Here is a 72,089-nt window from a genome sequence, read left to right as displayed (position 1 = left end):
AGAATACAGCAAAGAGCTGCTGTTTTTATGAATGAGTTCATGTCTACGTTTATTCAGCACCGTCAACACTGTTTTATTGAACACTATTACAAAACATAAAAACGCCAGTCACCCTACTGGGGGATTCTGCAACTTCGGCCATTTGGGCTCTGCAAACTGTCAGAAATTAGGCGTAGACAATGTCATTTGCATCATGTCATTAAACATCCATTTTAGTTAAAACACATGTGTTCATTAATTAATTAATTGAATATTAAATGATTTAAGGTTTTCCTAATAATAATTCAACCCGACCCCTGAATCTAGAAACGTGCCTTTGTGACTTCTGAAAACATTTATGTATCATGAAAAATACAATATTTCCACCCATCTCTTTTATGATAACAACCATATGATTTCCATATCTAAAACAAATCAATCAATGTAAAGTATACATAGCATACTCATTTACCTCAAATATGGGTGTGGTGGAAATGACATCTATGTAAAAAAAATATATATATATATATTATGAAAACAATATTTTATTGCAAACATTTTAAACAACAACCACTGTTAAACATTTAATTAATATAAGACAAAGTAAGATTCCAAAAGTAGCCGATGGGCAGAGCTCAAGGAAGTTGGACTGTGTTTTTGAGAGATGGGCCCGGATAGCAGAGGGGTCATAGAAGAGCTCATTGAGCAAAGTGAAACTGTATAATTTGTGGTATATCCAACACATATGTGTAGATGGTCACCTGCTCGTGAGAATCACCAAAGTGAACTGGTTTGATTTCACTGGTGGATTTACGCAGGTAGTTCTCTGAAAAGTCAATATGCACTCTGATCTCCTCTTTCCCCAGATTCTCTTTAAATTCTCTCAGTTTGGAGAATTGGTGTCAAATATTGTATAGGTGTTTCCCCAACTTCTCTTTCAATGCCTTGGAGAAGTCCTCCAGTAGAATCTGCAGTGTGCCACACCTTTTCTTTTACTGTCAAATGTACAGTGAACTTCTACATGTTTCCCTCTTTGTTTTTCTTCTCTCTCTTTTCAGCTTTGTTTTTCCACTCAAACCACCATGTCTGCTCACCAGCATCAAAGTCAGATGTTTAAGCTCTTTTGCTTGGCAAAGGGAGAACTCTCTGTACATGTACTCTTTCTTCAGTTTCTCAGAGCACAAAGTCTCAATAAGGTTCTCAATGTTTCTACAGCTGATCACTTTGTGCTACTGTAGTTTTCTGTCATGAACTCGAGGTTCCCATGGGTTTGCAGAGGCATGTGTCCCTATCCTGGACTGTTGTCTTGACAACCCAAAAAGGACATCTTTGCAGAATTCATAGTAGGACATTTGGATCTCTGAATATTCCCTCTTAAACTTCTGATAAAGGTTCTGAATTGTGCCATTCAAGAAGCTCTTCTGCTTTTTCTTCTTGGTCCTCGTTAGTGTGTCCTTTTCCCCTGTTGTTTCTCTACTGTTGAAATCGCATTCATATAATCTAGTGATTTTCTCTTCTGTGGCTGTGCTAATTCTGTTACACTACTTTTTCCTGTAGTATCAAATACTTGTTGGCCTGTTTTCATTTGCCCTCATTGCTTTTGCTGAAAATCCAAATGATCTGTTTGTGGCTTTGGGCTTTGACCGGGCCACACTTTCTCAGGATGTTGCCTCTGAGCATTTTTGAAGCCACTTGTTTGTCCTTGGCACTGCACATGTTTTGATACTTTTGCTTTAACTCTGCAATGAAGGCATTTTGAAACAATAAAATCCTCAAGATCTTTGGGGGTTCCCTTCATTTGCTGTTTTGTCTTTGGGGAATCTTCTCTCCATTTTCAGTCAATCATAAATTTTTTGTATTTCTCAGCTTTCCGTAAAGCATTATCAAGTTTGACATTTGTCATGCAAATATCTCTGTATGTTTTTGAGCGACCTCTTCCAACCTTTTTCCTTCCAGCAAGTATTCAACTTCTCATTCGTGTTGCAGACGATGAGGAAGGGGTATCATGCAGTGTATCAGGGGCAGGTAAGTTAGGGGCAGGTATATTGGCCTCTGGCTGCAAGTTATCTAGTTGCAACTGCTCTCTTTAAAGTCTGTCTTCTATTCCATTGGTTGCATTTCCATTGCCTTCTCTTGCTTCTTTGTTCTCGCTTTGTAAGCTCAGAGATAGATTTCACTTCTCTTTTTTCTTCCAGTATCTCTTCCTGTCTTTTTGCAGATGTTCCTGGAATTGTATAGCATCATTTTCTATTTTGTTTCTACAGTATGTCTGTGACCTCTGTGCTGTTTTATGTGGCATCTTCTAAAAACAAAGAGAAATACTACTTAGTTTTCAACTTGTGCACACCTTGGAACATTTTCTAGATTAAATGAATTTAAAACATGATTAAATAAGCCTAAAGTAAAAACTAATAACAGAATGAATTTGTCATTTCCACAACATTCTGTCATTTATTTCCACCACAGTTAAGTTTGATGGAAATTACTGATGGAAATGAGGCTTCTAGTTTTTGGAGAGAGGCTGTTCAGCAGGCTGTTCAGCATGCTTTGGCTAGTATTACAACTAGCATATAGTTTACACCAAATACATAAAATATTCACATTCTTACAAAATTCTACCACAAATGAAAGAAATTATAGCCTGTTTGGAAATGACTGACATATTTTTCTTCAACTTCTGGACATCACATCTGGAACAACTGTTCGATGCAGCCATGTGTCACAATACGTTTCTATGGTAACTACATTAACATTCTCTTGAAAAAACGTTCTTAATGAGGAATTTGTCCTCTGATGGAAATGACACCACTACCAAGACAGGTATATTTGGTGTAAAAAACAAAACAAAGGACATACAAATATTGATATAGATTTTATTTCATTGACTCTTTTTTTCTAGTAGATAACATGTAATGTGTAATTATTTATGCTTTCTCATAGAAAAACATAGTAGAAGCTCAAAAGTCTGGGTCGGGGACAAGGGCAAAACAGTGATATTTGAGGTATAAAAGTAGCAAAAGAAGTTGATAGAGAGGTGTTAAAAAATTCTGGGGTGATTGTAGTGCGAACTTAAAAATAAAAGGTCATTTGTATGTTATTATTGAAATAAAATCCTAAACATTTACCCCGAGGACATAGAAGTGCCAGTAGTTACAGAATCACCCTACAATGAGTACCCAGGTGTTTTGATATTCCTGCATTTTTATTACTGTTAGCAGCTCGTCACGTCTATTTGAATTAATATTGAGGAATATTTCACATTCTTTGGTCATAGGAACAACATACATTTGTGCATAAGGCAGATGTTGTGCGACTCGAGTTTTGCCATCAGGTGGAAGACTGTGTCCCCTCTCTGGTCAGTCTCACCAGAGGAAAGGAAGGAGAGAGCAGGGACAGTGAGAGGCAGACCCTCTGCTGCTCTCTCTCTCCCTCCCTTCTGATGAGACTAATGCCGCATTCAAAACAACTGGCAACTCGGGAATCTCTGACTTCCGAGCGTTCAAGACAACTGGGAACTTGGGAAAAAAATTTGATCCGAATGGGAAAAATAGTTTGGAGCGGTCATCCAAGTCGGAAACTCACACATCGTTTTTTTCAGAGAACCCAGTTGTCTTGAAAGCACCATGACCATCAGATTCAGGTCCCATCAGTACAGTAAAATAAAAAATAAAATGATTTGCAAATGATTTCAATTTATGCTCGCACTTGCGAGCTTTGCCTCGCAAGTGCTACACCAACTGATTTATTTTATTGTCAAAGCTTGAGTTTTCTTTTAAAATATAATATGGTCTGAGAAGAACAATATTGGCAGGCCAGGCATATAGCCAATATGCAGTGATAATGTATTAGGCCTACTGCACAAACCTCATTCCTACAGAACTGCTTTTATTAGGTTAATGTTCCATTTTTGAAGTCATGTTTAAAAAAAAATCTGAGCGGTAGATCTCAGCATGCTTTTTGACTACGAAAGTGATCTTGACTCAGAAAAGGTTGGTGACCACTGCTCTAGCTCTTCACTCCCCTCTCTTCCTCTTCACTCTCTCCAGCTCAGCCCCAGTGTCTGAGCAATGAAGGAGAAGACGTGTGTATCCTCCAGGATTGCCTTAGTGGTTGGCTTTCCCGCCCCGTGCCCGCTGCGGGTGTCTACCCGGACCATAAGAGGCTGGGCCTGCCCGGGGCTGTTGCCCACACCGTGCTGCAGTGTGGCACAGTACTTCAGGGTGTGGAGGGGCACCACCCGGTCGTCATGGTCACCAGTCAGTAGGAGCATGGCAGGGTAGGCAGCGCCAATGTGAGGTGGAGGGGGGAGGTTGTGGAGAGGGGAGTACCTGAGGGTGAGTGGAGGGAGAGAGAGATAATTGAGTTCTACCAAATATTTATTGTACAAATTACATGCAGAGCTACAATGTGGCGTCCAATGCATTTATGTTTATGTTCAGTATGTGTTGTATGCTTAGTGTGTGTGTGTGTGTGTGATCTGAGTGTGCCAGACTTACTTGATGAGCCATTTGAACTGCTCAGGGTGGTCTGCACAGCCGTAGTCAGTGGTCCAGGCGTGGCCGATGGTAAACTTATGGAACTTGAGCATGTCCATCACCCCAACCTTAGCCACAGCACAGCCAAACAGGTCCGGACACTGATTCACACATGCCGCTGGGTTTGAAAGTGGTGTGTGTGTGTGTGTGTGTGTGTTTGTGTGTGAGAGAGAGATAGACATGTCTTACACTTGTTATATGATTAATTACACTTCTAAAACATACCCAACTCACACTTTGACAAGTACACACACACACACATAACACACACACACACACACACACACACACACACACACACACACACACACACACACACACACACACCAACATCCAATCTTTCCTAAATGGCCATAGACACCAGTAGGATTGTAAAACGTTTGCCTGCCGACAGTACTTAGCACCTCTGAACAGTGTGACTGGCTCATACGTACGAAAGAAAATCCCTATTAAATACAAATATTTAAAAAAAATTAAAAAACTCCACGTGGGGGTTTGTGCTCTCTGATTGGCTCAAAGTGAAGTTGTTTGCCACTGACAAGCAATCGGTAAGTTCATCACCACCGGGTCGGCATGCAACAGGTACTGCTTTTGTTCTAGCGAAAAAAGGAACAGGTGTGATAAATACCTATCGGCAGTCTATCGGCTATGAGATTCTCGATGTGTTTCATGCTATAGAGGGAGAGAGACCTGTCTTACACTTAAACATACCCGACTCACCTCTTTAACAAGCACACACACACACTACAGCAACATCCAATCTTTCCTAAATGGCCACTTAAAATAAGGAAGTACTCTTTAGTTGGATTTGTACAATGCAATATGGTTGGCAGTCTTTTTAAATGATGTAGCTAACTACTGTTTAATGTGCTGTGTAATCACTGAATTCATTTACATGAACAATTATACTGAAGATATAAAACATTTAAAGAGAATGCGGTTATGATTGACCAAACTAGGAGACAATTTAGAATGATGGCCTTAAATGCCATCCCCTCTCCATACCCACGAGCAGTCCCCCGTTGGAGGCGCCGTTGATGGCTATGCGTCTGGCTGTGGTGTAGTTCTCCTGGATCAGATACTCTGCTGCACACCGGAAGTCATCAAAGCAATTCTGCTTGTTCCCCAGGGTACCACCTAGACAGAATAAGGAATTCAACTCTAGACGGGATACTGCCATAGTCCATAGATAACATGCCATTTAGCAGACACTTTTCCGCACTATCCTGGCCTTGCAAGCGCCATGTTCTGCCAACTAAGCTACAGAGAGACTGGGGCCGAGTATCAATAGTCATAGCTACAATAGTTTCCATTGGTCATCTTAAGCATGACAGGTGAAGGCAAAACAGTGGAAAGCTGTGCTAGTGAATATAAAACTAGCGAATCGCAGCCCGTAGGTTTAACATACTGTTGCTTTATTTAACCTATTTCTATGCGTCTTTAGGTGGAGAAGATACAGTACCTTTGTGCCAAGTCTGTCCGTACTCCCCTCCTCCTCTGATGTTGGCTACAGCCAGGATTCCCCCCAGGTGTCTGACAAAGAGCAGGTATGGAACACTGACAGAGCGAGAGAGACAGCGAGGGGAGGGGTGATGGACAGGTGTCACTCAAATCACACCAACTCAGAATACAGGTCACTTGGATGAATTCTATACTTGTGAATTCCTGGAGGGGAAAGATACATCATGTTCTGTTGGAGGTCCATGCGTTGTGATACTAACTTGTAGTATGGTTGGATAGAGTGCTCAAAGCCTCCATATCCGTACAGGAAGACAGGATGTGATCCATCCTTCTTAAGACCCCGGGCGTGCACCAGGAACATGGGGATTTTAGTTCCATCCTTGCTGGGGTAAAACACCTGAAACACACAGCAATGTTGTCATACTGAGAGTGTCAAGATACTGTTAAGTTGTTACTGTAATCTGCTGTTGTCTTACCTGGTTGGTTTCATAGTCCTCCTGTTGGATACCCTTCACATCCACCTGTCTGAACACTGTGGGTTCTGGAGACGCCTGGCTCAGGTCACAGTGGTAGATCACACCTGGGAGAGACACGACACATAGGGGTTAGAGGTCCTAGAGAGGTCAAAGGTTATAGATAATAAGGACGTTGGCAGGGAGGGTACCCAAACCGTAGTATTGAAAGCTAGTCTTAATTTGTGTTGAATGTAAGCCACTCCATACTAATAGTGTGAATATTAACCCTAATGAATCATAATTAAGTGAAAAGACAAGGAGGTGTAAGCACATCAGGTTATGCCAATGAAATTCCCATATCCTTTTCATGTCTAACACCACAAAATCAGTTGAGTATCCTCTAGGAGACAGTCCAGTACCTGGCGTGGTGAAGGAGGTGAACTTGTAGAAAAAATCAGAGTGTTTCTTCTTACAGCTGAGGCCCACCACAGTGCCCACGTCCAGAGGCAGATCTCTGACCAGACCACCAGTGGACAGCTCATACAACTGCAGGATGTCCTTCACGTCATGGACATAGTTGACCAGCAGGTGGAGCTGGTTCACAGAAGCCACGGAGCCTATAAGGAAGACAGAAAATTCTTACATGTAGGCTACTTGGGTTCCTTCTGAGCATATCAACACGTCTAGAATCAGTTATTTCTGTTTAAAACGTGAACCAATTTCAGCTAAATAATGAAACTGGCCTTGGATTATAAGGAAGGCATAACGCACCAATAACCTGACATATATAGGATCCAATTTCATGGCAAATTATTGCAAGGGGGATGCAATTTCTGTTTTGTTTTACAATGTTGAAGTATACTGTGTTAGGTATTCTTCACATGCTGTTCTTTCTCTTGTCCAATAGATGGCAGTCTGCTTTTAATAATTGTAGTACAGCATGGGACACAGACTTCCTGTTAACTCCTTTCCCCTCTCAAATGGACTTTGTCTAAGATACAGCAACTACACTGGATATTCTAGTATAGGGAGTTCAACCAAAATGAAGAAGTGCAATGCTAGTAAGTCAAGTCGAGTATAAATAGAACAAATGTCAATAATGTAGGCAATTTGCTGATTTCCAACAGTGTGCGTGTGTACAGTACATGCTGTTAACGATATACTTGTGTGTGTATTGTTCTAGGAATGGAGAGAGAGAGAGAGTCACACACCCATGACCCTTAATACACTGAGCATACATCACGAACCACCTGGTAGAACCTCCTAAAACCTTCAAAGCACACCCTCAACCAAAGATACGGCAGTAAACACGTGGCCCCACATCCAGTAGTGATTAAAATCTCTCAGCTAACAGAATGGTAGGCAGATGAAACACCACTGCTCTAGTGATATTAGTCAATATGGTGCCAATATGGTTTGGTGAAGAACATCCTTGTGGTATGTAAAAGGGATAAACTTGAAATGAGAAGTAACTCACTTTCATACGACCTGTTCCTGCCCCGATTACATTGAAGACGCGTGCCAGATCCTACAATGCCTGGAAGTATCTTATGAACTAGGGCTGACAAAATGGCTTGCTACGTCGCAAACATCTTGCTGGTGGTAGATTTTAAACCGTGATTCACTGAGGACAAAGTTCCCGTACTTGCAAAGTTGCATGCTATGATGAAAGTGGGTTAACCAAGACAAGAAGTTCCCACTCACTGTGGTTGATAGACTGAAACATAAACATTCAAATCCATAAGTGAAACTTGGCAAGTAGCCTGACCATACTAAACTTATTTTACCTCCTTTAGTCCAGTGGTCTCCAACCCTGATCCTGGATACTCACACCGAAACTCAAATTTTAGTTTCAGCCCAGCACAAAAAAACACATTTGGCTCATCACCACCATCATCATGATTAGGTCATTAGGTCATATCAGTTGTTTTAGTGGTGGGCTGGAACAAAATCCTGCACACCCTGTAGCTCTCCAGAACCAGGGTTGGATACCACTGCTCACGTTTCTCTTACCCAGGACGTCCTTGTCGTGCTGGGGTAGAAGGGTCCTCCAGTGCTCCTTGTTTGGTTTCTCCAGGTCAATGTTGATCAGGCAATAGCGAGGGGCGTCCAGGTTGGTGCGGAAGGTGAACACACTGCCCTCGTTGGTGATGTACGAGTACTGCGCCTCAAAGTTGTCCACCAGCTTCACCCAAGGCAGCAGGCCTATAGGTACAGATGCACTCAAATATATTGGCACACATGCAATATACAAACGAGTGCAATGGAGCAGAACTTACCACAGGTGAGATAAAGTACGAGCAAATGACAATCCCTTTCCTCCAACCACATTAACTTTTGAATAATTTAGTCGAGGCCATTTTTTACTTTGAAGTGAAAAATCTCGTTTGGTTTTGATTTATTTTTCTTGGTGCTGTGCAGTTGGAAATCAAATACCAAATGTTTGCCATTTATTTTTGGAAGAAATAGTGAATCGTGCAAATATATTTGACTGCACCTGTACAGGACAATAAGAGCTAGTATTGAGACGCACCTATGATGTCAGGTGTTCATACAGGGTCTGATTAAAATGGTAGGGACAGACCTGTGATGCCATTGGGTAGCTTCTCCAGGTCACAGTACCACAGCTGGTTGACTGGCTCACAGCCCTCTGTGATGTTGAGCACTGCATACCTGCCGTCATCCGACACCTAGGGAGAGCAAGAGAGAAGGCAGACGGAGAGACAGAGCGAGTAAGATTGTGAGAGAGGGGGACAAGGAGGGTGAGGGAGAAATACAAACGAGTTGACGCTTTAGCACTAGCTGATGCTATACCTACATTAACAATGCAAGTCATTACTTACAAACGGGGATCAAAAGATCGATCCGGGATTGAGAAAGAGTCAAACAAGGTGGAAGAGAGAAGTGAGTGAGATGAGAAAAAGAGTGACAGTGTAATAGCAGTAGATTCATATGGAGAATGTGGTGGACAACAGGTGAGAAATGTAAAGAAAAAGCATTCTCTTTAAACTCACTGTTACTCCACTGTGCCATTTTGGATGGTCAGGAAACTCAGCCACCAGGATGTCCTCTGATTGGTTGGTGCCGATCACATGGTAGTAGAGTTTCTGATTGAGGTTGGATGTGGTCTCTGTGCCTGTGGTGCAATGCAGAAAGCTGTGTTTTTCAACGTGTCTGTGCACTTGTACAGTGGATACGGCGCATTCAGAAAGTATTCAGACCCCTTCCCCTTTTCCACATTTTGTTACGTTACAGCTTTATTCTAAAATGGGTTAAATAAAAAAAAAATCCTCATCAATCTACACACAATACCCCATAATGGCAAAGTGAGAACAGGTTTTAAGAAATGTTTGCAAATGTATTAATAAAATTAAAAAACTAATTATTGACATAACTATTCAGGCCCTTTGTTTTCAGACTCGAAATTGAGGTCAGGTGTATCCTGTTTCGATGTTTCTTTCTACAACTTGGAGACCACCGGTGGTAAATTCAATTGATTGTACATGATTTGGAAAGGCACACACCTGTCTATATAAGGTCCCACAGTTGACAGTGCATGTCAAAGAAAAAGATAAGCCATGAAGTCGAAGGAATTGTCCATTGAGCTCCGAGACAGGATCGTATAAGAGGCACAGATCTGGGGAAGGGTACCAAAACATGTCTGCAGCATTGAAAGTTCGCAAGAAGACAGTGGCCTCCATCATTCTTAAATGAAAGAAGTTCGGAACCGCACGGCCAAACTGAGCAGTCGGGGGAGAAGGGCCTTGGTCAGGAAAGTGACCAAGAACCCGATGGTCACTCTGATAGAGCTCTAGAGTCCCTCTGTGGAGATGGGAGAAACTTCCAGAAGGACAACGATCTTTGCAGCACTCAACCAATCAGGCCTTTATGGTAGAGTGGCCAGATGGAAGTCACTCCTCAGTAAAATGCACATGACAGCCTGCTTGGAGTTTGCCAAAAGGCACCTAAAGACTCTCAGACCATGAGAAACAAGCTTCTTTGGTCTGATGAAACCAAGATTGAACTCTTTGGCCTGAATGCCAAGCGTCACGTCTGGAGGAAACCTGGCATTATCCCTAGGGTGAAGCATGGTGGTGGCAGCATCATGCTGTGGGAATGTTTTTCAGAGGCAGGGACAGGGAGACTAGTCAGGATTGAGGGAAAGATGAACGGAGCAAAGTACAGAGAGATCCTTGATGAAAACCTGCTCCAGAGCGCTCAGGACCTCAGACTGGGGCGAAGTTTCACCTTCCAACAGGACAATGACCCTAAGCACACAGCCAAGACAATGCAGGAGTGGCTTCGGGACAAGTCTCTGAATGTCCTTGAGTGGCCCAGCCCAGAGCCCGGACTTAAACCTGATCAAACATCTCTGGAGAGACCTGAAAATAGCCGTGCAGTGACGCTCCCCATACAACCTGACTGAGCTTGAGAGGATCTGCAGAGAAGAATGGGAGGAACTCCCCAAATTCAGGTGTGCCAAGCTTGTAGCGTCATACCCAAGAAGACTCAAGGCTGTAATCACTGCCAAAGGTGCTTCAACAAAGTACTGAGTAAAGAGTCTGAATACTTATGTAAAAGTGATATTTCAGTTTTTGCTTTGTCATTATGGGGTATTGTGTGGGGCGCTTGTCAGAGGAGTGATCAGGAAAAACAATTTAATCCATTTTAGAATAAGGCTGTAACGTAACAAAGTGAAAAAGTCAAGGTGTCTGAATACTTTCTGAATGCACTGTATACTATGTTGTACTGTATACAGTAGAGTTCATATGTGTGTGTGTGTGTCTCACCATCAGCCTTGCCGTCCTGCCGGGGATAACAATTATAAAACACCCCGCGGGCGTCGTGGGTCCAGGCCAGGCAGCTGAACTTCACCCTGTCCAGGACATCAGGCAGCGTCATGAGGTCATCAGCCTTTAGGAAGTGCACCGTCACCCAGTCGGAGCCACTGGAGCTCAGGCCATACGCAAAGTACTCGCACTCCTCTGACAAGCGCCCCACTGAAAGGAGAAGGAGAGCGAGGCAAGGAGAGAGGAAAAGGAAAAATAGATATTACATTGTGTGATATTATAATGTATGATGTAAAGTTGGCCTATCACTTATGTGTTCTTTTAGCAATATACTCCACCTTTGTCACAGCAATAAAATCTAATAACAGAATAGAAATATCAATTGCTTGACAAGAGAGGAGGAGGAATTGTGAGGACTCAGGTTGAGACATACACACAAACACACTATAAAACGTTGTATTACAGTAATCAACTCACTCTTCAAGGCTACAGTCCCATCCGCAGACAGTGTGTTTGGGTCAAAGAAGACTGTGGCCGGTCCGTCCAGAGAGTCCTGCACATAGAGCGCATCGTGGTTCTGCAGGCCCTGGTTATGGAAGTAGAAATACCTATGGACCGAGGAAACCAGTTATATTTGTTCTACCATGGAGAGCATCAGACACACATACAGTGCCTTCAGAAAGTACTCATACCCCTTCATTTATTCCACATTTTGTTATGTTACAGCCTGAATTAAAAAATTATGAAATAGACACATAATGACAACGTGAAAACATTCTTAGAAATGTTAGCAAATTTATTGAAAATGAAATACAGAAATATAATTTACTTAAGTATTCACACCTGAGTCAATACTTTGTAGAAACACCTTACAGCTTTGAATCGTCTTGGGTATGTCTGTACCAGCTTTGCACATCTGGATTTGCAGATTTTCTCAAGCTCTGTTAAGTTAGATGGGAGCAGCCATCTTCAAGTCTTTCTACAGATTTTCAATGGGATTCAAGTCTGGGTTTTGGCTGGGCCACTCAAGGACTTTCACATTCTTGTTCTGAAGCCATTCCAGCATTTATTTGACTGTATGCTTGGGGTCATTGTCCTGTTGGAATGTAAATCTTTGCCCCAGTCTAAGGTAGCTTGCACTCTGAAGCAGGTTCTCGTCAAGGATTTGCCTGCATTTGGCTCCATTCATTGTTCCCTCTAGCCCTACCAGTCTTCCAGTCCCTGCCACTGAAAAACATCCCCATAGCATGATGCTGCCACCACCATGCTTCACGGTAGGGATGGTGTTAGACAGGTGATGCCTGGTTTTCTCTAGACATAGCGGTTTGCGTTGTCGTCTCATCAGACCACAGAATCTTTTGCCTTATGTTCGCAGTCTTTCACATGCTTTTTTGCAAACTCCAGGCGTGCCGTTATGTGCCTTTTTCTCAGGAGTTGCTTCAGTCTGCCCACTCACCTATAATGCCCAGATTGGTGAACTGCTGTAGAGACTGTTGTCCTTCTGGCAGATACTCTCATCTCAACCAAAGAACTCTGTCATTCCGTCAGTGGTCAATGGGTTCTTGGTCACCTCCCTGACCATGGTCCTTCTTCCCTGGTTGCTCAGTTTGGTTAGAAAGCCAGCTTTAGGGAGAGTCTGGGTAGTGCCAAGGCTGAGGAGTACGTTTCACACATGCAGTTATTGCGTAGTTACCTCTTTTTGTGCATTTTCTTGGAAATAAGTGTGGAGGCTTTGGTTCCAGTCCCTAAACTGCTTTCTAACCAGTTTCCTCTCTTGTAGGGGCAGCTGTATTTTAGTTCCTAATCTGTTTATTTCCCATAGAGAATGATAGAGGCCTTTAGTGGCCAAAATGCCGAATAAGCATGGACAGGACCATGGAGGGCTTCCACCATTTTAATGTAGTCAACTGGGTGGGACTTCCAACTTCATTGGCTGATCCCTCCTGGTGACAAAGATGAGTCCTCTGTCTCTATGTTGTTTCCTCTCTTGTAGGAGCAGTTGTAGTGATGGGCTTTCTGAAGGCTTCGGTGCTTTCACCAAATTGTGCCAAAAAACGGTTGATTACCCGGAGCAGTTGGAAATCCCGCTCATGGCACCACTCCGCGCTCCATGTGCTATCCTACAACGCCGCTAAAAACCGCGCCGCGCTCACAGGAAAACACACTGCAGCTCCAAATTCGCTCCATTAATTAAAATCACAATTTAACCGTCTATTTTTGTGACTACCTGGACCTACCAATTTCTTTATAAGTATTGAAACCAAACCATACAATTATTTGAATAAGCATGAAAATGTGACTGTAAGAAGCAGACATAATTTCAAAATAGGCCACATGTCATATTAAACAGCATATAAACAATCTAAATAGGTCAGGAGCCAGACAGGGAGCATAAGAAGGAATGATAATTAATTATTTATGCTATATTATTTCAATTATTTCAAGGCTATAGCAAGTGATTTAAAGTACTTAGGTAAAAATACTTGAAAGTACTACTTAAGTAGTTTTTTGGGGTATCTGTACTTTGCTATTTATATTTTTGACAGTCTTTTACTTTACTAAATTCCTAAAGAAAATGATATACTTTTTACTCCATACATTTTCCTTGACACCCAAAAGTACTTGTTACATTTTGAATGCTTTGCAGGAAATTCACACACTTATCAAGAGAACATCCCTGGTCATCCCTACTGCCTCTGATCTGACGGACTCACTAAACACATACTTCGTCTGTAAATTAAAATAAACAAGAAAATGAGGCCGTCTGGTTTGCTTAATATAAGGAATTTTATATGATTTACACTTTTACTTTTGATACTTAAGTATATTTTAGCAATTACATTTACTTTTGATAATTAAGTATATTTCAAACCAAATACTTTTAGACTTTTACGCAAGTAGTATTTTACTGGGTGACTTTTACTTTTACTTGAGTCATTTTCTATTAAGGTATCTTTACTTTTACTCAAGTATGAAAATTGGGTACTTTTTCCACCACTGGCTATAGCCTACAAAGAAATACATTGTGAACCATTTGCGAGTGCGAGACAATAGGCTGGTAGGGACATAAAGCCCTCAGCATTTAAACAACATTTCGTTATATTAAATCATTGTAGTCTATAACATGCGCATATATTTTATTTATTTAACTAGGCAAGTCAGTTAAGAACAAATTCTTATTTACAATGACGGCCAAACCCTAACGACGCTGGGCCAATTGTGCCCATGGGACTCCGAAAACGGCCAGATTTGATACAGCCTGGAATCGAACCAAGGTCTGTAGTGACACCTCTAGCACTGAGATGCAGTGCCTTAGACTGCTGTGCCACTCGGGAGCTGTAACTTACTTAGAATTAAATACAAATTAAACGAAAAATTACTTATTAGTGCCTTTTGAATTTTTAAAGGGAGACATGAGTTTGGCCAATCTTTGTCTTCAGGCTCATGCGATGGTGCCTGGAGAGACGGCCAGCAGTGGAGAAAATCCTCTCTTTACCTGCAGAGCCACTGGGGATGCTAAACACCCTTTTGGCCACTCTTGCCACTCTTTATTTTTCTATAGGTAGGCTTAGAGGTTTTTAGGCAAAATAACCCAATCAAAACGGAAAGCTCCTTGAATGTGGGAATATGCCAGGCTTATTGATTTAGCACCTGTGTGTTATATCAGTTTCTTTATGAAAATATTTAGCGAAGTCCATGACTTCGCTAAAGCAAGGGGCTATAGCGGCACCCAAGCAGACCACAAATGTATGCTGGGGCGGTCATGCCCTGTGCTCGTGAAGTGAGCGCTACTGGAGCAAAATTGAAGTGGGTGAGAAGGCTGACACTCCAGCCTTTGGGAATCTCGCTCTACTCCACTCCAGCTCAGCTCACATACTCTGCTCGGAGCTTCATTATCTGTTCAGAATGCACATTAGTGACATCTTCTGGTCAGTAATAAATAGCAGCGTGTTTTTAGTAAAACGCCTTGCCGCAGCGGTAAGTCGTTGGCTTTGGTAGCCTACAATCAATTGGAATACCAGGTATGCATTTGACATTATGCTTCCATTTTTTGCCTTCAAGTTTAATATTTTTCAAAAACTGAATCTACAGTTTGCCATTATTTAAGATGCTGAAGATGGAAGCTATACTACATAAAACAAATGATTTGAACAACTGTGCAGAAAGTGTGGTTTAACTTTTTTTTTTAAATTTGAAACCAGGTTAGGTAGCAATGGTAGTGGCAAGGTAGGTTTGGTAGCAATGGTAGTGGCAACAAACCATGACAGACGAAATTGTTGTTTTTCTTCATAAAATGAGCTAAATAGTACGGGTAAATCTCCCTTGTCTCACATACCCATAAAATACAGTATACAACGATCAATGTCTGATACAGTACCAGTCGAAGGTTTGGACACATCTCCTCATCCAAGGGTTTTTCTTTATTTGTTCTATTTTCTACATTGTAGAATAATAGTGAAGACAACTATGAAATAACACATATGGAATCATGTATTAACCAAAACAAAGTGAAACAAATCAAAATATATTTTAGATTCTTCAAAGTAGCCACCATTTGCCTTGATGACAGCTTTGCACACTTTTGGCTTTCTCTCAACCAGCTTCATGAGGTAGTCACCTGGAATGCATTTCACTTAACAGGTGTGCCTTGTTAAAAGTTAATTTGTGGAAATTCTTTCTTTCTTAATGCGTTTGAGCCAATCAGTTGTGTTGTGACAAGGTAGGGGTAGTATACAGAAGATAGCCCTATTTGGTAAAAGACCAAGTCCATATTATGGCAAGAACAGCTCAAATAAGCAAAGAGAAACGACAGAACATCATTACTTTAAGACATGAAGGTCAGTCAATCCGGACAATTTCAAAAACGTTGAACTTTTCTTCAAGTGCTGTCTTAAAAACCATCAATCCATCAAAACCATCAATCGCTGTGATGAAACTGGCTCTAATGAGGACCGCCATAGGAAAGGAAGACCCAGAGTTACCTCTGCTGCAGAGGATACATTCATTAGAGTTACCAGCCTCTGAAACAGCAGCCCAAATAATTGCTTCACAGAGTTCAAGTAACAGACACATCTCAACATCAAGTGTTCAGAGGAGACTGCGTGAATCAGGCCTTCATGGTCAAATTGCTGCAAAGAAACCACTACTAAAGGACACCAATAAGAAGGAGAGACTTGCTTGGGCCAAGAAACACGAGCAATGGACATTAGAACAGTGAAAATCTGTCCTTTAATCTGACGAGTCCAAATTTGCAATTTTTGGTTCCAACTGCTGTGTCTTTGTGAGACGCAGAGTAGGTGAATGGATGATCTCTGTATGTGTGGTTCCCACTGTGAAGCATGGAGGAAGAGGTGTGATGGTGTGGGGGTTCTTTGCTGGTGACACGGTCAGTGATTTTTTTTTTATTCAAGGCACACTTAACCAACATGGCTACCACAGCATTCTGCAGCGATACGCCATCCCATCTGGTTTGTGCTTAGTGGGACTGTTAAACAGGACAATGACCCAACACACCTCCAGGCTGTGTAAGTGCTATTTGAGCAAGAAGGAGAGTGATGGAGTGCTGCATCAGATGACCTGGCCTCCACAATCACCCGACCTCAACCCAATTGAGATGGTTTGGAAAAGCAGCTAACAAGTGCTCAGCATATGTGAGAACTCCTTCATGACGGTTGGAAAAGCATTCCAGGTGAAGCTGGTTGAGAAAATGCCAAGAGTGTGCAAAGCTGTCATCAAGGCAAAGGGTGGCTACTTTGAAGAATCTCAAATAAAAAAAATTTAAAAAAAAATTGAGTGGTTTAACACTTTTTTGGCTACTACATGATTCCATATGTGTTATTTCATAGTTTTGATGTCTTCACTATTATTCTAAAATGTAGAAAATAGTAAAAATCAAGAAAAACCCTTGAATGAGTAGATGTGTCCAAACGTTTGACTGGTTACTGTCTGTACACACACAGGACAATTACACTATGATACACAATAGGCACCAAAAAGCAGACCATATGCTATCCTAGGTACTTTCATCTCAACCACGTATTGTATGTGGTCTTACGACTCACTTTTGAGACATGCTACTGATAAGCTATTTTCATAGTGAGAACTTCACACTGCCTATGGAGTTGGGATTATATGTTTCAAATCTTTTGGAAGACTATTCCAAAGAATGGCAGCTGAGTTTCTGTCCCCATCCGACTATTAAATCAAAAGGAACAATGTCAGTTTCACTCCTCCTTGTCGTTGCGTACAGTAAGTACCTGGGGACCATACCGTGGACAAGCTTATGTACAAGACACACTTTATTCTGACAGACTATCTCCTCCACGTTGAGCTATCTGAGTCTTTCAACGTGGGAATGGTTAAGATGAGTACGTGCTGGAAGTTGAACAATAATCCTGACTAATTTGTTCTGCGACTTCTGCAGTTTGTTTTTAATTGTCCAGTAGAGGTCAGTGTCTGAAAGCAGCTTGGAATAGAAGAAAGCACCAGAACCACAGCGAAATCAGTGGGATCTCGCATTTTGCAACACACGGTTTGAAAAAGCACGTGATCAAACTAAGCTTTGGACATCATGGATGACGTACTTTTGATAAAGGGATACATGCGTCGGCACACTGATTTGAAGTTAGCTGCAATAGCGATTTCGACGCAAATCTCGGTGCTCCGGTATCAAAAGTAACGTCACTAGACAGCTGTAGGGGCAGCTGTATTTTAGCTCCTACTGGTTTCCTCTCTTTTAGGGGCAACTGTATTTTACTCCCTAACCAGTTTCCTCTCTTGTGGGGGCAGCTGTATTTTAGTTCCTATCTGTTTCCTCTCTTGTATGGGCAACTGTATTTTACTCCCTAACCAGTTTCCTCTCTTGTAGGGGCAGCTGTATTTTAGTTCCTACCCATTTCCTATCTTGTAGGGGCATCTGTATTTGAGCTTCTACTTGTTTCCTCTCTTGTTGGGGCAGCTGTATTTTAGTTAACCTGTTTTATCTCTTGTATTTTAGTTCCTAACCTGTTTCCTCTCTTGTAGGGGCAGCTGTACTTGGGGTAGTCGTAGAGCTCAGTTAGCCGCTGGTGAAACTGAGGCCTGACCGCACACTGCTCCAGGAATGGCATGGACAGCTTATTCTGTTCCTCCACAAAGGCCTGGGCAAAGCAAACACACACACACAAACACGTCAGTGTTCAGGAATAGGTAGCTGCAATACTGAAACAAATCCCTTGTCATTATGTGTCTTTCCAGATTCCACCTTAGTTTCTTCACTGTCAGGATCTTCCAACCAGGCATACGGGTCACATATCTTAACCCCATGGTAGTCATCCACCTACAGGATAGAAATACAACAGTTACTGTAAGTATGACTGCATGTACAGAAAGAAAAAGAAAGAGGCTATGTCACACAATGTTTGGAAAGGATGCGTAATGACTCCACAGCAGAGTTGGTTGACAGCTGAGTTCAAAAGAATTATTTATTTAAATATGACATTGATTGAAGGAGTGTTTGATGTGGCAATGTCCAATGAAATTCAGATGAATTAAATATAAAACATTTACCGACTGATTTATAGCCTACAACAGTGTATGACACTAAAGATAAAATTAGCAGTCTTACTCAGAACTACAGGCCTTTGTTAGAACCTGTAGAGGCTAAACCAAATTGGAAACAGAAACCATGTTTTTTCTCAGGGTTACTCAGCCTAGCCCATAAAGAATGATAGAGGCCTCTAGTTGCCAAAAGGCCTCATTAGCATGGGCAGTGCCATTGATGGTTTCCACCATTTTAATGTAATTTAATGTAGTCAACTGTGTGGGACTTCCAACTTCATTGGCTGATCCCTCCTGGTGACTCTGTTGAAATCATGTCCAACTGGGACATCAGGAGGGATCCTCCCCCCACCCCCCCAAAAAAAGACTACATTGAAATTGAGATTGCACCAATGCTGCTGCCTGTTCGCTCACAGGCGCCATAATGGGACCTATTTAGGGATGCTTTCTCTGTGGCTCAGCCAGACTGACTTTGCACAGAGTGAAGGCCTACTATTTTTTGCTCTCTTAATAAGATTCAATCTCTTCCTGCTTGTGCGCCTACCACTTTAAGACAGAATGGTCGAGAGAGAGAGATGAAGCAGAGAGAGTGTGAGATAGAGAGAGCTGTTCGAATTTGACACCGACCTTACTCTCATCTCTCCGAGCTGCCGGGTACTTAAATGCCATGGTAGTGTCTAAATGTGTCCGTATGTCTCTTCAAGACGTTTTTCCGTCTGTCCTTTTCCTTTCTCTGTTAGCCCGCCTGCCTATCTGTACTACTCCACACCCTGAAAGACTCAGTGACAGGTAGCCCAAAGTGAAAGTGAAATCTTGTTTTACTTCTATGTTTTTTTTTATGGCGAAGTACACCAACTGTGCCACCTGCTGGATGGGGTGAAAACTGCGAAATAATAGAAGAAAAGGGGGAAGGGGGAAAAACATACTCCTAATATTCCCAAAAGATTTTTTAAATAAAATGTACTCCTGAGGACTTTCACCATTTTGAAGTAGTCAACTGGGTGGGACTTCCTATAGGTTAAGGAAGGATCACATAATTCCATCCAGGTCATCAGGAGGGATCAGCCAATGAATTATACTTGTGAGCAAACATTCCATAACTCCAGGTAAATCGGCAACCTTGGCTTTATACCTTTTCAAACAACACACCCTTTGGTAGCACCCTTTCAGTTTGTTTACCAACTCATAGAAGTAAATGGACCACTTCAAAATGGAGATGGCCTCAATGGCGCCACCCATGCTCTCACAGACACCATAAATATCTCTATGGGATTGACACACTTACAACATGGGTCTGCCCAGCTCCCAACAAGTTATTTCCATTTTTTTTTATTTAACTTGGAAAGTCAGTTAAGAACAAATTCTTATTTACAATGACAGCCTACCAGGGATGGGGTGGGTTAACTGCCTTGTTCAGAGGCTAAACAACAGATTTTGACCTTGTCAGCTCTGGGATTTGACCCAGCAACGTTTTGGATACTGGCACAATGCGCTCACCACTAGGCTACCTGGCGCCCCAATGATAATATGATGCCATCATCGATTCAGTCAGGTAGGTCAGTGCAGGGCACAGTCAGTGGGGGCATGAGTAGAGCAAAGAACAGGGGTGGAAATCTACATTGTCCAAAAATAAAATAAAAGATGATGGCATCTCCCAAAAAGTTTGCAACAATAACTTTTTTTCAATACATAAGTGGTCTTATATATTAAAAAGTTGCTGCAGTGTTTTTGGGAAATGCCATCACCTTTTCCTTTTCTTGGACTACATGACTTTACCCAGATGAGCACACCAGTACACCATTTAAAGCCTTTCAGTAGCACTGGCATATTTAAACCCAGGGGAAATCTGAGTGTGTATGAACAAGGGATTTTGTTTGGTGTTAATAAGTGTATGAATATAATAGAAGTGCATTTGTTGGATTGGGTATTTTGGGGGATTGCTTACTACATGTTGGAGAGAGTATTTTAGTGTGTGGGTTGTTGAAATACGCATGTTGCAGGAGTGTGACAGGGACCACGTTTCGAAGTAATCGTCTGCATGTGTGTTACTCCTCCATGTACACTGGTCACTTTAATAATGTTTACATAATGTTTTACACACTTTATATGTACAGTGGGGGGAAAAGTATTTGATCCCCTACTGATTTTGTACGTTTGCCCACTTACAAAGAAATTATCAGTCTATAAATTTAATAGTAGGTTTATTTGAACAGTGAGAGACAGAATAACAGAATACAGAATAATGTCAAAAATGTTATAAAATGATTTGCATTTTAATGAAATAAGTATTTGACCGCTCTGCAAAACATGACTTAGTACTTGGTGGCAAAACCCTTGTTGGCAATCACAGAGGTCAGACGTTTCTTGTAGTTGGCCACCAGGTTTGCACACATCTCAGGAGGGATTTTGTCCCACTCCTCTTTGCAGATCTTCTCCAAGTCATTAAGGTTTTGAGGCTGACATTTGGCAACTCGAATCTTCAGCTCCCTCCACAGATTTTCTATGGGATTAAGGTCTGGAGACTGGCTAGGCCACTCCAGGACCTTAATGTGCTTCTTCTTGAGCCACTCCTTTGTTGCCTTGGCCGTGTGTTTTGGGTCATTGTCATGCTGGAATACCCATCCACGACCCATTTTCAATGCCCTGGCTGAGGGAAGGAGGTTCTCACCCAAGATTTGACGGTACATGGCCCTGTCCATCGTCCCTTTGATGCGGTGAAGTTGTCCTGTCCCCTTAGCAGAAAAACACCTCCAAAGCATAATGTTTCCACCTCCATGTTTGACGGTGGAGATGGTGTTCTTGGGGTCATAGGCAGCATTCCTCCTCCTCCAAACACGGCGAGTTGAGTTGATGTCAAAGAGCTCCATTTTGGTCTCATCTGACCACAACACTTTCACCAGTTGTCCTCTGAGTCATTCAGATGTTCATTGGCCTGTATATGTATTCTTGAGCAGGGGGACCTTGTGGGCGCTGCAGGATTTCAGTCCTTCACGGCGTAGTGTGTTACCAATTGTTTTCTTGGTGACAATGGTCCCAGCTGCCTTGAGATCATTGACAAGATCCTCCCGTGTAGTTCTGGGCTGATTCCTCACCGTTCTCATGATCATTGCAACTCCACAAGGTGAGATCTTGCATGGAGTCCCAGGCCGAGGGATATTGACAGTTCTTTTGTGTTTCTTCCATTTGCGTATAATCACACCAAATGTTGTCACCTTCTCACCAAGCTGCTTGGCGATGGTCTTGTAGCCCATTCCAGCCTTGTGTAGGTCTACAATCTTGTCCCTGATATCCTTGGAGAGCTCTTTGGTCTTGGCCATGGTGGAGAGTTTGGAATCTGATTGATTGATTGTTTCTGTGGACAGGTGTCTTTTTTACAGGTAACAAGCTGCGCTTAGGAGCACTCCAAAGTGTGCTCCTAATCTCAGCTCGTTACCTGTATAAAAGACACCTGGGAGCCAGAAATCTTTCTGATTGAGAGGGGGTGAAATACTTATTTCCCTCATTAAAATGCAAATCAATTTATAACATTTTTGACACACGTTTTTCTGGATATTTTTGTTGTTATTCTGTCTCTCACTGTTCAAATAAACCTACCATTAAAATTATAGACTGATCCTTTCTTTGTCAGTGGGCAAACGTACAAAACCAGCAGGGGATCAAATACTTTTCCCCCCCCATTGTATATAGTGTATTCTAGCCATGGCTCATCCTATATAACTATTACTGTACACACCTTTTCTATTCATACACTGTCTTTACGCACCATTATATGTATACACACAGATACATACATATTGTATATATGTATGTATATTTTTAAACTCAGCAAAAAAAGAAACATCCCTTTTTCAGGACCCCTGTCTTTCAAAGATAATTAAAAAAAAATCAAAATAACTTCACAGATCTTCATTGTAAAGAGTTTAAACACTGCTTCCCATGCTTGTTCAATGAACCATAAACAACTAATGAACATGCACCTGTGGAACGGTTGTTAAGACACTAACAGCTTACAGACGGTAGGCAATTAAGGTCACAGTTATGAAAACTTAGGACACTAAAGAGGCCTTTCTACTGACTCTGAAAAACACCAAAAGAAAGATGCCCAGGGTCCCTGCTCATCTGCATGAATGTGCATTAGGCATGCTGCAAGGAAGCATGAGGACTGAAGATGTGGCCAGGGCAATAAATTGCAATGTCTGTACTGTGAGACGCCTAAGACAGTGCTACAGGGAGACAGGATGGACAGCTGATTGTCCTCGCAGTGGCAGACCACGTGTAACAACACCTGCACAGGATCGGTACATCCGAACATCACACCTGCGGGACTGGTACAGGATGGCAACAACAACTGCCCGAGTTACACCAGAAACGCATAATCCCTCCATCAGTGCTCAGACTGTCCGCAATAGGCTGAGAGAGGGTTGACTGAGGGCTTTTAGGCCTGTTGTAAGGCAGGTCCTCACCAGACATCACCGGCAACAACGTCTTCTATGGGCACAAATCCACCGTCGCTGGACCAGACAGGAATGGCAAAAGGTGCTATTCACTGACGTGTCGCGGTTTTGTCTCTGATGGTCGGATTCGCGTTTATCGTCGAAGGAATGAGCGTTACACCGAGGCCTGTACTCTGGAGCGGGATCGATTTGGAGGTGGAGTGTCAGTCATGGTCTAGGGCGGTGTTTCACAGCATCATTGGACTGAGCTTGTTGTCATTGCAGGCAATCTCAATGCTGTGCGTTACAGGGAAGTCATCCTCCTCCCTCATGTGGTACCGTTCCTGCAGGCTCATCCTGACATGACCCTCCAGCATGACAATGCCACCAGCCATACTGCTCATTCTGTTCGTGATTTCCTGCAAGACAGGAATGTCAGTGTTCTGCCATGGCCAGCGAAGAGTCCGGATCTCAATCCCATTGAGCACGTCTGGGACCTGTTGGTTTCGGAGGGTGAGGGCTAGGGCCATTCCCCCCAGAAATGTCTGGGAACTTGCAGGTGTCTTGATGGGAGAGTGGAGTAACATCTCACAGCAAGAACTGGCAAATCTGGTGCAGTCCATGAGGAGGAGATGCATTGCAGTACTTAATGCAGCTGGTGGCCATACCAGATACTGACTGTTACTTTTGATTTTGACCCTCCTTTGTTCAGGGACACATTATTCCATTTGTGTTAGTGACATGTCTGTGGAACTTGTTCAGTTTATGTCTCAGTTGTTAAATCTTGTTATGTTCATACAAATATTTACACATGTTAAGTTCGCTGAAAATAAACGCAGTTGACAGTGAGAGGACGTTTCTTTTTTTGCTGAGTTTATATATCCAATTGAAGTCGGAAGTTTACATTCACCTTAGCCAAATACATTTAAAATCAGTTTTTCACAATTCCTGACATTTATTTCAAGTAAAAATTCCCTGTCTTTGGTCAGTTAGGATCACCACTTTATTTTAAGAATGTGAAATGTCAGAATAATAGTAGAGAGAATGATTTATTTCAGCTTTTATTTCTTTCATCACATTCCCAGTGGGTCAGAAGTTTACATACACTCAATAAGTATTTGGTAGCATTGCCATTAAATTGTTTAACTTGGGTCACACATTTCGGGTAGCCTTCCACAAGCTTCCCACAATAAGTTTGGTTTTTGGCCCATTCCTCCTGTCAGAGCTTGTGTAAGTGAATCAGGTTTGTAGGCCTCCTTGCTCGCACACATGCTTTTTCAGTTCTGCCCACACATTTTCTATAGGATTGAGGTCAGGGCTTTGTGATGGCCACTCCAATACCTTGACTTTGTTGTCCTTAAACCATTTTGCCACAACTTTGGAAGTATGCTTGGGGTCATTGTCCATTTGAAAGACCCATTTGCGACCAAGCTTTAACTTCCTGACTGATGCCATGAGATGTTGCTTCAATATATCCACATATTTTTCCAACCTCATGATGCCATCTATTTTGTGAAGTGCATCAGTCCCTCCTGCAGCAAAGCACCCCCACAACATGATGCTGCCACCCCGTGCTTCACGGTTGGGATGGTGTTCTTCTGTCACGACTTCCGCTGAAGTCGGCTCCTCTCCTTGTTCGGGCGCTGTTCGGCGGTCGACGTCACCGGCCTTCTAGCCATCACCGCTCCACTTTTCATTGTTCCATGTGTTTTGTCTTGTTTCCCCGCACACCTGGTTTACATTCCCTAATCACACTAAATATATATTCCCTCTGTTCCCCCCCATGTCTTTGTGTGGAATTGTCTTTGTTACGTGTTTTGTGTGACACGCCAGGTTGGTTTTTCTCCGGGTATCGTGTTCAACCGTAGTATGTTTAAGTGTTAAACATTTTGCATCATTGTGACTTTGTCGCGCTTTTCACTTCTGCTTTTGGCTGGAGGTTTGCTTGACGCAGTTGCGTCCGTCTGTTGTTTGCTTCTGCCAAATAAAGTGTGCGCCTGATCACAACTCTCTGCTCTCCTGCACCTGACTTCTACACCAGTAGCACACAACCTGACAGAATACCACACCCGAACCATGGAGTCAGCAGGAGCAGTACCCCGGTCCGAGGGGTCGAGGAGCGCGTCCGAGAACACTCGGCGATGCTGCAACATCTCGGCGCCACGATGGATTGCGTTGTCCAGACCATGGACCGCTGGGAGAGACAGGGAGTCTCTTCAGCGCCTCGACCAGCGCAACCGGGGTTACCACTACCCGTCCCTCCTGTATCCAATCCCAGTGGGATGCATCTCGCCCTTCCCAGGGAGTGTGATGGGACGGCAGCACGGTGCCAGGGGTTCCTATTACAGCTGGACCTATACCTGGCCACCGTTCACCCGGCTCCCTCGGGAAGGGAGAGGGTGTCCGCCCTCGTCTCGTGCCTCTCGGGGAGAGCTCTGGGGTGGGCAAACGCCGTGTGGGGAGAAGGAGATGCGGCGTTGGACCACTTCGAGGAGTTCACCCACCGCTTCCGGGCAGTCTTCGGCCATCTGCCCGAGGGTAGAGCGGCGGGTGAACGTCTCTTCCACCTGAGGCAGGGGACGAGGAGCGCCCAGGAATTCGCCCTGGAATTTTGGACCTTGGCCGCCGGAGCAGGATGCAACGACAGGGCCCTCATAGACCACTACCGATGCAGCCTGCGCGAGGATGTCCGTCGGGAGTTGGCCCGGCAGGGATGCTACAATCACCTTTGACCAGCTGGTGGATCTGTCCATTCGTTTGGATAACCTGCTGGTCACCCGCGGACGTCCAGAGAGGGCTCTGTCGGTTCCCGCTTCCAGCACCCCCGTCCCGGTGCCAATGGAGCTGGGAGGGGCTGCGCTTAGGGAGGCCGGAGGAGGGGCCACATGCACCCTCTGTGGCCGCAGATGGCACACTGCCGCCGGTGCCGGGCTGGTGCCTCTGGTAGTCGAGGCAGCAGGCAGCGCTCTCTGGCGTCACCCCAGGTATGTCTCTGAATCCGACCGGTCCTCACTTCACCCGCGTCCTCGAGTTTCTTTTTTGTGAAGAAGGAGGGAGGTCTGCACCCGTGTATTGACTATCGAGGTCTAAATCAAATCACGGTGAGGTACAGTTACCCGCTACCTCTCATCACCACGGCGATTGAGTCAATGCACGGGGCGCGCTTCTTCACTAAACTGGATCTCAGGAGCGCTTACAACCTGATGCGTATCCGGGAGGGAGACGAGTAGAAGACGGCGTTCAGTACCACCTCAGGGCATTATAAGTACCTCGTCATGCCTTATGGGTTGACGAATGCTCCATCAGTCTTCCAATCCTTTGTAGACAAGATTTTCAGGGACCTGCACGGGCAGAGTGTAGTGGTGTATATTGATGACATTCTGATATACTCCGCTACACGCGCCGAGCATGTGTCCCTGGTGCACAGGGTGCTTGGACAACTGTTGGAGCATGACCTGTACATCAAGGCGAAGAAATGCCTGTTCTTCCAAGGGTATTGCATTTCCACCTCAGGGGTGGAGATGGAGAGTGACCGCATTTCAGCTGTGCATAATTGGCCGACTCCCACCACGATAAAGGAGGTGCAGCGGGTTTTAGGGTTTGCCAATTACTACCAGAGATTTATCCGGGGTTTTGGCCAGGTGGCGGCTCCCATTACCTCACTGCTGAAGGGGGGGTCCTGTACGTTTGCAGTGGTCGGCTGAGGCGGACAGGGCTTTTGGGCACCTAAGGGTTCTGTTTACCTCGGCTCCCGTGCTGGCCCATCCGGATCCCTCTTTGGCGTTCATAGTGGAGGTGGACGAGTCAGAGGCTGGGATAGGAGCCGTGCTCTCTCAGCGCTCGGGCATGCCATCGAAGCTCCGCCCCTGTCCTTTCTTCGAAGAAGAAGCTCAGCCCGGCGGAGCGGAACTATGATGTGGGGAACCGGGAGCTGTTGCCTGTGGGGCTTTGTGGGGCTTTGAAGGCATGGAGACATTGGCTTGAGGGGGCTAAACACCCTTTTCTCATCTGGACTGACCACCGCAACCTGGAGTACATCCGGGCAGCGAGGAGACTGAATCCTCGACAGGCAAGGTGGGCCATGTTTTTTTACCCATTTTGTGTTCACCCTGTCCTACAGACCAGGTTCCCAAAATGTGAAGGCAGATGCACTGTCCCGGCTGTATGACACAGAGGAGCGTCCCATGGATCATACTCCCGGCCTCCTGCCTGGTAGCGCTGGTCGTGTGGGAGCTGGATGCGGACATTGAGCAGATGTTACGTAGAGAGCCCGCTCCCCTCCAGTGTCCCGTCGGGCGTCTGTACGTTCCGTCTGCTGTCCCGTGACCAGTTGATCTATTGGGCCCACACGTCACCCTTCTCTGGTCATCTGGGGATCGGTCGGACGGTGCACTGTCTGAGTGGGAAGTATTGGTGGCCTACCTTGGCAAAGGATGTGAGGGTTTATGTTTCCTCCTGCTCGGTTTGCGCCCAGTGTAAGGCTCCTAGACACCTGCCCAGAGGGAAGCTACATCCCTTACCCATTCCACAACGGCCTTGGTCACTCCTGTGGTTGGATTTTCTGACCGATCTTCGTCCCTCACAGGGAAACAACTCGATCCTGGTCGTTGTGGATCGTTTCTCTAAGTCCTGTCGTCTCCTCCCTCTGCCCGGTCTCCCTACGGCCCTACAGACTGCGGAGGCCTTGTTTACACATGTCTTCCGGCACTACGGGGTGCCTGAGGATATAGTGTCTGATCGAGGTCCCCAGTTCACTTCGAGAGTCTGGAGGGTGTTCATGGAACGTCTGGGACTCTCGATCAGCCTCACCTCAGATTTTCACCCCGAGAGTAATGGGCAGGTGGGGAGAGTGAACCAGGATGTGGGTAGGTTTCTGCGGTCTTATTGCCAGGACCGGCCGGGGCGCAGAACTTGCTCCGCCACTCCTCCACCAACCTCTCCCCCTTCCAGTGCGTATTGGGGTACCAGCCGGTTCTGGCGCCGTGGCATCAGAGTCAGACCGAGGCTCCTGCGGTGGACAACTGGTTCAGGCGCGTGGAGGAGACATGGGAAGCCACCCATGTTCACCTCCAGCTGGCCGCGCTGCGCCAAAAAACCAGCGCGGACCGTCAACGCAGTGAGGCCCTGGTGTTCGCACCGGGTCTGGCTCTCGACCCGAAACCTGCCCCTCCGCCTGCCCTGCCGTAAGCTGGGTTCGCGGTTTGTGGGGCCATTTAAAGTCCTGAGGAGAGTGAACAAGGTGTGTTACAGGTTACAGCTTCCTCCCGACTACCGAAAAAAGTGTGCGCCTGATCACAACTCTCTGCTCTCCTGCACCTGACTTCTACACCAGTAGCGCACAACCTGACATCTTCGGCTTGCAAGCCTCCCACTTTTTCCTCCAAACATAATGATGGCCAAACAGTTCTATTTTTGTTTCATCAGACCAGAGGACATTTATCCAAAAAGTACAATCTTTGTCCACATGTGCAGTTGCAAACCGTAGTCTGGCTTTTTTATGGCGGTTTTGCAGCAGTGGCTTATTCCTTGCTGAGCAGCATTTTTTTTCTGTGGTCTTGGCTGATTTCTTTAGATATTCCCATAATGTCAAGCAAAGAGGCACAGTTTGAAGGTAGGCCTTAAAATACAAACACAGGTACATCTCCAATTGTCACGTCCTGGCCAGTATAAGGGTTAATTGTTATTGTAGTTTGGTCAGGACGTGGCAGAGGGTATTTGGTTTATGTGGTTCGAGGTGGTGTTTTTTCTAAAAGGGCATTTGATTTAAGTATTCCGGGGATTTTGGGCACTGTTCCTTGTTCATGTAATTCTATGTTTAGTCTAGGTTGTCTGTTTCTATGTTGAGTTAATTGGGGTGGACTTCCAATTGAAGGCAGCTGTGTGGTGTTGCCTTTGATTGGAAGTCCTATATTAGTTGGGTGTGTTTGTCTATGTATTTGTGGGAGATTGTTTCTTGTTTAGGGTGAGTGAGCCTAACAGGACTGTCTGTAAATCCTGAGTTCGTTTTTGTTATTTTTGTATGTTCGTTTTGAGTTTATTAAATGTTCAAAATGAACTATCTCAACTCTGCTGCATATTGGTCCTCATTTTCCGACGATGATTTCGCCATATCGTCTGACGACGAAGAAATCCCTGACACCAATTCACTGAAATTATGTCAATTAGCCTATCAGAAGCTTCTAAATGTATATGTAACGAGTACTTTGGAAAATGTATGGAGTAAAAAGTACATTATTTTCATTAGGAATGTAGTGAAGTTAAAGTAAAAGTTGCCAAAAATTTAAATGGTGAAGTAAAGTACAGATACCCAAAAAAATACTTAAGTAGTACTTTAAAGTATTTTTACGGAAGTACTTTACACCACTGCCTGGAAAGTTCATACCCTCGCACACTAAAACAAACAACCCAACAAAAAACACCCACACACACCATTGAGGCAGTTCAATAAAATGCCAGTTGGTAGAGACTTGGCAGAGATCCGGGGACATTTTTCTGGCAGTGATATCAATGAGTTGTCTTGTAATTTCCCAAATTTCAGCAGAGGTTTGTATTGGGCAAACAAAAATGGCAACAAACAACAAAGACATTAAGATAAGACAAACTGTCCAACAAATGTTTTTAACATTAAATTAAGGAGCCTATTCCTGGGTATCAAGCATTTATGAACAAACACAATATACTCTCTCTCTCTCTCTCCCTCTCTCAGCAGGATTTTTCAGTATTACATGTGTGTATGATGCTTTTGTTCCAGGATCCTGTTGTGCAACACAGTAGAGGTGGTGGTACCTTTCCTGTGGTGTTGTTTCATCCTGTGTCCTGACAGCACTCACCTATCTGTGTCCTCAGGGGTTGGCTATCCATCCTCACCTCAGGCCCAAACACACTGGCCCATCCTGCTCTGAAGTCTCTCCACCCTGTCTGTCTTCTTCCATTCCGGGAAACTACAACACCCCCACATTAGCCATACCTTAGAGGGCAGGCTGACAGACATGTGTCAACATGGTAGACGTGACAGGAGCATTACACAGATTATGCACGTATAGATTTGTATAGAAGTACATACATGCCTGGACACACACTCGTATAATAAATACCCACATACTCTCTTGAATGCACAGACACAATCGTATATGTTTAAACTTACTGTACACTATGCACACGCTATTCACAAGAATGGGAAAGGGTAGTACATCCTTTCATAGACCATAGTGTTGTTACTGAGGCAGTATGTGTCATGATTAACATGATAAAAGAGAACAGATTCTGATTTTTTTTAAAGTCACCTTACTATTAGACATTCAGCAAGTCATAACCAAAAGGTTATTATGTCGCCAATCAACCTTTTCCCCGATTCACAACTCCCCATTCTGTTAGACACTGTTCCTTACACAATCTGGTTATAAAAAGAAGTTGATGTCAACAATCCACCTTCATAGTTTCACTGCCAAATGACACAAATACATAGGTGATAAGCTCATGATTTCTTTCCATTATTACGTTTCTGGCGCAGATTACTTTTCTGAGTTGACTCATATTTGCCATCTACTGTGCTTCCTAAAGAAAAAGTGTGATGATGCCTAATTCCGTTTCTGAGGTTACTGATTACTGTGTATGGCCTTGAGAGAGTGAATCACTCTTGTTGTTTAACTTGAAGGAGATTGGAGGGATTTCTGACAATGCCTCATCAACCCCCCCCCCAATGGAGCAGGTGTTTTGGACTCCCCTGACTCTAGCAGACAGACAGATAGTCTCTCCTCAGGGTGTGTGGAGGAAATACAGAGGCAAGCCACTGACCAAACACCACTACACACAACACATCACACACAACAACAACCCTGGGTGGTCCTCTCAACACTGGGAAAACATGAAACGTTTTTAGAGAAATTAGCCTGTCAAGCAGACTGATTGCGTCACTGTATGTGTGGTCAAAAACAGCTGCTGCTACTACTAATTTTCAATAGTAGACTAGTAGTGATATGTTTGTTTTTCATGTGTCTAAGGCTTGAGGTCTGTGTTGCATGCTTCCATTTAATTTTGTGAAACAGAAACATTGTTTGTGAAGCCTAAAAAAGCATGCAAGAAACGGTCAAAAACAAGATGCTGTAAACAGTCGAACAAGATGCTGTAAACATTAAAAAAACAAGATGCTGTAAACAGTCGAACAAGATGCTGTAAACATTCAAAAACAAGATGCTGTAAACAGTCGAACAAGATGCTGTAAACATTAAAAAAACAAGATGCTGTAAACAGTCGAACAATATGCTGTAAACATTCAAAAACAAGATGCTGTAAACAGTCGAACAAGATGCTGTAAACATTCAAAAACAAGATGCTGTAAACAGTCGAACAAGATGCTGTAAACATTCAAAAACAAGATGCTGTAAACAGTCGAACAAGATGCTGTAAACATTCAATAACAAGATGCTGTAAACAGTCGAACAAATGCTGTAAACATTCAAAAACAAGATGCTGTAAACAGTCGAACAAGATGCTGTAAACATTCAAAAACAAGATGCTGTAAACAGTTCAACTTTTGGAGTAACCTTATTTGAGTCATAAGAGTGCATATTTTACACAAACTCTTTTTCAGCTTAGTGTGAATGTGAGGCTGTGCTCCTCCACAATGTACTGTTATTTCTCTATTGCGGTTTCAGATATTAATTTACTGAGGAATAAAAGGGTTTTGTGTAAACAGACATTTGTTGTGATATGGCACAGCCGTAGCGCATCATGGATTAGCCCTAAAGTTGGAGAGAACAAAAACAGGTTTTGAGTTTCAGACGTTTTAATCTGTCTAATCCATAAAGCTGTGAAAACGACTTGGAGAAGGAGGGAGGGGTGAGGGAAGATAATCATTCAGTCATACAGAAAGCTAATTTTGGTCTAATTAGTGTTGCAGTGAAAAGCAAGACTGTGTCCCAAAATGGCATCCTATTTCCTAATTAGTGCATTACTTTTGACCGGGGCTCATAGGGAATACACTCTTAGAAAAAAAGGTGCTATCTGGGACCTAAAAGAGTTATTCAACTATCCTGGTAGGAGAAACCTTTGAAGAACCCTTTTTGGTTCCAGGTAGAACCCTTTTGGGTTCCATGTAAAACCCTTTCCACAGAGGGTTCTACATGGAACCCAAAGTAGGTTCTACCTGGGAACAACAAGTGTTATACCTGGAACAAAAAAGGATTCTCCTATGGGGACAGCCGAAGAACCTTTTTGGAAGAGGGTAGCATTTGGGACACAGCCCCAGACAAAGGAAGCTTGAGATAGTGGAACATTAACTTTTTTGCATCAGTAATGCCCGTTTATAAATGTGGTTGGCAGGGGTTGACAGAAAAGACAGAACATTTAAAGTACACTTATCTTTGCCAGATAGGCAAACATAAAGTTTGAACCCAAAAAAAGAGGACGGTGAGCATGATGATGATGATGATGATGATGATGATGATAAGTATGAACTGTTAAATGCAATGATATGACACATCAGTGGAGATAAATATGAGAGCAATGAATCTGACGACTGGTGATGATGATGACAACGCCAACAAGACTTGGGACTTAGCACTTAGGACAGAAGCATCTCCTATCCATTACCTTACCACCACACTGTAACTCTGTGAGCTGATTGATCGATCAGTCAGCACGCATACAGCCCTACCTGGCCTGCTCTAACTAAAGTGTGGTGTGGCTGGGTTTAGTGGGGAGGAAAGCAGACCAGGCCACAGACAGATGGGTGGTAATGAAAGCAGCCAGAGCCAGACAGGCCGATGAGACAGTGGTCCTCCCTCCCTCCGTGCATATGGGCTAATGGACTAACACATACAGTCAGGTAGCCTGCCAATTTGCACTGGGATTAGCCAGTCAGATTATAGCGAAGCCACGAGACTGCCCCAGTGTACAGTGCACAATGTGCAGACAGCCTGAGAGGGAGAGGACTTGGTGGTGGCTGGAACTGTACTTGCTCTCTGTTCACTGCCAAATTAAGGGATGATGTGGAGACCTTGTTATGGCACTGAAAAAGACACACATAGATAAAGAGAGAGGGAAAGAAAGAGCTCAGAGCATATATGATGCGTTCACACATTACATTGTCAGGTAATTGCAGAACTCAAACACACACACACACACACACACACACACACACACACACACACACACACACACACACACACACACACACACACACACACACCGTGAGGGGAGCATTGTGATCAGCCCCCTCCTCAGCAGATGGTGTAGAGGATGAGGGACTGACAAGAGATAATCTGTGATTACATATTATATAGAATATTTTGATTATCATTGTGGTTATAAATTCAAAATCGGATGTACCTCACAAACCTTTCCATTGGTGATCATCTGCTTAGTAGTCAAAGCTAATATGTTTGGCTCAGAAATGCTCGATTTTAAGCCATATAACAATTGAGCGTGGTGCTTTATAAACTCCTCATATAGAAATTGACAATGTGCAGATTTGTTGCCTTTAGAGATCATATTAAGTCAGGCTTGGGAGTATTTATGAATGTGTTTACATCTGGTTAGGCTTATTGTTACTTTTCATGGACTTTGGCAGACATGACATACATTAGACGTCCATTATTACAACAGAAGGTAAATGTATTATTCCTTACCTTACTGCTATGATAATTATGTTTTTCCCTTCAATACATTTTTCTGCTTTTTAGTACCAAGAGCTTGATTTGAATGATATGTCTCACCTCCTTTTCACATCATCTCGCTCATGATTACCAGTGAATACACAACTGAAATAATTCATGACATTTTACCACTATAGTAAAAATATTCCCATATTCTCATCAATTTCTATTCCTTTTAAATAACAAAATCAATCGAAACGCCACTAAAATGCTATTGTATGCTACTCATTTGATCGAAAGTATTAACCATCTCCTCCCTTATCTTTCGTTACGTGAAATACGCCAGTCCAATTTCCATGTATTATGAATCAGTTGTAATAGATAGGATGAGGAGGGAGTGGTGATGGTGACTGTACATCAGATATACAGTAGTGTTATCATGTTTGTTTTCCATCCCCACGGCAGAGCACACGTAGGGCCTAGAGGGACAGTTAAAGACTAGCAGGATTAAGACAATTAGGGGGTTGATTGTTGTCAGTAAGGGGAGAAAAAGCAGATTAAATATGGAGAATGTAGGTCAAAGTGATGATGATGGATAGAAGAAGGAGGGAGTAGAAGGAGGTGGGGGGATTGAGGTCAGAGAAACCGATTGCGGTAACACTGAACTGAAGAGTGGCAAGAAATAAGTGGCGAGAGAGAGAGATTTCCTGGCAAAATTTGAAACCCTTATTCAAGGTTTCAAAGACCTCTCTGATGAGAGTAGGCTACCTGTCCTGTTGGGGAAGGACGCAGAGAGCTGTGGGTTGGCAGCGCACTACATTGCTGCCTGCCATAAAATGAGGGACAGTATCTGACAGACCAATCAACCTGCACATGTCCTCTACTGTATGCTTATTGTTATTGTTCAATGTATGGTTATTTCGACCCTTGGTTAAAGTTGTTACTGTTGCCCGTTGACAATTTTGATTCTTACTATTTTCATATTGTAAATATCAAAAGTAAGCTTTGGCAATATGTACATTGTTACGTCATGCCAATAATGCAAATTGAATTGAATTGAGGGAGAGAGAGAGAGAGAGAGAGAGAGAGAGAGAGAGAGAGGCTATAATGGGACTAAGCGATATGTTATTGCCTAATGATGTGTGAGTCAGGTACCCTCATCAACTATACTTCTCCTGCTTTGCTCCCTGGGCGTGTCTGTCTGGGGTTTTTCCACTGTCTAGACACCACTGAATAGGATGTTCTATTTGTTTTTACTCAACTCTTCCTCCTCCTCTCGTTCTTTTTCCCCTCTCGCTACCAGCGTAATTAGCAGACACTTTTATTGAGCCGTGGGATTTGGGCCCAAATCCTCCCTGTCTGGTAGACGGATCTGTGGTAAAGTCGCTCTGGGGGTTTAGGTGTAGACGAGCCCACCTGTTAACCCCTAACCCACGCAGACAGTGTAACACCCCTCATCCACTTCTGAGGGGGTATTTTGGAGGTCGTACGTATGTGGCATGTGGATAAAGCCTGTGTTTATTGATTGTGGAATGTCTTCTAATTAGTGTGGGGATAAACTACAACTGTCATGATGACAAATCTTCCCAAAAATCGAATAATGTGGATCTATAGTAAAATTAAAAAGCTAGCTTGTCCCAACTTAAAAATAAAACGGCTATCATGAGTTAGTAAGTGCTGGCCCCAGCTAACACAAATCAAATAGTTTCGTCACATAGAAAAAAAAAACAGAAGTTAAGGAGCTTGTATTAGCATGTGCATGCTCTAGCTAACAAAAACAGAATAAACATAGTAAAAACAATGAAAGTTAGCTAGACTGAGCATGCTAGTTACCTTAAACACAAATGTAATGGTTCACATCAATAAAGAATTAAAGTTAGATAGCAAGTTACCGTGTGCTTGCCTAAGCTACCAAAAATCTAGGCCTAATGGTTTTAAAATCTGGAAGTTTGCTAACTAGTGTCGGTAGTGTGTGCTAGCCAGCTAACAAAAAAAGTTACAGTAGCAAGCATGAGCTAGCCACAGTCCAGGGCACAGAGACCATGCAACACTCCCTAACACTACTTCCTATGTACAAAAAAATAAATATTAGAGAGTTGAGAGAATTTACATCTCTGATAGATTCATAGCCTCAAAATCAGACCGTTCAGACTTTAGCTCAGTCTCTTTGAAGATATTCCCTTTAAAAGCTGGTTTACACCACTCTTCTCAGAAGTATCCCACAAGGCAGTCAGTAGCGTGATACACTGTATATACAGGTGCTGGTAGAAGTTCCTGAATAAAAACAGGAGATATTCATTATCTACCTGTATGAGTTTAGTCTGGAAGCCTGGAAGCCACAGTATCACAATGTTAGAGTTACAGGGTCCAGATTCACAAAACACTTCTTACACAAAAACTTAAGAAACAAAATAAGAAGTTCATAAGATAGTTCGTAAGTGAAATTCCTCAACAATATCTTAAGATTTTGTTATTTTCTTATGAAATATCTTACAAATCTTCTTAAGATGTGTGTTGCTAACCAACCGTTTTAGCTAGTTATCTACCTAGCAATGGCAATCATGTTAGCATATTTCTTAATAAGATTACTGTTCTAAAAAATGTTCTAGCATTTATAAGAATGAATACTGAACATTTCAGATTAAGTTTGTGAGTGAATTAAACATGTTCAATTGCTTTCATGAGCTTTTTCTCTCACTGCCCTGAGTTTAAAACAACGGTTTAGCTATCTTGGAATTAAGCACATTTCCAATACCTTTATTTTCAAGAATCTAATTTCTTCTTCACTTATTGCTTAAAGAGAAACATAAGAATTAGCGCAATAAAAATTCCAATAACCTTTTTATTAAGGAATAGCAACTTTGCTTAACTTTCTTCTTAAATCTAGATCTGGCAGTTAAGAAGACATTTCTTCTTAATTAAGAAGGTTTTGTGAATCTGGGCCCAGGTCTCCTATAAAAATGTAAGTGAATGAACTTGTGCCATGCTGTTTCCAACTACTGTAACTGAGCTCAGACAAAGAGATTTTAGCTATGCTACCACATGAATAGCATTTAGCTGTAGATGGGCAACATGAATGATACTTACATCCCAAGACCAATACTATCACAGCTTTGCTATCGCAGACCATTATTGTATTACTTGTATTGCTTGCAGTGATAATGTCATTAGGTTATGCAAGCACAGGTGCACGGTCTTACAAATGTAGACAAGGATTCTGCAGAAAGGAGTGCTGTATAGTTATTTGTGAAGCTACATACCTCCCTCTTTCCTCTCTGATAGTGTGCTACAGTACCTAAGGGTGTGAAATTTGTGGTTAGTTATTTTTGTCTGACTCTAGTCAAATGTCATCTCCAACTTAGGTGGGTAAAGACACTACTGAGAAAGTGTGAGTTCTCACTTTGTCTTCCTTAAATAGGCAATTACTTTGTGTACAATCTGCATGTCTCGAATGCTCGTCTATGAATAGCCAACTGACATTTACTCCTGAGGTAGGGAACTATTGTTGCCCCCTCTATATCCACTGTGGTTCCCTTTCAGTTGGTCACTTGGTATAACATACTATTGGGAGTCAACGACCAATCATGTTCACCTGAAATCACACCCAACGGGCCAATGAATGCCGAGCCCGCCCTCGGTGGCCCCGCCTTCCTGGCTATAATACCGGGGCTCGCATTCATTATCTAAATTATTCACTCTTTACATTACCCGAAGGAAGAAGGTGTTACACAATTTACAAAATGTTCAAGCACAGGAAGACAATGAGATTCAGCTCTGACGTAGGTGTCTGTTAGTGGGGAGAGAGTACTCATCCCCCTAGATGTTACAAGTTTTGGGTCTTCGTATCGGTTTTTGTCTCAAGCAGTGGCGATTTTAAATGTCAATCTTGGTGGGGCAAACTCCCACAAAACGTTTTCGATGCATGCCAGAAAAGCCACTACACAACACAACACAACACTAAACAATGCATTAATTGCACTATAACGGTGACAAACGGTGCCCACAAACTGTTAGGGCCTACATAAAGCTGTCCCAACACCTTACCACTGCTACACCTGGCTATCAGCAGAACCTTGTCTGGCAGCGAAACAGTTCAATCAGCCTAGTTTACTGCCTTTAAAAAAAACATAGCTGATATGGCTGACTTGTTTAAACAAATGTGGTTTCTACTGACAATTGAGATGTACAAACTATGTCATAAGGGGACGACGAGTGGATAAGAGGCAATCCGTAATTTCGATTAAGATATTAATGAGCGAGCTAGGATGGACATAGTCAATATAACTATTTGTTCAGCAATTTTGAAACGTACAGCGACAGAAAAAGCAAGTTCTGCAGGCTCTAGTTTTGTCTAATCTTGATTATTGTCCAGTCGTGTGGTCCAGTGCTGCAAGGAAAGACCTAGTTAAGCTGCAGCTGGCCCAGAACAGAGCGGCTGTAACGCCCTGGCCATAGAGAGGGGTTTTTGTTCTTTATTTTGGTTAGGCCAGGGTGTTACATTGGGTGGGCGTTCTATGTTCTTTTTTCTATGTTTATGTATTTCTTTGTTTTGGGCCGTGTGTGGCTCCCAATCAGGCACAGCTGTAGTTCGTTGTTGCTGATTGGGAGTCACACATAAGGAGCCTGTTTTTCCTTTGGGTTTTGTGGGGGATTGTTTCTGTTTCGTGTTTGCACCTGACAGTACTGTTTGGCTGTCGGTTTCCTTGTTTTGTATAGTTTTCACGTTGTTTAATAAATTGCTGAAGATGAACACTAACTCCGCTGCACCTTGGTCTACTCTCTCTTCAGACAGCCGTTACAGCGGCACGTTTTGCTCTTAATTGTAATCAGAGGGCTGATATAAATACTATGCATGCCAGTCTCTCTTGGCTAAGAGTTGAGGAGAGACTGTCTGCATCACTTCATCTTTTTATAAGAAACATTAATGTGTTGAAAATCCCAAATTGTTTGCATAGTCAACTTACACACAGCTCTGACACACACACTTATCCCACCAGACATGCAACCAGGGGTCTTTTCATAGTCCCCAAATCCAGAACAAATTCAAGGAAACGTTCCTTCCATCTCATGTTGCTCCAATAAACAGCAAACCTGGTTTCAAAAAAACAGATAAAGCAACACCTCACGGCACAACGCCTCTCCCCTATTTAACCTAGATAGTTTGCATGTATGCATTCAAATCAAATTTTATTTGTCACATACACATGGTTAGCAGGTGTTAATGCGAGTGTAGCGAAATGCTTGTGCTTCTAGTTCCAACCATGCAGTAATATCTAACAAGTAAACTAACCTAACAATTTCACAGATGCAGTAGATGGTATAGAGTACAGTATATACATATGAGATGAGTAATGTAGGGTATGTAAACATTATATAAAGTGGCATTGTTTAAAGTGGCTAGTGATACATTGATATGTAGGCTACGTGTGCCTTTTTAAAAATGTATGTAGTTTTGTCCTTGAGCTGTTCTTGTTTAATGATGTTCTGTATTATGTCATTCTGTATTATGTTTCATGTTTTGTGTGGACCCCAGGAAGAGTAGCTGCTGCTTTTGCAACAGCTAATGGGGATCCTAATAAAATACGTAATTCAAAACATGGCCTGTTCTTACAGTATTCTCCCTGTACACCAAGTCAGAATCGTAGGATAAATAAAGAGAGCATATACTAAGCAGACAATGAAAGCTCTTACAATATTCTCTAAAACAGGCTACAGGCTAAATGTGCACCACCAAGTCAGAATAGTAGGCTAAATTATGATGGGAAAAGGGAGCAAATTATTAGGGTGAGGCACATGGGCTACTAACAGCTCACTACACAACATACACTTAGTATTACTTTCTTAGCTAGAGTATACATATCTCCCTGGCATATTACATAATTTATGCAGCAGCATACAATACATTTTTGGACTCACCTTGTTGTGCTATGCTCATTTGAACATGAAGGAGGTGCGGCGGTACATTGTGTCAAATTTTGTCATCAAACTTTGTCATGGTTCGCTATAGGAAAATGTGTCTTATGCCTATAAAACATAAATGTCTACGTGTTGCAAAAAACAGCACAGGATGGAATTATGAAACGCTATTAATTATTTTAGTATTAAATTGAATATAGATTTACTACATATGCATTTAAACATGTGAAAGCAGCAGCAAAAATTTCAAAACAAGAGAAGAAAAAAAAGCACACTCCATTACCGGGAGTCTTCGGCACAGTAATAACTCATTTTATCAACAAATTCCAAATGCAAGCTTCATAAGTAAATGATCCATTTCAAGCAATTGTTATGCCTACATACCAAAAGACCAGTAGGCTAGTAATTCTTGCCCAATTGCTGTTGAGCTTGCAAAGTAAACAGTTCATATTATTGATTGCCAAACAATTTTTGGAGCTGCATATTTGTTTATTATGGCAATCCTCTTTCCCTACAATTTGACGTGTGCGCTGCACCGATTCTACAGCTGTACACCAAATCAGCAATGTTTGCCAGCTCAGCCGACCTGTGTTGATTGGCAGTTTGCCAGTGTAATCAGAGTGCCCAGTGTGCATTTCACTAGCCAATCTGTCGCAATTTGCATGTTTTTTTTTTACAAGGGCAATGCTGCAGCTACTGTCTCTGGCTGCGTGAGTAATCCACGGATTCTCTGTGCTAAAAAAAATGTGACAAAACATTACAAAACATGGCCAGATAATTTCAAGGCATTAGTCTCAAGTCAGTGTCGAGGCTCCAAGTCCAAGTAAAGTCTCAATTTATTTTATTTTATATCAAGTCGAGTCTCAAGTCATCAAGTTTGTGACTCGTCAGACTCGAGTCCAAGTCATGTGACTCGAGTCCAAAACTCTGCTAAAAGCTAACTACTTTCTGTTCTGCTTGTGTAGCTAATGTTTCCTTGCGTGGGTCTGATTTGTGTTGGCTAAAACCCCACTACTTTCTGCTCTGCTTGTGTAGCCAGTGCTTCCTTGCTTGAGTAGGATGGCCAGTGGTAAGAGTAAGTTCAAAAAGGTTAACCAGCTGAGTTTGAACTTCCGACCATGCCCTAGGGCATGTGGTTTCACAATGAAATATATTCACAAGTGCTATCCTGTTTGCCTGGGGTGGAAACATGATCAGCAGGCTTTGGCTCGGATCAGTTCGTGTGACCATTGTCTCCGGCTGGGTTCAACTTCCTTTGTGCATAAGGCTGACTTTGTGCTTAAGATTGGAGGTGCTGGCGAAGGGTCTTTCGGTGAAGCGACATCGGAAATGGGATTTTCTGAGGTCGGAAGAAAGCATCAGCGGTGGTCAGAGTTGATAGTTGTGTCATTCCAGACGAGTGAGGCTCATTCATTCTCTTCGACCCTACTCCTCTCCCTTTCCACATCCTTTGACTCTCACTGTCCCCTTTCCTCCCGGCCAGCCGGCCCGACCTTCCCCTCCTGCTCCGTGGCTGAGTGACTCACTGCGTGGTAACAGAACAGGGCTGCGGGCAGCAGAGCAAAAATGGAGGAAAACGAAACTTCCAGAGGACCTATCATCCTTCCCCTCCCTCCTCTTCTCTTCCTCTGTATCCACTGCTAATGCCGCTTTCTATCACTCAAAATGTCAAGCTTCTGCCTCAACCCTGTGAAACTCTTCTACACTTTCTCTTCCATCCTTAATCCTCCACCTCCTCCCGCTCCCTCCTCCCTCTTTGCGGATGACTGTCTACCACTTTGTAAAAAAGGTTGACGGCATCCACTCCTCTTTCACTCAGCCTACGGAGTCCCCTGGTCCAATTCACACAGAACTACCCTACGCCTTGACCTTTTTCTCCCCTCTCTCTCCCATTGAAATCCTGTGACTAGTGATGTCTGGCCACCTGACAACCTGCCCACTTGACCCCATCCCCTCCTCCCTTCTCCATACCATCTCTGGAGACCTCCCATTCCTCACTTCCCTCATCAACTCATCCCTGACCACTGGTTACGTCCCCTCTGACTTCGAGATGGCCAGAGTCACTCCCCTCCTCTAGAAACCAACACTCGACCCCTCTGTCTTAGACCAACCTTCTCGTTATCTCTCTCAGTACAATCTTTTTGACCCTAACAAGTCAGGCTTCAAGGTGGCTAACTCAACTGAGACTGCCCACCTCTGTGTCACAGAGGATCTCTGCTGACTTTCTCTCCTCGCTTTTCATCCTCCTAGATATATCCGCTGCCTCTGACACCGTGAACCATCAGAACCTCCTCTCCACCCACTCAGGGTTGGGCATTTCAGGGTCTGAAAAGTCCTGGATTGCATCCTACCTGGCAGTTCGCTCCTACCAGGTGGTGTGGAGAGGATATGTGTCTGCACTACGTGCTCTCACTACTGGGGCCGGCTGGGCTCGGTTCTAGGCACTCTCCTCTTTTCTATTTACACCAAGTCACTCGGCGCGGTCATATCCTCACATGGTCTCTCCTATCATTGCTATGGTGATGACACTCAACTACACTTCTTCTTCCCCCATTCTGACACTCTGCGTGCCTGGCAGACATCTCAGTGTGGCTGTGGGACCACAACAAGATCAACCTTGACAAAACTGAGCTGCTCTTCCTCCAAGGAAAATACCTGCCCACTCCAAGATTTATCCATCATGGATGACAACTACACAGTGTCCTTCTCCCAGAGTGCAAAGAACCTTGTCATGACCCTGGACAACACCATGTCGCTCTCTGCAAACATCAAAGCAGTGACTCGATCCTGAAAGTTCATGCTCTTCAACATCCACTGCTGTTGCAGGGGGTTCTCATAGGCCGGGTAGTGTCCTGCAGGGTGATCACAACAGATGTATCTTTACTGGGATGGGGAGTGCTGTGTGTGGGCTCCTCTGAAAGAGTGATTTGGCCAACAGCACAAAGTGCACTGCATATCAATTACCTAGAGCTAATGACTGTTTTGCTAGCGTTGAGGCATTTCCTTCTGATGTAGGAGGGCCAGCATATGTTGGTAATGTCCGACAACAGGAGGGCCGTGGCGTACATCAACAGGCAGGGGGGGACTCCTATCTGCTCGTATGGAGCAGTGCGCATTGCCTGTCGCTCTGGGCGACGTATTTTCCCGGATCACTCAATATGGGTGCGGATCTACTTTCCAGGGGGGTCCTATCTCTACAAACAGGAGACTACACCCCTCTGTGGTTGCCCAAATATGGGACTGCTTTGGCCGGGCCAACGTAGATCTTTACATATTGCGAGAAAACACGCATTGTTGTCTGTTATTCTCAATCAAGGATCTGTGCATTCTGTTGGGAACAAATGTTTTGTAATATCAGTGGCCTCGAACCCTGCTCTATGCGTTTCCTCTGGTGAACCTGATTCAGGCAACTGTGGAGGAGAGAGTCCATCAGGAGAGTCTGTTGTTGGACCGCCGATATGGACCTGTGGGTTTGGGCCCTGAAAGGGTTTCATTTGACGGCTAGGGGTTTACCCTCAAACGTGATTACGTCTATACGGTTGGCGCGTGTGTATACATAGAAGTGGCTCGCGTTTGAGGTTTGGTGTCAGGTTAACACCCCATAGAGATGAATTCTAATTAGCATAATTACAAAATACCCATCAAAATCCGCCTGTTTAAGCTAGAGATATCGAGCTTAAGGGTGACATTGGTGGATGCGTCTCAATCCACAGCATCCATCGACGTCGCCCTTCCGCACCTCGGTGAAAGGTGGCAGAGCTACAGCAATGTTTGTAAGACCATGAGACATCCTGAAAATCGGTCTTCTCACAAGAAAGTCTGTGGTGCCTAAACGGTTTGGCCTACAAAACACCTCTATGGAAAGATGAGACTCTCACGAACACAATGGTGTTCTCCGTTTTGCTCTATGGCCCCCACGGATCTGCCCATTTCTGTCTGTATTGTCCAAACAGTATGGGCCACACACTAATATGACCCCTCTATGGAAAGGTGAGGCCCCCACGAACACTTACATGTTGGTTGTTTTTCTGGGACGAACACAAGCCTCACAAAACTCGTCTGAAGGTACAAGTAAAAAAAAATAATTGAAGTAAATATGGAAGTAGTTTAGTGGCTAAAAAAGGGGTTAAATAGGTGTCCAATTTTTCATTTATTTCTTATATCTCTCAGATATAGGACAGACACTTCACAACAAACTTCCTTTTGATAGTAAAAAAAATATCTGTTGTTCCATGTAGTGAATCTGTTATTCAATACGTATCTATGGGCTAATAGCAGTCAGTCCAAATTCAACGCTTCATGGAATTATATATATTTTTTTGATACCTTAAGGGGGCTTAAAATAAAAAATGTGAATAGCTAAATGATGACCATCTTAACACAACCCCCCCCCCCCCCCGACTTAGAAAGGGCTTAGACTCTAGATGGATTTATTTAAGGGGTTTCTTCTTTTCAGAGCTCTTTGGTGAGCATTTTGATGTTCTTGCAAGAGTTTTTTGAGCAGGGCCTTGCGTGTCATGTAGGGATTGACGGCTATACCCTGGGGTCTCGTCCTCTTATGGCACGGTTCCACATTGAGTGAGCCTTCGTTTAAACCATTGGAGTCTGTGGACCTGACACAAATTGGTGCGCCTGGCATCTACTACCTTGCCCTGTCCAAAGGACCTTAGATCATTTGTCTTGCCCGTTCACCTTCTGAATGGCATACATTCACAATCCATGTCTCAATTGTCTTAAGGTTCCCTTCATCTACACTAGTTGCATTGAAGTGGATTTAGCAGGTGACATCAATAATGCATCATAGTTTTCACCTGGATTCATCTGGTCAGTCAGTGTCATGGAAAGAGGTGTACTTAATGTTTTGTATATTAAGTGTATTTCCACCACTTTTGTTCACTCTATTTCTCTTCATTCCTCCTCCATCTCCCTCATTGACTCTCCCTTCCCTTCTTTTCTCTTATCTTGTTTTCTCCCTTTTACTGTACGTTTCACAGTAGTAAACAGTAAATAGCTAAGCTGGGCTCCACATACTGGTTTTACTGGGAAAGAGGATTAATTTATCTGTTTATGAATTGTTCCTCAGAGATAACCCGGCAACAGCCCCGCCTACTGTGTTACGGGCCTTCAGACCATCCTGTCAGAGTATTGGAATGGGGTTGAGCTGTAGGAGGTCACAATGGAGATTGCTGTCGTGACAACATTTTTGGGGGTACTACTTTGTTTACCGTCTCTGGACGGTTTAGTGCGCCCTCAGATCCCTTTTACCGAGGAGATTATCCCCCCATCTAACCTTAAATATATATGATTGCATTATTCCTTTTTCATCCCTAAAGTGCAATGGGATTGTTTTCCCGGGGATATCTTCTATGACGTTCTTTGTTTGTGAGGCCTGCTGTTTTTCTGGTTGATGGTGTTACCCCCCTCTCATCTTCTACCCTCCATAGAAGGTTGGCATTCTTGATGACACAGAATAGGCCAATTTGGGTCCATCGCCTAAGCAGGGGCCTATATAAGGTGTATCACTTAAATGAGAGCCACAAATGAGGGCCACTGTAGCTTGAAGTATGATTCAATTATTCTCTATCCTTTTTTTTCTTCCTTTGGGTGATTTCTCAATTAATGAATTATATCAAACCTATTGCTTCTCAACAACTTCAGTTCCTCATGTAGTCAACCAGATAAACATTACACACCTTATCTCAGAAAAGTCCAAGAAACCGTTTGATGTAGCATACTAGTTATCCACAACTTGTCAACTTGGCATGCTCATTTGAAATGGGAACAGCAGTGAACAACACACCCTCTCTGAGCAAATTGAACTCTGAGTAAACTGATATTTACCTCTTATTATGTCAACCATAAAGGTCATTGGGTCATCTCACACATAATCTAGACTAGATATAACTTCAGAAGCAAAATAAAACAATCTTAGTCTTTACATTTAATCCCCGTCAACCCTTAAAAACAGGCAAACAACCAGCGCAAGATGTGTTGTCCAGTTCCGTAAGAGGCTAGCAAACAAAACAACAGTCATAAATTATCCATCTGGCATAAGATTGGAATCATGTGCTAAGAATTGTTTTCTTCTAGGCAAATCCCCCTCCATTCTCTTATTGTCTTTCCCCCCCATTTTCTTAAGTCTCAGTAACCGCTCTGAAGGATGTGGTATTGACGTTAGCCAATGGGAGACTCTGTTGTTGGAGGATTGGAGTCTTGTGATTGGTGCAATGCTTGAAAGAACATCTGGAGCAGGAAGAACCGGCTAAGAGGGGGAGTTGATCCTCAATTCCATATATTCTTACATCCTTAGACACCTCATTGGATATAGTGGATTGATGTTGTGTTAATGCCCATAATCTGCCATTTCATTTTCCATCACTCTTAACAGAAGTGAAAGACAAGAGAAGATACAGTACGTACTCTCCTTTTGCCCAACATCCAAACATGTTTTCTGCCTTTTCTGTAAATGCCCTGCTGTTAGAATGTGTAGATAATGCATAATTTCCTACACAGGTATACACTGAGTACACCAAACATTAGGAACGCCTTCCTAATATTGAGTTCCATCCGCTTTTGCCTTCAGAAGAGCCTCAATTCGTTGGGGCATGGACTCTACAAGGTGTCGATACCGTTCCACAGGGATGCTGGCTCATGTTGACTCCAACGCTTCCCACAGTTGTGTCAAGTTGGCTGGATGTCCTTTGTGTGGAGGACCATTCTTGATACACACGGGAAACTGTTGAGCGTGAAAAACTCAGCAGCGCTGCAGATCTTGACACAAACCGGTGCGCTTGGCACCTACTACCATACCCCATTCAATATTTTGTCTTGCCCCATTCACTCTCTGAATGGCACACATATACAATCCATGTCTAAATTCTCTCGAGGCTTACAAATCCTTCTTTAACCTGGCTCCTCGCCTTCATCTATACTGATTGAAGTGGATTTGACAAGTGACATCAATAAGGGATCATAGTTTTCACGTGTATTCAACTGGTCAGTCTATGTCATGGAAAGAGCAGGTGTCCTTAATGTTTTGTTCCCTCAGTATGTGTGTACAGTATGGGAAATGACAGAGAGCAAATGTTCCTGGAAAAAATTAATAAATGGAGGATTTGGGATTTAGGGAGGGAAGTAGGGGGACTGGAGGAGGCATTGAAGAGGGCTACATTTTAGACAGGATTCTCATTTGCCCATTTACCCGTTTACCAATGTACTCATGACTGGTTGGTGCAGTGAACAAGCTTGCATAGAGACTTATGACAATAGCCCATTTGGTTTGTTTGTCCATGACCATCCTAAAAGCTGGTGACGGTCACAGACACTCATGTCATCACTAGTTCACTTCACTTAAATTTTTCCAGAAAAGAAAAACACCTACACATGGGTAGGAACTACCCAATTGTTTGTTGTAGCAACGCTACAATCCCATGAGTCTTTGCCATATCACAAGTACTGCCCATCTGATGTCATCTGATGAATCAAGTCAAGTGTTATATACAGTGTACCAACAAGCAAATTCAACTGAAACTTTTGTGAAAGTGTTTGTTGATTGTTCACCCGATTTAAAAATGACATAGAGTACCAGTCAAATGTTTGAACACCCCTACTCATTCAAATGTTTTTCTTTATTTTTACTATTTTCTACATTGTAGAATAGTAGTGAAGACATCAAAACTATGAAATAACACATATGGAATCATGTAATAACCAAAAAAAAAAACAAACAAAAAAATAACCAAATAAAAATAAAAAAAGAATAAAGTATAAAAAATGAAGCTAGCTAGCTAACGAAGAACAACAAAGAATATCTAGTTAACAGAAGAAAAGAAAGAGAAAATCAGGACAGAAGAAAAAGGATATCAAAGTGAAACAGTTCTCTAAAGACACAGGAGACAATAATACAAGAAACAACACTTCTGTAGCTTGTCAACTATGTGTCTGTCTATCCCTGTTCTCTCCTCTCTGCACAGGCCATACAAACGCTTCACACCGCGTGGCCGCTGCCACTCTAACCTGGTGGTCCCAGCGCGCACGACCCACGTGGAGTTCCAGGTCTCCGGCAGCCTCTGGAACTGCCGGTCTGCAGCCAACAAGGCTGAGTTCATCTCAGCCTATGCTACCCTCCAGTCCCTAGACTTCCTGGCGCTGACGGAAACATGGATTACCACAGATAACACTGCTACTCCTACTGCTCTCTCTTCGTCTGCCCACGTGTTCTCGCATACCCCTAGAGCATCGAGCCAGCGGGGTGGTGGCACTGGAATCCTCATCTCTCCCAAGTGGACATTCTCTCTTTCTCCCCTGACCCATCTGTCTATCTCCTCATTTGAATTCCATGCTGTCACAGTTACCAGCCCTTTCAAGCTTAACATCCTTATCATTTATCGCCCTCCAGGTTCCCTTGGAGAGTTCATCAATGAGCTTGACGCCTTGATAAGTTCCTTTCCTGAGGATGGCTCACCTCTCACAGTTCTGGGTGACTTTAACCTCCCCACGTCTACCTTTGACTCATTCCTCTCTGCCTCCTTCTTTCCACTCCTCTCCTCTTTTGACCTCACCCTCTCACCTTCCCCCCCTACTCACAAGGCAGGCAATACGCTTGACCTCATCTTTACTAGATGCTGTTCTTCCACTAATCTCATTGCAACTCCCCTCCAAATCTCCGACCACTACCTTGTATCCTTTTCCCTCTTGCTCTCATCCAACACTTCTCACTCTGCCCCTACTCGGATGGTATTGCGCCGTCCCAACCTTCGCTCTCTCTCTCCCGCTACTCTCTCCTCTTCCATCCTATCATCTCTTCCCTCTGCTCAAACCTTCTCCAACCTATCTCCTGATTCTGCCTCCTCAACCTCCTCTCCTCCCTTTCTGCATCCTTTGATTTTCTCTGTCCCCTATCCTCCAGGCCGGCTCGGTCCTCCCCTCCTGCTCCGTGGCTCGACGACTCACTACGAGCTCACAGAACAAGGCTCCGGGCAGCCGAGCGGAAATGGAGGAAAACTCGCCTCCCCTGCGGACCTGGCATCCTTTCACTCACTCCTCTCTACATTCTCCTCTTCTGTCTCTGCTGCTAAAGCCACTTTCTACCACTCTAAATTCCAAGCCTCTGCCTCTAACCCTAGGAAGCTCTTTGCTACCTTCTCCTCCCTCCTGAATCCTCCTCCCCCTCCCCCCCTCCTCCCTCTCTGCAGATGACTTCGTCAACCATTTTGAAAAGAAGGTTGACGATATCCGATCCTCGTTTGCTAAGTCAAACGACACCGCTGGTCCTGCTCACACTGCCCTACCCTGTGCTTTGACCTCTTTCTCCCCTCTCTCTCCAGATGAAATCTCGCGTCTTGTGACGGCCAGCCGCCCAACAACCTGCCCACTTGACCCTATCCCCTCCTCTCTTCTCCAGACCATTTCCGGAGACCTTCTCCCCTTCCTCACCTCGCTCATCAACTCATCCTTGACCGCTGGCTACGTCCCTTCCGTCTTCAAGAGAGCGAGAGTTGCACCCCTTCTGAAAAAACCTACACTCGATCCCTCCGATGTCAACAACTACAGACCAGTATCCCTTCTTTCTTTTCTCTCCAAAACTCTTGAACGTGCCGTCCTTGGCCAGCTCTCCTGCTATCTCTCTCAGAATGACCTTCTTGATCCTAATCAGTCAGGTTTCAAGACTGGGCATTCAACTGAGACTGCTCTTCTCTGTGTCAAGGAGGCTCTCCGCACTGCTAAAGCTAACTCTCTCTCCTCTGCTCTCATCCTTCTAGACCTATCTGCTGCCTTTGATACTGTGAACCATCAGATCCTCCTCTCCACCCTCTCCGAGTTGGGCATCTCCGGCGCGGCCCACGCTTGGATTGCGTCCTACCTGACAGGTCGCTCCTACCAGGTGGCATGGCGAGAATCTGTCTCCGCACCATGCGCTCTCACCACTGGTGTCCCCCAGGGCTCTGTTCTAGGCCCTCTCCTATTCTCGCTATACACCAAGTCACTTGGCTCTGTCATATCCTCACATGGTCTCTCCTATCATTGCTATGCAGACGACACACAATTAATCTTCTCCTTTCCCCCTTCTGATAACCAGGCGGCGAATCGCATCTCTGCATGTCTGTCAGACATATCAGTGTGGATGACGGATCACCAGCTCAAGCTGAACCTTGGCAAGACGGAGCTGCTCTTCCTCCCGGGGAAGGACTGCCCGTTCCATGATCTCGCCATCACGGTTGACAACTCCCTTGTGTCCTCCTCCCAGAGTGCTAAGAACCTTGGCGTGATCCTGGACAACACCCTGTCGTTCTCCACTAACATCAAGGCGGTGACCCGATCCTGTAGGTTCATGCTCTACAACATTCGCAGAGTACGACCCTGCCTCACACAGGAAGCGGCGCAGATCCTAATCCAGGCACTTGTCATCTCCCGTCTGGATTACTGCAACTCGCTGTTGGCTGGGCTCCCTGCCTGTGCCATTAAACCCCTACAACTCATCCAGAACGCCGCAGCCCGTCTGGTGTTCAACCTTCCCAAGTTCTCTCACGTCACCCCGCTCCTCCGCTCTCTCCACTGGCTTCCAGTTGAAGCTCGCATCCGCTACAAGACCATGGTGATTGCCTACGGAGCTGTGAGGGGAACGGCACCTCCATACCTTCAGGCTCTGATCAGGCCCTACACCCAAACAAGGGCACTGCGTTCATCCACCACTGGCCTGCTGGCCCCCCTACCTCTGAGGAAGCACAGTTCCCGCTCAGCCCAGTCAAAACTGTTCGCTGCTCTGGCACCCCAATGGTGGAACAAGCTCCCTCACGACGCCAGGACAGCGGAGTCAATCACCACCTTCCGGAGACACCTGAAACCCCACCTCTTTAAGGAATACCTAGGATAGGATAAAGTAATCCTTCTAACCCCCCCCCCCCTTAAAAGATGTAGATGCACTATTGTAAAGTGGTTGTTCCACTGGATATCATAAGGTGAATGCACCATTTTGTAAGTCGCTCTGGATAAGAGCGTCTGCTAAATGACTTAAATGTAAATGTAATGTAAAAAATATATTTAATATTTTCAAATCTTCAAAGTAGCCACCCTTTGCCTTGATGACAACTTTGCACACTCTTGGCATTCTCTCAACCAGCTTCACCTGGGATGCTTTTCTAACAGTCTTGAAGGAGTTCCCACATGCTGAGAACTTGTTGGCTGCTTTTCCTTCACTCTGCGGTCCAACTCATCCCAAACCATCTCAATTGGATTGAGGTCGGGTGATTGTGGAGGCCAGGTCATCTGATACAGCACTCCATCACTCTCCTTCTTGGTCAAATAGCCCTTACACAGCCTGGAGGTGTGTTGGGTCATTGTCCTGTTGAAAAACAAATTATAGTCCCACTAAGCGCAAATCAGATGGGATGCCATACCATGGCAGAATGCTGTGGTAGCCATGCTGGTTAAATGTGCCTTGAATTCTAAATACATCACTGACAGTGTCATCAGCAAAGCACCCCCACACGATCACACCTCCTCCTCCATGCTACACGGTGGGAACCACACATGCGGAGATCATCCGTTAACCTACTCTGCGTGTCACAAAGACACAGCGCTTGGAACCAGAAATCGCAAATTTGCCTCATCAGACCAAAAGTCAGATTCCTACTGGTCTAATGTCCATTGCGCTTGTTTCTTGGCCCAAGCAAGTCTCTTCTTCTTAATGGTGTCATTTAGTAGTGGGTTCTTTGCAGCAATTTGACCATGAAGGCCTGATTCACGCATTTTCCTCTGAACAGTTGATGTTGAGATGTGTCTGTTATTTGAACTCTGTGAAACATTTATTTGGGTACCAATTTCTGAGGCTGGTAACGCTAATGAACTTATCCTTTGCAGCAGAGGTAACTCTGGGTCTTCCTTTCCTGTGGCGGTCCTCATGAGAGCCAGTTTCATCATAGTGCTTGATGGTTTTTGCGACTGCACTTGACATTTCGCGTATTGACTGATCTTCATGTCTTATAGCAATGATGGACTGTCATTTCTCTTTGCTTATTTGAGCTGTTCTTGCCATAATATGGACTTGGTCTTTTACCAAATAGGGCTATCTTCTGTATACCACCCCTACCTTGTCAAAACACAACTGATTGGCTCAAAAGCATTAGGAAGGAAAGACATTTCACAAATGAACTTTTATTAATTGAAATGCATTCCAGGTGACTACCTCATGAAGCTGGTTGAGAGAATGCCAAGAGTGTGCAAAGCTGTCATCAAGGTAAAGGGTGGCTACTTTGAAGAATCTCAACTATAAAATATATTTAGATTTATTTAACACTTTTTCATAGTTTTGAAGTTTTCACTATTATTCTACAATGTAGAAAATGGTAAAAATAAAGAAAACCCTTGAATGAGTAGGTGTGTCCAAACTTTTGACTGGTACTGTAATTCCCCATGCATAGTAAAAGTCCCGTAGGTTTTTTATTCCATTACTATTGCCAGCAGCATACCACCCTGCATCCCACTGCTAGCTTGCTTATGAAGCTAAGCAGGGTTGGTCCTTGTTGGTCCCTGGATGGGAGATGCTGCTGGAAGTGGTGTTGGAGGGCCAGTAGGAGGCACCCTTTCCTCTGGTCTAAATAAATATCCCAATACCCCAGGGCAACAATTGGGGACATTGCCCTGTGTAGGGTGCTGTCTTTTGAGTAGGATGTTAATATGGATGCACTGACTCTGTGGTCACTAAAGATCCCATTGTAAGAGTAGGGGTGTTAACCCTGGTGTCCTGGCTAAATTCCCAATCTGGCCCTCATACCATTATGGTCACCTAATCATCTCCCCTGTAACTATTTCCCAGGTCGTAGCTGTAAATGAGAATGTGTTCTCAGTCAACTTACCTGGTAAAATATTGACTCATGAAGCATGTTGGAAAGTTCTAGTGTATTTTAAGACTATGATGTTATGCTGGTGGTTTGGCAGGAGGCACATTCATCCCATTGTTCACCACACTGATACAGTGATCTGATAAAACCAACAGATGGAGAGAACGAGCGAAAAGTGAACAACCTATAATCACAAAGGGAGAGATGAGAGGAGACAATGGAATATTTCTCACATTTTCCAGATCATCCTACATTCATGTTAGCTGTTCCGACATGTTGCCTCCAGTTCAGCTGAAGCAATATCTGTGGGTTTATTTTGGCAAGAACCGTTGTTCACTGTTCTGTATCTGTGAGAGTCTTTGTGTGCTTTACGCAACAGTGTGTGCCTCGTTGAGTGTGTATACATGCTTGTCATTTTGGAAGTGGTGGTCGGGGTGAGGCACTTTAGTGACCCGTGGCTGAACTTCCCCCCTGCTGTGGACCTTCTGGACGACCTATACGGTTAGAGTCGAGATGGTGACGGGGGTGAACAGGGGGCATGGGTTAGGTTGGTGGGGGATAGTTTTGGAGAGGGTTAGGGGTTAGATGGATAACAAAATGTGATTCATTTCAGAGTAACACGTTAATTGCCTTCAGTGTTTTTTTGGAACGTCTGGGCTGGGGGCAGGTGCACCCCAAGCCTACCCTATAGTCTCCTAAACTTTACTGTACAAAAAGTTCAGTCGTGATGAATTCCATTTAGTTTTACCAAAGCAGATAAAGAGGGTACTCTCCAGTGTCCAACTGTCTCTGTTAAACAACCTTGTAAGTCCAGCACGTTATTTTCGTTATCGCCAACTGTTAGTCAGGTGCTAATTATTAATAAGTGAAACATCCCTCCAGCTTTAAGTGGTACCGTATGATTCTCAAACAGTTGCCTTTCACCTGTTTCAAACTGTTGTGTGGGCCGTGGCCGTTCTACATTTCAGGTCACATTACCGTAACTTCTTTTCCAGCATGTCTCAGACAGTGTCCTTCTAAATCCGACCTCAGATCTTCTCTACTTATCCTTTTAGTGTCGTCTGCCACAGCTTCCTACCTTCCTCCCCCAGCCCAGTTCCCTAGGAGGTAGGCAACTCTCCTACTCTTGAAAAAGTGCAACACTGGAGCATCACCCCAGACAGGAGAGGGAGGGAAGGAGGGAGAAAGAGAGCGAGATCAGCCAAGCAGCCCGCTGAGCCTCCCAGTTCTGAGTCTCATCCCAGACATTCTGCTTATTAGAGAAATTAGCTGCAGAGTGAAAGAAGCACCCCCCCCCCACACGCACACGCACACACACACACACACACACACACACACACACACACACACACACACACACACACACACACACACACACACACACACACACACACACACACACACACACACAACAGTGAAGCGCCCAGCACTCCTGGAATAGAAGTTGTGCCAGATGGCAGTCAGTTTAGCTACCGTTTCACTGGGCAAGTTAAGGACAGGACACGGGGGTGGGGGTGCTAGACAGACAGACAGACAGTGACATGCAGGACAAAGACAGACAAATCTGTTTAGAAATATATATATTTATAGTGAAGTCAATTAAATGTTCCGCAAGCAGATAAATGCTTTCGAAATATATGCACACACGCCCAATACCCAAACACAACACATTTACGCATAAGATTCATAAAATACGGAATGTCCTTATAATCCAAAAGTATATAAATAAACATGAATAAACTATTTATTAACAATAAATAAATATTTAAATATGTATATTTCAGCATAAGATGTACTAACTACTTAATTCCCCACTCCCCAAAAAAGTGTGTAAAAAAAGTTTACTTTTGTAGCTTATTTTATCTGTGTTTAATTTCCAGGTTTTCCCTGTAAAAATCTAGATTAATCAAACTAGAGGCATTGAATTTCACATTAATAACCCCCTTCCAATTATCCAGTAATATCGTACAATGATATACAGTCATTTCACCATGCGATGGATGTTTGATAACAGCAATGTGATGTCACAGGCAGACTAACTTTGTTACCACATTTGTGTCGATTCAATTGACAGACTTGGAAAATTCAGATTTCCCTTTCTTTTCAGCTTTCTTATGTTATTTTCCTGTCCTGGTTAGTGTGGAACTTAAGTGACCTAACTCTCTAAACAGGGGAAATTTGTTCAAAGTAGTTGAAAGTAGACTGAGACGAAAGGGAAGCTCATCCGACAGGTGTCTAAGGCACTGGCCAAGTCTCTCTCTTTCTGTCTCTTCCTCTTTGTCGTTCTCTCGCTCTCATGGCATGGGCAGGTTTTGTGTTTGTGCACGCATGGCTGAACTTGGATGGTTCTTCTGACACTCACCCTCTGAACGTATGTAAGACTATTGAGGATGCTTTGCACCTCTGTGTTTTATTGTGAATCCAAATAAAAGATCTCAAGTGTGTGTGTATCTGTGTCTGTGTGTACATGTGTGTTTGCACGACTGTTTAGGGACCTTTGCACCTAAATGTTTAATTATGAATACAACAAAAATGGTATGTGTGTGTGATGTGGGGGATTAAGGAGAGCAAGATGTTGCAGGCCAAGATGTAGGTCAAGGAGAGGGGCTGAGGAGGTTGTACCACCATACCAGATTGCTCGTTAAGGGCCAAACCAAGCAAAAGTCTATCCGTGTGTTTTTCAGTGGCCACAAGCCAGCCACCTGCTATTCCTTTATTCATTCATTCAGATGTCTTCCATGGGCTGTGGGGTGTTCATTTGGGTGTGCGCATGTGTACGCGTGTGTGCATGTTCACTTGCGGTCAAAAGTGTACATTCATGCCATTGTCCAAAGCCACCAGTTGTGTGTCAGTTGGTGCACGTCCAAACTAATCTCCTCAGTCGCATGGCCAACGGCAGCTTCTCATTGGATGAGAGGACAGGGTAAAAAGCCTGGCCCAACGGTGTCTCAGGAGTTTTGGTGTCAGAGGCAAAGTGGGCACGGCACGGATACCCAAAGGATGTTACAGGGAGGAATTCCTGGGAAAACAATGAGAGAGTGACACGGGGAATAGTGGAAGAGAAGTAAAAGAGAGGAAGTGATGACCTAAGCAAAGAGATGATGATCCCACAACTAAATGTCTAACAGTAAGTCAACTGCTTCCTATTTTGAACACGTATGACATCCACTGTTTAAGAAGGAAGTTGTTGATGCAGTATATCAAGTAAAGTAATTGTGAAATGTTCTGTTTGAATCAATGTTGAGTGAATGGACAGTGAACGAACAGCACCGAATAGACTTGACCCCTTGGGTCTAATTGAGTTTGGATTGGGACAATAGCTCATGGTCAACAACAGTGGTTGCGAAATGGAGATGACTCATTCACACTTACTTGATGGACTGGGATTTGGATTTGATGATCCGTGGCGACATTCAGAATAATATTTGGGCTTGGAATATGTTCAATATTTTTGCTGGGTTGAATGGAAAATCTGGATAGATTTTTTGGTGAAATGACACATTGACTTGATTCACAGTTTCGGTATTGAACAAGAACTTGAGGATGTTTTGGATGAATTATATTGCTTATAATTTTGTCATCCATTTCTGCTCCATGGATTATATTGACAACTGCAAACATTGTCCACACCTCATCATGCAGTGGGATTAAGACAGTTTCAGTCAATTCAAAACACAGCGCTTATCAAGAGACAACCACTAGTGACAACAACAAGCAAGGCAAATGGATGCCACTAGTGAATTCATGCAAGGATAAAGCAGCATAACACCCCTTCTCTCCCTTCTCTCTTCCAGAACTCTAGCTTTAACCAACATACCTAAAGACGAGGGTCCAGCCCTTAAAGTGAACCAAATTATCACCAAAGTAACGCCATACCAAGGCACCCCAACCAAACCAAGTCCAGTGAGGGAGAGAAAATCAACACAAAGAGTATCAAGATGAAGCTGGAGAAAGCCCCAGATATGAGTGAGTGGCAAGAGGACGACTTTGCCCTCAACTGCACCTACATCGTCCCTGACCAGATGTCAGACCCCAGCATTGGCGTGCCTAAAGCCATGACGTCCATACCCCGCAACCTCACCTTTGAGTACAACACAGAGAATGAGGTAGGAACTTGACATAATACAAATCACATTAAGTAGCATTTCTATGTGCCAGATTTAGAAAGCCTAATGGGAATACAGTACAAGTGACATGTCTGTGCATTGACATATTCTGTGATACACAATCATTTTTGGTTGGTCTGTCTATATGCTCATGTAGTTTGTAGAGAATAATGAATGTCTTGCATACTCTATCAGTCTGAATTAATTAATTAAGTCTAAATTCATCTGGGACAGCCAGAAGTCAAGGATTGTGTTAGGTGCAAGAAAACGTTGCTCCATTCCATTCCTATGTCTGGTCCGTTTAGTGTGTCACAATGGCCAACTCGTGGGAGCTCGGGTAAAAGGCCTAAACAGCTTTACTGTTACCATGTCTCTAGGTCAGTGTGACAGTAATCTCTCTGGGTACACACACACACACACACACACACACACACACACACACACACACACACACACACACACACACACACACACACACACACACACACACACACACACACACACTCACACGCACACACGTACACAATATCCTAAGGCTGTGTGTGTCAGGAAATCCACTTACTGGCTTGCTTTATAACCCTATGACTCACCTGAGAAGGTATCTGCCAGAGCATGAAGTTTGAGACTGAGGGTATCCTAAAGTGGACACCATACTAGAAGTTTTCTGCAATATTTGCTGTAATGAAAAGTGACCTTGAAATTGTGGTAGAAAAGCCACCTCTTTCTTCTTGAAAAACAAAGGCCACCGTTCTCTCTAGCACACTTCTCACTTGGTCATTCTTCACTTTTCCTGTGGTTGAGTGAGCATACTCTTCGTTCCTCTTTGTCTCAGTCTTTTCATTCTCTCTGCTGCTTTTTCTGCCTAGGCCTGCGAGGTGTGAAAACTGTGGTTATGAACTCATGTTGAGGCTTTATACGACTTTGTTAGTCGCCTTCCACCCTCACAAACACAGACATCAGCCAAACCAGATGCAGCATGTTGCACAGTGCAAGACTTCCCTTTCACACCAAGGGGTTGTGAGAAGTCTGTTCCTGTTTCACCAGGAGGCAAAGTGACCCTCAACTCTACTGCGTCCTTGCAAGAAAGACAGATACAGTACTTGCACTTCCAAGCACATCTTTTTTATATGTGTCTCACTGAAACACACACATGTAAACTACAACATTTCAATGTTCCAGCTTGTCTTTTGGTAAGGTTGTCTTTCGTCCTTCGTAGCATCCCTTTCTATAACTGCATCATGGCAATTTCTCCCCTGATTAGTTTGAAATTGCTTTGGCAATCCATATGACCTGTGGCGTTTTTATGTCTTGTGCGTGTGTGTGTGTGTGTGTGTGTGTGTGTGTGTGTGTGTGTGTGTGTGTGTGTGTGTGTGTGTGTGTGTGTGTGTGTGTGTGTGTGTGTGTGTGTGTGTGTGTGTGTGTGTGTGTGTGTGTGTGTGTTTCCCAGCAAATGTCACAATGCCAGAGGTTGTGTGAGTCAGCAGGAAACGGACACATAACAATTGAAATAAAAATAAAACCTATGCACTACCTATAGGGACATGTACTTAATAGTCCTTGCCAGACATTGTTTGTTACCAGTCATTGTTAAGTCATGGCGATTAACTGGGACACTCTCAGTTGTTCACTACGTTGTTATTGAGCAACAGAAAGAGAAATTCAAGTTCATTTTCATGTTACTGTTTTTTTGGGGGGGTTCCTTTTTTAGTTATGATGTACCTATTTTAGGAGAATATAAAGTAAGCTGATTTGAATTGGTTGTACCATACCTTCGTAACCCTGAAGCGTGCCGGGGGGGCGAGGGCACACGTGGCAGATGGGGCGTGGGGTGCGCCAAGAGAGAAGGGCTGAGCAGTAGGGGAGGGGGGTAAGTAGGTTAAGCTCCAACGATTAACTTTCGTTTGGGGTGCTGGGCAGGCATCGTCACGAGCCGCATTTCCTGGCTGTGAGAGGACCTATTCTGAGCAGGGACAACTAAGGGGAAGGTGGGAGGGAGAGTGGTGGCGTGGTCCAGTCAAGAAGCGAGCGACACTCCTCTCCTCCTTCCCCCCTCCCTCCTTCCTCATCTTCTTATTAACCTGGCTGAGCAGTCGTTAAGCAGCAGCCCTGTTGCAACTCATTCATTAGTCACGCTACACCGGGAACGCACAACATCCCTGTCACACCCGCTCTCGTCTCACCCTCCGTCACCCCCTGGCCAGGACGCAACAGATCTTCTCCTTCCCCTCCCTCCCTCTCTCCCTTCATCCCCCCTTCCTTCCTTCACTCTCTTCTCCTTGTCTGCCCCTCTTGTACCCATTTATCACAGAACATTTTCCATTAATTGTAACTGGAAGTTTTGTAACTGAAAGATGATCTGAGAAGTATTATTGGTTCTCTCATTGTGTTTACATGTAAGGGCCAAGTAGGTAGACTAAGACCCCCACGCTATGTGTGCGTCCCACAGATGCTCCCTGCCAAGCTTGGGTGTCCCCAAACATGATTTGGAGATGACTTGTGCCTTATTCAAACTTCCAGTACATCCTAAAGAATTCCTATTGAAGTGAGAGTCAGGCTGCTATTCCTGGCCGTCAGGGCTCAGGGCAGAGAGTTCTACGATAGCTATTTCCCTGTTTCCTTGTCCCAGCTCTCATGTTAACTGTGGATGGATATTTTTCTTCTTTACGTCATGGGTGTAACTTTCGTCTGGTAAACTCTGACTCAGAGTGTAGATATTGAACACGTACCGAAAAAGTCCGGGCACTACAGAGAGACTGGTGAAGGTCATTCTCACAGTTGTACTCTACCTCGCCAGCATGATTAGTAGCATGGATTAGTGACTGATGATGTATTGTCTTGTCTCCTAGGTGACAGGCGTTTTCAGCAAAGAGTACATTCCCCAAGGAACTCGCTTCGGGCCCCTGCAGGGTGACATTTACAACAAAGACAACGTCCCCAAACAGGCCAACAGGAAATACTTCTGGAGGGTGAGCAGGCAGAATAACCGTTCAAGTTCACACACACGGTTTGTTTAATCGTAGTCCAATTTTCCTCCTCATTAAAGTTCATAGTTCTTCCTATCTTATCCTAACAGGATTCTGGCAGCAACAAATGAGAGTTGGCATACTCAAAGGAAACAGGATTAACAAAAGTAGTTATAACTTGCTCTCAGTCAGCTGGAGTTGTATTTACAGACATACTGTAAATAAAGCCATGAAACCACGTGAACAAAATGATACTGTGGGTTCTAGGGGGGAAATCTCAATGCCTTATCGAACAACAATCTATGGGAACTGTTTCTCGAAAGACTGGTAAAGAGATTTGACTACAAATTGGTCCTAGTTTTCTTCTCCAATTATTCTTAGAAGAAGAAGCAAAAGTGGTTAAACAGTTTCACACCAAGTCAGTCAGTTCCCATCTAAAAGGAAACCAAAATGCATTGCACAGAAGCCCAGAGGTATTCAGGGCTTTTGAACAGATTTTTGAGGAAGTTGTGGATCTTTACACATACGCAACTCTAGCGTCCTTCACAGTAACACTAACTGCTTTCCCAGAGCTCAAGTACCCTTCAACAAGTTTGACATACAGGAAGTGATTGTTAGTGACCCGTTCTCTCTCTCCCATACACACTTTCTTCTCATTCCCACACACCCTCGTCCCCTCTGTCTCCCGGCAGTGACTTATGTCATTTAGGAGTTTTCTCTGAGTCGTTTCCCCGTTAGGGCTTTCTGTCCTACGTTTTCACCTTTCTTCTGGCATTTCCTCCTGTAAGCCAGACTCGTCCCGACCTACTACTGCAATAATGAAAGTCGGACTTGCCTTGAGAGTATGTCAACGCTCTCTCGCCGGGCAGATGTAGACATGCGTGACGTGTGCCTGTGAGCACATGCCACTATCTACAGTACAGTATGTGTGTGTTTGTGTGTCTGCCAACACAGCCACTGTACATTTCCTCAGGAAGTACCAGTAAAAACAATTACAGTGCTCCCAATATTTAATACATTATTGAGAAGTTGAAAAGTGAGGAAATGTAATGGAAATGTGGAGGGTTGACAGTATTGTGATGTACTGTATATTACTGCATATTGAGAGAAACCCCCAACCAGAGTGAGAGAGAAAGAAATGGAAAAAAGCTCTTTGCCCCGCCCCCTCTCTGTCAGTATAATGTAGCAGCTGATAAAAGCAGTGACAGCGCTGATTTCACACCAGACAGTGACAGTAGCTCAGGAACACACACTCAGGACACAACACAAGTGGAACAATAACCAGCTCATTGGAAGAGGACATAGGAGACTATTCTGCCCATGGCAGAGGTGAACTATTCTTTCTCTCTCTCTCTCTCTCTCTCTCTCTCTCTCTCTCTCTCTCTCTCTCTCTCTCTCTCTCTCTCTCTCTCTCTCTCTCTCTCTCTTATATATATATATATATATATATATATATATATATATATACTTTGATAACTGGTGTCAATGGCTGTCAGCTTAGCAACTCCGCAACTACAATGAATATTTCAGTCATCAGTGAATGCAACAAAGTAGAAATCAGTCAGATTACAAAGTTGTGTACTAACGTGGTATGTCTGATGTTACGCTGCGTTTAAATACAAATGTGTTTGTGTGTGTGTGTTCTATTCTATTACTTGATTGTATTATTATTACATTGTATTCTAATCCCTCTCCTCTCTTTTCCCTCTCAGATCTATAACAGGGGGCGGCTATACCACTTCATCGACGGCTATGACATTCGGAGCAGCAACTGGATGCGCTACGTCAACCCGGCGCGCTCGCTGTCCGAACAGAACCTGGTGGCGTGTCAGAATGGACACGACGTCTACTTCTACACCATCCGGCCTGTGGAGGCCAATCAGGAGCTGCTGGTGTGGTACAGCCAAGAGTTCGCCCAGAGACTGTGCAGCCAACCGGGAGACGAGCTCAAACAAAGTGAGTACCATCTTTGATTATTTTTCCCTCCTCTCACCTGTTCACTCTCCTCGAGTCCTCCCTTTCTTAATTCCCCACCCTCTACTCTTCTCTCCACTCATCTTTCTCTCTATGCTCTCATTTAATTGCTCCTTCCATCCACTCTCTAATTCTTTTTTTTCTGTGACTACAATGCAGCGCTCTTCTTTGTTGTGACACTTGAACTCAATGACAATCTATCAGTGGGTGAGAGGACAATGTAGTAAAAGACAGTCAGGTGGGACGAACACTGAGACAGTTTTCTTTTCATACCTAGAGCAGATACAAATGGGATTTAAATCTGTCTGCTCGATAAAATGACTCAAAAGTGAGCCCTTTTTTTTTGTCTGATCCGACTTTCATGATTGTTGTCTTCAAAGCAAACAAGAACAAGTATCTTTCTCATATTGAAAAGATCTCAAGAGTTTATCAGATGGTAGACAATGGGACCGAGTGTGACAGAAACTGTTTCCTGTCTTATTTACTTTCTGGAGCGGGTGCCATTGTTATTGTCGTGGTTGGGTCATTTACTGTCAAAACACAATAGACGGCTGCACCTGCCTTAATGTAGAAGACACCTCACCCACACACACTCACTCTTTTTGACACAACACAGGGGAAATCTCAAAGGAAGTAGGAAAGTCTTCTCAACAATGCCTGGTAAAGTCCATGAGTCATAGTCAGCTGTATTTTCAGGTATGGCAAGGTGTCCATGCATTACATGACGAATAGTTTTGTTGCCAGAAACCCTGTAAGGAGACATACCCTATTACACTATAATTACATTGCACAGTCATTCAACCTGTTGACTAATGTTGACTAGGCTACAATGACAACCGCGTTTACACAGTCCTTTTTACTATGTACTCCACACACTTGGCAACCCCTGATAAAGACTATAGCAAATAGGCTAGGCCTCTAAGATTAAACATAAAAATATAGGATAAATGTAGCCTCAATTGAATTAGTCAATCCAATGACCAATTTCTAGGCCTAATAAATGGCTTACAATTTTTTCACTGAATAGGTTGGTACTGAATAGGTTGGTACTGAACAGGTTGGCTTTGAACAGGTGAAAATAGAAACTTCATGCCTAAGCTTTGTATTGTCACTCGAATGCATGGTTTAATTCACTATTGTAGCCTACAGTGGTTTGACTTTGCCTTTAATCCTGGTTGTAAGGCAATTCCTGTTAAACAATAAGTCATGCGTCACATAAATCAACAACCGTTTTTCTATGACCACAAGCCAGTAAACAACATTTATTCTTTGCCCTGTGCCTATGGTGTGTACCTCGCGTTCCATGCGCACAGGCAATTCCTGTTTTTTACCACAAGGTTTCCAATTAAATGTCAGTAGTCTGAAGCTGCATTTCCAAATGTCTTTCTTCCTGCGGTTCGGGAGAAAAATACGCTTGTAGGGTAATTCACACCTTGCGACAGAAACGTCCCAAAAATGAAAGCTCTTTGGTTTTACTATCAAGCCTACATGACACATACCCACATACACCCACACATTAAACACACACACGTTTCTCACACACACGTTTCTCATCTAAAAACTGAAAACATCATCGTCATTTACCATAAGAGGGAGTGCCAGGGAGGATGTGAGTGCGAGTGTGGTGTGTCATTAGTCACTTCTCACCTCATTAAGACTGTGAACTTTTGCATTTGTCAATCAGTACTCTCCTATTGAAGGAAGGTTTGAAGTTGTATTATTGTGTGAATTGGATAGATTGACACTACGTCTGACCTTGTGTCTTTTCTTCATCCATAGAACCCATATGCGGAGATGTCAGAGAATCTGAGTTCACCAAACAACTCCTACCTCGGCCGACCTGGCTCCTGGAAAAGAAGGACGATATGAAGGACGAGATAGAAGATGAAGGAGAGGAGAGAATCGACGTAGAGGTGCTGGAGAGAGACACTCCACCCGACACGCCAGACGACCAAATCATGGACTTCAGCCAGAAGATGGAGAAGGAGGAGGTAACCCAGGCCCACCAGGGAGCCATACCCTCTCCTCAACCCGACCAGAGAGAGCCCAACCTGGCATCTCAGGTCTACAATTTCCCTGAGCACCACCCTACTGCCCCCTCCCCGCACCATGACCTTCCCCTCCACCTCCACGGGCTCTACAGCCATAGAGAGGGCCTAGTGTCCTCCTATCCCCTCTACTACCCCTCCAGACCCCTTCACTCCACCCATCAGCTTCTCCCCACATACAGCAGGCCCCACTACCCCCACCTCCTCCCCCAGTACTCCCCACCCTTCCCTGGGATGATCCCCTCCAGAGGCCCCCTGCAGCACAGTAGCTACCTGGGTAGCGATGGACTTCCATACCCCTCCATGACCTACCAGCCTGGTCTGCTCCCAGTGCCTCTGCCCTACCCCGGAGCTACTCAGGGAGGGCTGAAGGAGAGGACCCCAAATATGTCACCTCCTCATGGAGCCCCAGCCACCCCAGAGCTCTCCCCTCTGCCCAAGCAAGAGCACCAGACGCCCCTGCAGTCACCCTCTGGCTGTGAGGAGGCCATGAACCTCAGCCTGGCCATGCCAAAGAGCAGCCCCTCGCCACCCGCTGCCCCTCGGTACAAATCCCAACCCTACCCCCTAAAGAAACAGAACGGCAAGATCAAGTACGAGTGCAACGTCTGCCTCAAGACTTTCGGACAGCTGTCCAACCTCAAGGTGAGGATTTCAGAAGACATAGATGGTCCTTTTGATTTCTTTGGTGGCCAAATCTATTATTGTCTGTCATTGTGGGTTCCTATCTAATCTAGGCATTTTTCTTTTAGGTGCATCTGAGAGTTCACAGTGGAGAGAGGCCCTTCCAGTGTCACCTCTGTCAGAAGAGCTTCACCCAGCTAGCCCACCTGCAGAAGCACCACCTGGTCCACACAGGAGAGAAACCACACGAGTGCACGGTATGTTTGTGTTTTGATCCGCTTTCTCCAGTCTACTTGACCTCTAGGACACACACAAGACACACACACACAAGACACAATCACACACAATAAACACAATCACACACACACACACACACACACACACACACACACACACACACACACACACACACACACACACACACACACACACACACACACACACACACACACACACACACACACACACACACACACACACACACACAAGACACAACACACAAACCCCTGCCTTGCCCCTGTGATACAAGAAATCCCTTGGCATTTGTTGAACACTATACTGTAACTAAACTCAGCAAAAAAAGAAACGTCTTCTCACTGTCAACTGCGTTTATTGTCAGTAAACTTAACTTGTGTAAATATTTGTATGAACATAAGATTCAACAACTGAGACATAAACTGAACAAGTTCCACAGACATGTGACTAACAGATATGGAATAATGTGTCCCTGAACAAATGGGGGTCAAAATCAAAAGTAACAGTCAGTATCTGGTGTGACCACCAGCTGCATTAAGTACTGCAGTGCATCTCCTCCTCATGGACTGCACCAGATTTGTCAGTTCTTGCTGTGAGATGTTACCCCACTCTTCCATCAAGGCACCTGCAAGTTCCCGGACATTTCTGGGGGGAATGGCCTTAGCCCTCACCCTCCGATCCAACAGGTCAATGACGTGCTCAATGGGATTGAGATCCGGGCTCTTCGCTGGCCATGGCAGAACACTGACATTCCTGTCTTGCAGGAAATCACGCACAGAACGAGCAGTATGGCTGGTGGCATTGTCTTGCTGGAGGGTCATGTCAGGATGAGCCTGCAGGAAGGGTACCACATGAGGGAGGAGGATGTCTTCCCTGTAACGCACAGCACTGAGATTGCCAGCAATGACAACAAGCTCAGTCCAGTGACGCTGTGACACTCCGCCCCAGACCATGACGGACCCTCCACCTTCAAATCGATCCAGAGTACAGGCCCCGGTGTAACGCTCATTCCTTCGACAATAAATGCGAATCCGACCATCACCCCTGGTGAGACAAAACCGCGACTCGTCAGTGAAGAGCACTTTTTGCCAGTCCTGTCTGGTCCAGCGACGGTGGGTTTGTGCCCATAGGCGACGTTGTTTCCGGGGATGTCTGGTGAGGACCTGCTTTACAACAGGCCTACAAGCCCTCAGTCCAGCCTCTCTCAGCCTATTGCAGACAGTCTGAGCACTGATGGAAGGATTGTGCGTTTCTGGTGTAACTCGGGCAGTTGTTGTTGCCATCCTGTACCAGTCCCGCAGGTGGGATGTTCGGATGTACCGATCCTGCGCAGGTGTTGTTACACGTGGTCTGCCACTGCGAGGACAATCAGCTGTCCACCCTGTCTCCCTGTAGCTCTGTCTTAGGCGTCTCACAGAACGGACATTGCAATTTATTGCCCTGGCCACATCTGCAGTCCTCATGCCTCCTTGCAGCATGCCTAAGGCACGTTCACGCAGATGAGCAGGGACCCTGGGCATCCTTCTTTTGGTGTTTTTCAGAGTCAATAGAAAGGCCTCTTTAGTTCCCTAAGTTTTCAGAACTGTGACCTTAATTGACTACCGTCTGTAAGCTGTTAGTGTCTTAACGACCGTTCCACAGAGGCATGTTCATTAATTGTTTATGGTTCATTGAACAAGCATGGGAAGCAGTGTTTAAACCCTTTACAATGAAGATCTGTGAAGTTATTTGGATTTTTACGAATTATCTTTGAAAGACAGCGTCCTGAAAAGGGATGTTTCTTTTTTTGCTGAGTTGATGTGGGTGTGATAAAGGCGTCAGTCCTATGTTTATTTTCCTGTTAGGGTTCTCTCACTGAAAATAACCAGTCTAGGGTCATACCCTGCTGGCACACAACCAGGGAAGGCCCTGTCTGGCTGGCGGATAATATAGAAACCAGGAGCCTGGTCTCACCCAGTTGATCTAATGATATTACTATCACAGCATCATCCTATCCTGAACTCTCCTATCTGTTCCTATTCATATAGGTGTGTGACAAGCGCTTCAGCAGCACCAGCAACCTCAAGACCCACCTGCGGCTCCACTCAGGTGAGAAGCCCTACGAGTGCAAGCTGTGTAGCACCAAGTTCACCCAGCACATTCACCTCAAGCTGCACCGACGCCTGCATAGCACCCGTGATCGCCCTTACCACTGCCCGCTCTGCGCCCACGCCTTCCTCCACCGCTTCTCGCTGCGCATCCACCAGCGCAGCTGCTGTCCCGCTTCCCAGGCCCACGCTAACCCCCATGCCCACATCTGCGATCTGGTTGAGCGCTTTGACACCAGCCCCGAGGCAGACACACTGCCTGAAGGGGCAGGGCCAGCCCAGGTGGAAGCTGCAGTGGAGCGCTGGGTGGCTCGGAGCTTGGAAGGGCGAGAGGGCAAGGAGGACCAGAGTGAAGCCACCCTGCTGCTCAAGGCCCTCACAGTGGCCATTAACACCCCAGCTCCTCCCACCACCTCATCTCAAAGCCCTACTTCAGCATATCAGGAGAGGGCTAGCGTGGTACGCCTCTACAACCGGCCAATGGTGAAGATGCAAGGGCAGTAGGGCAAAGTGGAGGGACCCTTGTGGGGAGGGAATAAGAGAGACATTTTTACGGTCCACCTCCTGAAAGAAGGCCATTTAATGTCGCAAAGCCAGAGAACAATCGATAAAGTTGTCGCCAAAAAAAAGTATTTCCCCAAGTGGAAGAGAGACTATTAAAAGCCAATGAGAGAGCAGCACCAAAACAAAGACCATTCCAAAGACATGGTGTTTTCTTATTAGCAGTGAAGTGCTCCCTAACTGTTTTCACTCAGGTTTACAGGTGTAATTTACATGCGATGTGTGAAAGAGTTTGCTGTACCCTCCTTTTTTTACAAGTGCTAGTCAGCTATATGTGTTCAGTTGAGTGATTATTTTAATTGTTTGCGTAATGTTACATGTCTTCATACTTCCAAGGAGGCGTATTCATTGGAAAACCACTGGACCATTGCCAGGAACTATTACTGAGATATTTCATGTTTTATTAGTGGACAAGTCTTTGTGTGTACTTATTTATTTTTGCTCAAAGGGCGGACCAGGGATCTTAAAACTATGTGAATGTATTTGCCAAAAAACAACAAGAATCAAAGAAAATATGAGGATAAACAGGTCTAACTTATGTAGCATAACAATGTTTTTTACTTAAATAGTGTATTCTAATGTGATGTAGCAAAATGGAAAAAAGGCTAACTAAAAGTAGTCAGAATGTTATAATGTTCCGGTTCGATGCAAATAGCTTCTCAGGACTTCCTGTGAGTCATTTAGCGATGTATTGGAGGTGCATACTTCTGCACAGAAACTTGCAAAAAAAAGAAAAAACTTTTGTTTTATCCATTTTTTTCTTTGTATTTTTGTATGTTAAAACATGTTAAGACAGTGCATTTGTATTTGTAAGACATTTTTAACAGTTCTGTTCAGTTTTTTTCCATTGTGTTCCTGAATATATACGTATATAGCATTGTGTTTCTAGCTCTTTCTCTTTGATTCAGTTGTTATCTACCGACTGTCGATAAAGCTTTATTTCATTCGTCCTCCATACTGGTGGTAGATGTGAGCCAGAACCAAATGTACTGTAGTCTGTATTGCACATACCCCTTTACTCAGTCTGCTCCTAGTATTACTGTATATATGCTCAGGTAAATGGCTCTAGTCTCTTGTTATTTTACCAAAACTATCGACAGAAGTACCACTAGCACTGGAAAAAGCTCGGAACTAGATCCATGTGCACCAAGGTTTCTGTTACCTAAAACAAAAATGGTGGAACAGTTCTAACATTGTTACTACTCTGAGGGAGTGGTGAATCGATTTTTTTTTATATAAATACATATTTGTAGTTTTTGTACAGTATTTTGATGATACTTTTATAGTAAATGTAACACATTAAACATATTGTTTCTCAAAATTGGATGTGTTTTGAATTCTCTTTTCTCTCTTCATAAATTCCATAATTGTATCTCCACACTTACATGAACGCACACACAGACACCCCCACACAAATCCCCCACATACTCTCACCCTCTCTTACTCATAACCCAACTCTAGAAAGTCCCACACAACCGCTCACTCAATACTCTTCTTTGAGTTCACTTTCTTCGACAATAGAGGAACTGAGAGTATGCACTGACGTTAACTAGAATCAGCATCACTTAACATCAGACGATACTAATGGACTAATAACGATTGCAACATTGAATGTGGATTATGTCTTCTGAGAAGATGTCACCTTTTTGGATATTCAGCTCGTTTGAAAATCTGACAAGCTATTGCTATCACCTTTTCACATACAATTTGTAATCATATTTTAATTCAATAGGATTTCTATAATTACATCAGAGCAGAACATAGTTTGGAATGTTGATCAAGTACCCCGCTGCTGTTTTCCGCAAACACATTTTTAGATTTACGTGTGTTGATGACTGATGTGTTGATGACTGACTGAGTACTGGCACACCTGATGAAGGTGAAACACAATGTGATGATGAACCTCCCGACATTAAACCACACTTTCAGTCAACAAAACTACACCATATTTACAGTAAGCTGAGCCACTACTATTACAGTAAAATCTCTTTATTTTTTTCCCTCCCTCCCGTTCTTTCTCAGGTGGTGTGTCTCTCCTCTCTCTGGGTGTTTGCATGAGCGCTCTCTCTCTCTCTCTCTCTCTCTCTCTCTCTCTCTCTCTCTCTCTCTCTCTCTCTCTCTCTCTCTCTCTCTCTCTCTCTCTCTCTCTCTCTCTCTCTCTCTCTCTCTCTCTCTCTCTCTCTCTCTCTCTCTCTCTATATATATATATATATATATAGCCAGCCAGTAATCTTCAGAATGTTTGGTATTCTTGCCAGACATAAGCCATAGACAATAAAGGCTTTTCTCACTACATAAAAATGCCTTGATTACTTCTGAACGCTTTTTTTGCACAAAGGATTTTTCTGCATTGTTCACTATTCTGTTCGTTTTTTTAGTCAGTCAATCTTTTGCCTTCCAGTTCATACATTTTAGTCATTTTAGCAGATGCTCTTATCCAGAGCAACTTACAGTAGTGAATGCATACATTTAATTTCATGCATTTTTATTTTTTGTATTTTTTTGTACTGGCCCCCCGTGGGAATCAAACCCACAACCCTGGCGTTGCACACACCATGCTGGCGTTGCAAACACCATGCTCTACCAACTGAGCCACAGGGATGACCAGTTCAGCAGTCATCAAGTAAACCAGTGAAATACCAATGAAAAACTAGCTCATTAGCTGATCGAAACAGGGCCAATTTCCTGTTTACTCTTTAATTTCTTCAACACGCTGCACCCTAGTTCCTGTCGGTAGCTGGGAACTATACCATCAGGACCTTCTTCATTGAACAGAACAACTATGACAGAGTAAAGGGAGTGAAAGAGAAAAGACTGGCATTAGGTGTAAGGCAAGAAACCTGTTATTCTGAGCTAATCATATTCATTGTTAGTCTAGCAAGAAAACAAACAGTTACTTAGACACCCCATGGACAGTGAACACGCAACATGTGTTTTCTTACAGTAATTTACTGGTAAAAGTATTTTTGATTGATGGATGTCTTTCTGTTGACTCCGTATTGGAGTGGGATTTAACAGGCCATTAAACCAGATTCATTGAAGAGTTCATTTGGTTTTATGACCAGTTGGTATCTACTGGTGATGGCATATACTGGTGAATTGGAAATAGCTAGTTACCGTTTTTTTCAATTGCTTTGGTGCACTTTTCACAAGAATGTGGTACGTTTTCACAACTCTTAGTACAAAACAGATCATGAAAAAGGCAGTTGTTTCAACATTGTAAGCACATTTTCAATTCACTAAGTACAAAATTAATCAGTTCCATCTAGAAAATAAATGTTTCACATTGCAATACGTGTTCATATAAAGTAATTGCCTCACAAATAAATGCTCAAATTCTTCTTCTTCTAATCTGTTAAAAATACATTTTACTATTACTTATTCCGACTGCTCTTAGTTAAACCTATATATTTGACAGGATGTGCTACTGATTTGTCTACTACAGATTTTAAGAACTACAGAATGAAAATATATGTTTGTAAAGTAGAAACATATAAAGTATGATATACTGTAATGTACTATTATGACTTATGATTATCAAAAACAATCTGATACGACATCAGAGATGTGTTGGTGTGTTAGATGTGTTGGTGTGTTAGATGTGTTGGTGTGTTAGATGTGCTGGATGTTAGATGTGTTGGATGTTAGATGTGTTGGTGTGTTAGACGTGCTGGATGTTAGATGTGTTGGTGTGTTAGATGTGCTGGATGTTAGATGTGTTAGATGTGTTGGATGTTAGATGTGTTGGAGTATTAGATGTGTTGGATGTTAGATGTGTTGGATGTTAGATGTGTTAGCAGTGTTGGATGTTAGATGTGTTAGCTGTGCTGGTGTGTTAGATGTGTTGGTGTGTTAGATGTGTTGGATGTTAGATGTGTTGGTGTGTTAGATGTGTTGGATGGTAGATGTGTTGGATGTTAGATGTGTTGGATGTTAGATGTGTTGGATGTTAGATGTGTTAGCTGTGTTGGATGTTAGATATGTTAGCTGTGTTGGATGTTAGATGTGTTGATGTTAGATGTGTTGGATGTTAGATGTGTTGGTGTGTTAGATGTGTTGGATGTTAGATGTGTTGGATGTTAGATGTGTTTGTGTGTTAGATGTGTTGGATGTTAGATGTGTTGGATGTTAGATGTGTTGGATGTGTTGGATGTTAGATGTGTTGGATGTTAGATGTGTTGGTGTGTTAGATGTGTTGGATGTTAGATGTGTTGGATGTTAGATGTGTTGGTGTGTTAGATGTGCTGGATGTTAGATGTGTTGGATGTGTTAGATGTGTTGGATGTTAGATGTGTTGGATGTTAGATGTTTGGATGTTAGATGTATGGATGTTAGATGTGTTGGTGTGTTAGATGTGTTGGATGTTAGATGTGTTGGATGTTAGATGTTAGATGTGTTGGATGTTAGATGTGTTGGTGTGTTAGATGTGTTGGTGTGTTAGATGTGTTGAATGTTAGATGTGTTGGATGTTAGATGTTGGTGTGTTAGATGTGTTGGTGTGTTAGATGTCTTGGATGTTAGATGTGTTGGATGTGTTGGATGTTAGATGTGTTGGATGTTAGATGTGTTGGTGTGTTGGATGTTAGATGTGTTGGATGTTAGATGTGTTGGATGTTAGATGTGTTGGATGTGTTGGATGTTAGATGTGTTGGATGTTAGATGTGTTGGTGTGTTAGATGTGCTGGATGTTAGATGTGTTGGATGTTAGATGTGTTGGTGTGTTAGATGTGCTGGATGTTAGATGTGTTAGATGTGTTGGATGTTAGATGTGTTGGAGTATTAGATGTGTTGGATGTTAGATGTGTTGGATGTTAGATGTGTTAGCTGTGTTGGATGTTAGATGTGTTAGCTGTGTTGGTGTGTTAGATGTGTTGGTGTGTTAGATGTTGGATGTTAGATGTGTTGGTGTGTTAGATGTGTTGGATGTTA

General features: G+C 43.7%; 2 protein-coding genes across 5 annotated transcripts; one reads left to right on the top strand and one right to left on the bottom strand.

Moving 5' to 3' along the window:
- Window positions 1–2,838: 2,838 nt before the first annotated feature.
- LOC106588491 (prolyl endopeptidase) lies at window positions 2,839–19,578 on the bottom strand. Of its 2 annotated transcripts, XM_014177581.2 has the most exons (15): window positions 19,387–19,578; window positions 18,464–18,538; window positions 18,226–18,359; window positions 11,698–11,828; window positions 11,221–11,430; window positions 9,445–9,566; window positions 9,015–9,120; window positions 8,444–8,635; window positions 6,850–7,047; window positions 6,452–6,555; window positions 6,236–6,372; window positions 5,977–6,071; window positions 5,520–5,651; window positions 4,476–4,632; window positions 2,839–4,307 (listed from the first exon to the last, which is right to left on the bottom strand). In XM_014177581.2, exons 1-15 carry the CDS (start codon window positions 19,426–19,428, stop codon window positions 4,013–4,015), a joined length of 2,130 nt encoding a protein of 709 aa, XP_014033056.1. In that variant the 5' UTR covers window positions 19,429–19,578; the 3' UTR covers window positions 2,839–4,012. The 2 variants fall into 2 exon arrangements, 1 of the variants encoding a protein (XP_014033056.1); XR_006762375.1 differs by lacking the exon at window positions 2,839–4,307 and having other exon boundaries at window positions 5,520–5,628; window positions 19,387–19,569.
- A 35,880-nt stretch (window positions 19,579–55,458) lies between these two features.
- On the top strand, window positions 55,459–68,484 carry LOC106588492 (PR domain zinc finger protein 1). 3 transcript variants are annotated; one of them, XM_014177582.2, is made up of 7 exons: window positions 55,459–55,669; window positions 56,337–56,648; window positions 59,495–59,614; window positions 61,324–61,567; window positions 63,365–64,278; window positions 64,386–64,514; window positions 66,540–68,484. In XM_014177582.2, exons 2-7 carry the CDS (start codon window positions 56,481–56,483, stop codon window positions 67,101–67,103), a joined length of 2,139 nt encoding a protein of 712 aa, XP_014033057.2. In that variant the 5' UTR covers window positions 55,459–55,669; window positions 56,337–56,480; the 3' UTR covers window positions 67,104–68,484. The 3 variants fall into 3 exon arrangements, with proteins under 3 accessions (XP_014033057.2, XP_014033058.2, XP_014033059.2); XM_014177583.2 differs by lacking the exon at window positions 59,495–59,614; XM_014177584.2 differs by lacking the exons at window positions 55,459–55,669; window positions 56,337–56,648; window positions 59,495–59,614 and adding an exon at window positions 60,816–60,940.
- Window positions 68,485–72,089: the final 3,605 nt, after the last annotated feature.

Source organism: Salmo salar, chromosome ssa27, assembly GCF_905237065.1.
Source record: "Salmo salar chromosome ssa27, Ssal_v3.1, whole genome shotgun sequence".
Classification (NCBI taxonomy): Eukaryota; Metazoa; Chordata; class Actinopteri; order Salmoniformes; family Salmonidae; genus Salmo; species Salmo salar.
The sequence above is the reverse complement of the archived record's forward strand: the minus strand, read 5'-3'. Positions and strand labels throughout refer to the sequence as shown.

Excerpts from the sequence above, each read along its gene's own strand:
- LOC106588492 (XM_014177582.2), top strand. The coding sequence starts at position 56,481 with ATGAAGCTGGAGAAAGCCCCAGATATGAGTGAGTGGCAAGAGGACGAC. Across the intron at positions 59,615-61,323 it reads ACAGGAAATACTTCTGGAGG|ATCTATAACAGGGGGCGGCT; the intron begins GTGAGCAGGCAG and ends TTTCCCTCTCAG. Across the intron at positions 64,515-66,539 it reads AGAAACCACACGAGTGCACG|GTGTGTGACAAGCGCTTCAG; the intron begins GTATGTTTGTGT and ends CTATTCATATAG.
- LOC106588491 (XM_014177581.2), bottom strand. The coding sequence starts at position 19,428 with ATGGCATTTAAGTACCCGGCAGCTCGGAGAGATGAGAGTAAG. Across the intron at positions 11,829-18,225 it reads CCCTACAAGAGAGGAAACAG|GTATTTCTACTTCCATAACC; the intron begins GTTAGGAACTAA and ends CTCGGTCCATAG. Across the intron at positions 4,308-4,475 it reads CAGTTCAAATGGCTCATCAA|GTACTCCCCTCTCCACAACC; the intron begins GTAAGTCTGGCA and ends ACTCACCCTCAG.